Source organism: Arachis hypogaea, chromosome 3 (genome assembly GCF_003086295.3).
Source record: "Arachis hypogaea cultivar Tifrunner chromosome 3, arahy.Tifrunner.gnm2.J5K5, whole genome shotgun sequence".
NCBI classification, from domain to species: domain Eukaryota; kingdom Viridiplantae; phylum Streptophyta; class Magnoliopsida; order Fabales; family Fabaceae; genus Arachis; species Arachis hypogaea.
Window position 1 is genome coordinate 21749863 of NC_092038.1, and position 60948 is coordinate 21810810.

The window sequence follows — 60948 nt, forward strand, 5'->3', positions numbered from 1 at the left end:
ACGGGAGACTACGCCACACCGTCTCTACCTTGAGGTTCACAAGAGCCTTAAGCTCACTGTAGTAAGATGAAACAATTCTGATTGCTGTTTTCATCCTCAATGTGGCCTCATCACCCTGAGATGTATATGCATAAATAGTTAGGTGGTAATATCACGAGCGCCAACTTAATAACCAGAAATCTATAACGATGAAGGTGTTCTTACCAGGTTGCCTAGGATAGCCGGGGAGAATCGGCCGTTGTGAGACATCCACTAGATGCACCATATTCCAGATTCATCTCTACCCATATCCAATGAAAATTGTCACAGAATTAAACGAGTGATATAAAAGGCAGAGGTCCACAATAATTCAAATTCTGTTCCTAACACTTTGGTTTGTGTGGTGTGGTTTTCGATTGTATCAAGTCGGAAAAATTGTGTACAAACTAATTATGTGAGAGAAAAATTGCGGAGACATAATAGAATGACTTACGCGCCTATCCTGCTAGGAATTCTCATGGGGTATTCAATGCGGCCCCAGGTGTTTGGATCTGGCGAAACGTGCTTAAAGTTGGGCAGATTCGGCTCAAGTTTGAAAATGTTTCCGAGGACAGCCATCTGTAGTTCCCATAACCATTGCAAGCATATAAAATTCATAAGAAAGAGTTACACGAGAATTAATTTTACTGTATACAAAATGCCTTGTGGGTTACGTACTATAAGGTGCATGTTGCGGTCACGCCTGGGAACGGACTCCATGCTTGTGCAAACATCAAGAGCATAAACAGAAGTTCTCTTCACATCCAACAACAGCATGTACCAAGTCTCAGGTGCCTCGCAAATGGGTATAAAGACCTGCTTAGGTGAGAAGCAAAATAAAACATCAATCAAAATATAGCCATGTTGTTTGTGAATGCCGGATCTTCAAGGACTTAATGACAAACTTGGAGCAGTTATGGAGCGAGGATAACTTGAATATTTCATACATGCTCAAGTTCTTGAGTTGGTGGCATCCAACGTTTCACATAGCTCTCTATTAAATGTTCCATCGGAGTTTGGAACAAGATCTCCGCAGTAAACGTTGACGGGAAGAACCAGCAACGCGACACAGGGTTTGCCTTGGCTTGAAGAGACAAAAGCATTGCAACAGTGTTGACGACTGACGATCAGGATTCCTGCTAGTTTAGAATTTCACAAAATAATCACGTTGTAAGTATAGCTTCTAAACCAACAAGAATCACTTTCGTAGAAAAATTTTGGTTGTCACAAGTAACAAACCCTGAATAAATTGATAACCGAAGTATTTAAACCTCGGGTCGTCTCTCAAGGAATTGCAGGGAGGTGTTCTTATTATTGGTTATGATAAAATGTATTTTGGGGGCTTTATGAATAAGAGAACAAGTAAAAGTAGCTTGATGATGAAAATCAAATGATAAAGAACTCTTGGCAAGGTACGAGAACTGGAAGTCCTATCCTAGTTATCCTTATCAGGTGTGATAAGAATTGTTCAGTGCTCCCACTTAGTTAATCCTTACTAAATAAGGGAAAGTCAAGTGGACTAATTAACTTGATTCCTCAAGTCCTAGTCAACTCCTATGGAAAGACTAGCTTTAGAGAGATCCAAATTAATCAGCAATTTCCAATTTTCAATCACTGCTGAGTTTGACAACTCAAGCGTCACCAATTACTCAACCAAAGCCAAAAGGAAAAAATCCAAATTATTTATATAATAAATGAAAGAAAGCAATCATAAGTCTGAAATACCTCAAATTGAATTAATAAAGATATCAAATGTAACATGGGCAGTTTATAGCCAAATAGAGTAATGGAATAAATCAAAGTAGAAGAGAACATAAATTAAAGGAACATTGAACCTACAATTAAGGAGAAAATAGATCTGAAACTGAGAGAAATCCTAAATCCTAAATCCTAAGAGAGAGGAGAGAGCCTCTCTCTCTAAAAACTACATCTAAAAACCCAAAATTATGAATTATGAGCCGTCCCCATGAATAGATGGATTCTCCCACTTTATAGCCTCTAATCTGTGTTTTTTGCGCCAAAAATTGGGTCAATAACAGCCCAGAAATTACCCCCAGTGATTTCTGATACATCCAGTACGTTGCAAAGTCACGCGTACGCATCATTTACGCGTACACGTGGATTGAATTTCCTCCAGGTCACGCGTGCGTGTTATCCACACGGTCGCATCGCCTATCTTTGGGGAAGCTATGACAAATTATATATCTTTGCGAAGTCCTGGACGTTAGCTTTCCAACGCAACTGGAATCGCCTCATTTGGATTTCTGTAGCTCAAGTTATAACCGTTTGAGTGCGAAGAGGGCAGGCTGGACAGCTTAGCAATTCCTTCAATTTCTTGTATTCCTTCCACATTTGCATACTTCCTTTCCATCCTCTAAGCCATTCTTGCCCTGTAAACCCTAAAATCACTTAACACACATATCACGGCATCGAATGGTAATAAGAGGGGATTAATATTAGCAAATATAAGGCCAAAGAAGCATGTTTTCAATCATAGCACAAAATCAGGAAGGAGAATGTAAACCATGCATTTTGTATGAATAAGTGTATAAAATATTGATAAAATCCACTCAATTGAGCACAAGATAAATCATAAAATAGTGTTTATCAACGACCTACATATTTCAGGTGTCTTAGCTATGCAGTGTGAAAATTTTAAATCAAATATTATTGTTATTTAGGGAAGACATTTTAGTCAAGTTCAAATGGTCTTACATCAAAGTGTGGCATGCATTCGGGCCTAAGGGATAAGAACTTTCCCTGAGGCAGGGTTAGCTCGTAATGCTTAAATAAGTTCTCAGATTCTCTGGAAAGACAAGATACATGAATAGAGATTAATTTAGACTCCTAGAGATATACGATCAAACCGAAAATAACTGTTGAGTGTGTTCCAATTTTGCAGATTGTTACCTCATTTCTTCATTTTTTGCAAATATATACGTCCTAAGGCGGCACTCGTCCATAGTCAGAGTCATATCAGCAATGGGCCTGAACCACATGGGAAAATTCTGCGTTGAAAACATTTGAAGTCATTAGCATGCAAACTAGAAAATGTATCTGTAAACCAAAGAGTTTGAACACAATAGTCAAATGCAATCATCCACAGGGTTAATGACAGGGAAAATGTAACGTGACTCGCCTTAGGGATGCGGTAAACCGGGTTCTCCATATTCGGTGCCAGAATGCGTCCCCAACCTCCCCTTCTAGCACGCCGAAACAGAGGTCGTCTCTGTGGCACCAATTTGGGTTGGGTCTTGGGAGGAGAGCCAATGGACGCATCGTCGATGACGATTGTAGCCAACTCTGCGCTCGACAACCATGACAATTTCGAACGCCTCAGACCTGGCTCGGAAGAGACATATAGGTCATACAGCCGAGTTGTACTCTCGAAACCCCCTCCAATCCTTGTTCTCTACAACAAAAATAAAAATAAAAAAGAAAAACAAGATTAGGCAGTGTTTTGTTAGCAACTGGCACCAAAAGAAGATGCCAAATAGGGGAAATGTTTGATTGGGTTATCTACATTTAATTTTATAAAATATAAATATTATTTTTTTCGTTCTACCCAACAACATTTAGAAGTATTTTTTATATATACCTTTCTAAAGAAATTGTACATATTAAATATCTTTTTATTATAGAAATCTAACAAATTAACACATTAAATTAGTAATCTCTAAAATGTCAATTCAAACTAAGTCTATAATAATTCTGATTAACAATAAATTATGTGCGACGCACCCATAATTTACGTTAATGAGATGTGTCATTTATTTATCTAATTAATTCGATTTAGTTATTTTTTTACAACAAATTCATTTACATATATTATATCCAATTGTGTTATACTATAGTATCTAAGCATGGAACATAGTAGTTGATACCAAGGTTGTCAAACTCGCGAGTCTAAGTAAACTCGTGGAGTTAACCTAGACTCGACTCGTGAGTTAACTCGTACGAGTTCACCTGTTATGAAGTTTATATATATATATATATATATATATATATATATATATATATATATATATATATATATATATATATTTACTCAATTCTGTCCCTTCTAAATTAATAATATCAATCTTAAAGCACATAATAAATTAAAATAATAGCATACATTATAATAAATACTTTAAAATACACATTCAAATCCTCTATAATTATTCTTATACAAATACAACATAGAACACACAAAATTAAAAATTCTAAATCTGTAATACTAAATCTTTAATTGAACATTGAACAATATCAAATAATCAAATTAACTCTAATTGTAAGAGCCACAATTAATCGAACCGGTTAATTAAGTGGATATATTGCCCAAATTTGATTCTGAGAAGTTAGAGTGAGAATTTGAGATTTTAAACATCATTTTCAAACTCAGTGGGTCTTTCTGAGTTAGAAAATGTGTCTTCTGCGAAAAACTGTAAAAAATTGCAAACTGGCAGTTGAACCGGTTGAACCGGTTCAAGTCTGCCCGGTGCTGCGTGAGAAAAAGTAAAAACAGTCAAAAACCTTAGAAAAACAGTAGAAATGGAAAATCAGGCGTTAATTTTAAAGGTTTGACCCAAAGTTGGGCCAAACGGGCTAAAAATGCTAACAGGTTGAACGGGCCCAAGTCCAACATATATAAAGGTTCATTTAATGAACCCTAGCCTCATAAACACATACACTTTAGATTTGAAAGAGGGAGAGAAGAAGAGGTTGAACCCTAACCACCTCAATCTTCCCAAGCTCAAATCTTGAGCTATAGAGCTCCGATTTGCGTGCCATCAGCGGCTACGCATTCCTTTCGAGGAGCTCTACGAAACCCATCCAAGAAACTCTAGAGGTAAGCTCAAAATTCTCCCAGTTTTTCTCTCCAAAATTTTAGGTACCTAGGGTTTGTGGCTAAGTGAGTTTTTGTGATTCTTGATGTTTAGGTTCACTCTAATCCTTGCCTAGCTTTAGATTTTGAAATCCAAATCTGTTGGGCTTTGATCTCTTGTGAACTTTTGATTTATGTTGAGCCCTAGGTTGATTTTTGGGTGATTTATATGTATATAGCTTGATTGTTGTGAGTTTGGAGCTTGTTGGTGCTTGTTGGAGCTACATTGGTGGTTGGATTTTGGTTGGAAGCTCATTTGATTCATATTGGGAATCGGCCAAGGTATCGTTTCGGTTTTTTCTATGTAGTATATAATATTCATGGACACTTAGGTTAGTGACCCATAGGATAGGAATGGATTTAAATGGTTGTTGAACTATTGGATGTGATTGTATGATGATGTTTGATGAAATGATGATTAATAGTGATATGATGAGAATAAATAAATTGTGAAGTTGAGGAATGAACTATGTTGATAAATGTGAAATTGGTGTTGAATGATTGGTAATGTAGTTAGAAATTGTCAATGATGTTTGATATATGAGACATATTGGCATGGATGTTGTGGATAATGAAAAAGTGAAGAAAGATGTGGTAATTTTGGTGTGGTATGACATAGAGGGTAGATTTTGATGAAAGGTGGAGTTTGGGAATGGTTTGGTTTGGTTTTGGTTGTGCTTTTCAAAGCAATGGTGAAAGTTGTGATTTTGGGTAAAAGTGAAATTTTGGTAAACTTTATTTGATCATAACCTTTGCCTCGGTTTTCAAAGTTGGTTGAAACTTGTTTAGAATTAAAGATCTTTGAAAATCCTTTAAATTGATATAAAGTTTGCAAAATTTGGAATTTTGTAGAGGAAGTTATGATCATTCAAAGTTGGTGTTGAGAATCTAAAAATTCTGCAAAATTACAGAATTATGAGTTTTCTGGTATGTGCGCACGCACACTCTGCATAAATGGTGAATTGTGCACACGCATAGACCTGTGCGTTTGCACAAACAGAGGCAGGCAGTCTGCTTGCAGCGCTGGCACAGTCTGTGCACACGCACACCAAAGGAACAATTGCAACCTGTGCAAACGCACATACTTGTGCACACACACACGTTGGGGAGGCCATTCTGTTGGGGGCGCTCGCACAGGTTGTGCGAGTGGACATACCCTTTTATGTTTTGGCACCTGTGCGTACGCACACTTTTAAAAATTTCCTGGGCGTGCGCACGCACACCCCTGTGCAGACACAGACGTCCTGTTTATCAAATTTTGCTATGTTTTCAACTATTTCACCTTCCCGACGAGGTTGTAAGCTTCTATAACATCTTTTTAAGACTTTTGGGCATATTTTTGGGTGTTCAAACATGGGAAATGGTTTAAGGATTTTAGACACTATTATTTGGGAAAAGTTAGCAAACGGAGTTTTAGGTTTTTGTTGTACTGGGGAAGGTTTGATGATGTATGATGAATGGTTGATGAATGAGATGCGAAATCAAGGGACTGAAATGTGAATAAACAGTGGTTGAAAAGAGTCGAGGACTCTGAATGAAGGGATGGATCCATCTTATACTAAGAATGTTTTTGAAAACCATTGTACCACTGTTTTATACTGAGGTTATGAGACGCTATGTGCCCGGCAGGGAAGGTGGTTAATCCCGCCTGTTGAGGTAGCAGCGGCAGCGTAAGGACGGTGGTTAATCCCGCTTGCGCTTAGATGTGAGGTCAGAGGCAATAGATCCCGCTCACATCCCTTCGGATCATCAGTGCGTACAGGCGCAAAACCCTGGATAGTGATTCGAGCACTATATCTCGAGGGTTCCCATACCATGATTCCGAAGGGCAACATCTCCATGGAGATGTGTCAGGTTGACAGTTGAACCGACAATGTGATATCACAGCCATTAGGGAAGGCATTCATCATATCTATTTTCTACCTGCTTGTATGCTTTGCCGACTTGATATTGTTTCCCCTATCTGTTAAACATGTCTAATTGCTACTTGTATTAATTGTTGTATATGCTTCTTCTTGTGTTTTACTTGTATTGTATATACTTGTGCTTTACTGGAGTTGAGGAGGTTCAGAAGGCAATGGCGATGGGATCGCATGGTAGATCGGTTGGTGAAGGCTGTAGGACAGCGATGCTTGATTAGAGTAGAGATTCCCTAAGATAGATTGCCCCCTTGTTGGTACTACGACTTAATTTGTATTAAGGAATTGCACATTATGCTATTTTGTTTTAGAATGCTTTAAGCTTGAATCTTGTGATGGATATGGAGTCTAGGATTGCCTTTGGCGTCCCGGGGTCTTATATCCTACATCATTGGGCAATGTTACCATACTGAGAACCTCCAGTTCTCATACCATATTCTGTTATATTTTTCAGATGCAGGTTGCAACCCACCTCGGTGAGTTGTCTGGTTGTGACAGGAGCGGAGGATCTAGACATATTTTGGAGTCTTTCGATTTATTATATATATATATATGTATCTCACTTTTGTTCTTTGTTTAGCCTAGAGGCTTGTATTTGAGAGAACAAAACTTGTATAAGTTGTTTTTACTGTCTAGTTTCATACATGGTCTGTATACGGCTAGCCGGCTTAAACTCCACGAGTCGTGGCTAACGTCTTATGATATTATACTATTATACTATGATATTTTGTTACTCGCTACCTGTTTTCTTGTGCTTTAAGCTTGAATTTTTGTTAGTACATTTTGTGCTTTTCAAATCCTGTTTTGAGCTATATTCTTCATCGGACTTCTAGATATTATCAATTTCTTCTATATATAAAATATGTATATGCTTAGAACTGTCATAACATTTGATTAACCTTTGCTTTATGACGCGGGGTAAGGCTTAGGCTAATTAGGGTGTTACACTAATCAAAATAATTAATTACTAATCAGCCATGAATGGATGAACCATTTGGCCATCTAACATAAACGATAAGCAATAGGCTAAAATTAGAAGTAATAAAATTTAAAAAGCAAAAAAAAAAAACTAAATCAAGAAGCAAAGGCCCAAAGAAAGGGAAAAAGGCATACAAAAAATAGAGGATACAGAAGAAAAGAATGGGCGAAGTCCCAGCAACAGCATATCAAAGACAAGGGTACAGCAGCAGCACGAAATGACGGCGACAAATAGTCATGGATTTCACGATGGTGCAAACCAGAGTAGAGATAGGACTGTCAGAGAAGTAGTCGAACTTGTGAACGGTGATAGCACGATAGAGTTGCGGATAGTGGAGATGTGAAGAAATACAAAGCAGAGGGCAACATAGGTAAAATTCACAAAGACAATGGCGCAAATAAGAAAAGAGGTAGCAGACGTAGGTGAACAACGGCAGCTCGGCAGGGAACGGTGACTGTGGCAGAACATGGAGAAAGTGAGACTTGAGAGAAACGACGCAGATGAGTGAGTTGTAAGTGAGTTTTCTTTCATTCTTTGGGAGTGTTAGCGTAACCCTAATAAAAAAGTATTTTTTTGGTTTCAAAATGACGCTTTTTGAGCAAAAATGAAGAAAAACATTAACTCGCTAACTCGGTCTTAGACTCACGAGTTTGTCCGAGTTTGACCGAGTCTAGCCGAGTCTATCCGAGTTTACTCAGGATAGAGTCTATGCCCGAGTCAACTCGATTTCATATCTAAATTCGTAAACTCGTATGAGTTTGACAACAATGGTTGACACAATGAGGACATTATAAATTATTTTAATCTTAGCAACTCCAACGTCTATAATAGATCAGGCATATTAGACATGCATTTGGATTATTATTTACAAATAAGATTATTCATTTAATTGATTTTAGAAACTCAAATTTGATAAAAATTCAATCATTGTTAAAGTTATTTATGTTTCATAATCGGTATAAAAATAAATTATAATAAAATGAATGTTATTCGAATTACAATATTTATAATGATATTAAAAATTATTATTAAAAATGGACGTAAATGTATATCATTCAAAGCTATATTATTCTAACACTCTTTCATTACAAGTTCTTTTGAAAAGAATTTAAACTTATTTGTTGAAATTTAAGTATTCTTTACGTTATAATTTTTAGTATTCTTTCTATATTTAAACATATCCTTCTTAATAAAATTTAAATTAAAAAATAACATCTTATAAAAACATAGATATTAATAAAAAAAGATTAAAACATTTATATAAATAAAGAACATTAAAAAATATATCTAAATAAGCCCAGTAATACACGAGTGAATATTGAAAAAAGAAAAAGTCTAATTTATTATTTATGGTGAATGAGAGTTTAAATCTAACCTAATCTACGCGTTTAAAGAAAAATAATGAACTAGACAAAACAAAAAATTATGCCGTTCAAAAAAATTAACTGTGTTCTATATTCTTTTAACGCATTTGTCAAAAACGTCATTATTCTACTTTTTCCAAACAATTTCACTCATCATCCAGCTAACTTTCTTTAAAACCTCAACAAATAACTTTAAATTAAATAAAAATTTAAATTCACTCAACTCTAGAATCTTCCTGTGAAAGTCTCTTCACATCATGGTGTAACCCTCAATAAACCTATCCTTCAGAAGCATCATCACATCTGTCACATACTCACCCAAACTACAACAAAACACTCCATACCCTTGTTCATTTAGACTAATATCCTCCTAAACAACATCAGAACAATCAACCTACTCGGGACCTAGACTGTAAAACACCTTGCCGAACCGCCAGCAACCATGGAGGATGAATTGAGAAAATTCACCTACTTCGTCGTCACCAAAGGATGGAACACGGGACTCTTCACTTCCTTCGACAAGGCTAGTGCTCAGGTCGTGGACTATCCAAACGGCGAATACCAGGCCTTCAACTGTCAGGCCCTAGCCGTTGGATCCTACTACGCGCGATTAAAGGCAATCGAGAAAGAGAAGGAGGCACTTGATGAGATGATGCAGCAAATGGGCCAACCGGATAAGTCGCCCCCAAAAAGCCCTCCGACCATCGTCACCGAAAATGGCCGTCGGGCACATCTTTGTCGGTGTAAGTCTTTCTTCAACTCAACACATACCATTCTGCTAAATTAACACCCTTTGCTAAGACATGCCTAACGCCTAAATTTTCAACATTCACATAGGGATTAACTACATCCCACTTAGCGAGGTTGCCTCCGGTGCCTATGCCGTCAACCTCAGCATGGAAGAATTGTTGCACAAGGTTTGTTACGGCGCCTCCTTGCCACCACCTTCCTACTTCTGAACTGAGCTGGGTGTTTGTGACACAAGCGTCGTGTATGCTTTCTCCATCGTTCTCCCTGAGAACCTGTTGGGAGCCGACGTCCACACCAAGGGAAGGTACAGCCCTCTCGAGACGGATGCTAAGGAAGATGCTGCTTACAACATGCTTCAAAAGGTCCTCCACACCACGGATCAAGAAATACGGGACTTCAACTACTTGAAAGCAAAGATGTTAGAGAGGACCAACAATGCACTTTCTGTAGAGGTTCAACGCCTTGAGGAGAAGTGTCGTCTCCACGGCTACAACAGCAATATGGACAATGTATCACCATAGTACTCTTCCCCTCCTTTATCCAATTCAACTGCATTCTACAGATCAATCGTGACATCATTAGGAAGCCTTTTAATTAGTTCTGTTACGGGAAATATATTTTTATATTGTATACTCATGTCGCTAATTGTTATGCTAGGCTTCTATGATCAATCCAACTTGTGTAATCCACTATATTATGAATGAATTCTATTATGATCCAAACACTAATTTGCTCAACATTCAAAATCAAGTTATAAAAATTTCACCTCACATGATACACCGATAATGACCCACGTCAAAGTTCATGTCTGAAAATGCTACACAACCACAAACTTTTATTTACAATTCCAAGTTTCAATACCTTCTCCTTTACTATAATTTTACAACTATTTTTATTATGAAAGTGGCACAACCCGACACCACGAATAAAAAATCGAGGTAAAAAACTAATACAATAACGTCTATTCATTAATTTAAAAAACATCACTTTGCATTTTCTCAAATTACCTTAAAATTCAATTAACAACGAAAAAGTCACAATAGTAATTCAAAAGGAACCAATTTGTGTCAAATTTTTTCTTTTTTCGGACACAATTACTATAAAGACCGTTAACAAAATTTAATTATTAAAAAGGATGTTTAATACTAAAATTATTAACGAGTAAATCTTTTTATAGTATATTTCTTGTAAAATTTTAATAATTTTGATTAATTATCTATGTCTTATTTATTTTTAATTTCTGTGATCTTTTGTCTTTTTTTTGTCAACGGATAAACATCACAAAAAAAAAGATGGAATTCAATAAATAATAACAAATTTACTAAAATTTTAGGAAAATTATAAATTGTCAACATCGAAATTATAAAACATAAATAAAAGATAATTAACGATATTTTTATCTTTGTATAAAAAATAGCTTTTTTTCTAAAATAGTATAAAAAATTATGTATTTATTAATAATTTTGATATTAATTAAATCTCCTTTTTAATAATTAAATCATTTTAATGATCTTTTTGAAATTTTTTTTGTCATAGATCAAACTTTATTTAAATATATTCACCCACAATAACGGAAATAATATTCTTTAGTTACGTTTTTCCATATATACTTACTCTTCTTTTAATTAGCATTTTAAGTAAATTGTCAGTTCACCTCCATTCACTATACAAAAAAATTATAACCACCCAAGCCAAACTGAATCATTTAAAAATACATACACACCTTTTTTTTTGTCAGGAAAATACATACACACCTTAACCCAAAACTTGGATGAACTCAATTTCATTCATGGACATAACTTTTGTTTTTCGTTTTCATTCAATTAGAAAAATTATTTTTCCCATACCCATGGACATAATTAAGTAGCCCATTTCCCATGGTTTCAACCCAAAACTATACACATGGCCCATTACATCAGCTTGGCTCCCCCTCTCTTTATTCAACTCCGCTGCAAGCCATTGTGCTGTGCCCCCTTCTTTTTCCAATGTTACCCACAATGGGTATTTTCACGTAACTTTACTCTTCAACGTCTTAGCCGGTGGAAAGTGCAACATACACCCTCCTACCTTAATATTCACAATAGTCACCTTACCTAGGATCTAAACCATTCAAATATTTAGCAATAAATCTGAATGCTGGAAAACACTGGAGAACTGAAACTCGAGTAAAGTACATTGGAGTACCTGAAACGTTTTCTATAATATATACAATTGTGGATGTCGTTTGGGTTATAGTACTTATAATGTAAGCTAAGCATGTTTCGGTTAATTTTTTTATATATAACGATGTTCATAAATTAATTGACGATCCTCTTGGGATATAAGAATTATTGTACCCATCAATTTTATAAAGATTTGATTTTGGAATAAATTGATTGAACATTATGCTGCTAAAGTAGCCTCTTTTGTGAAAATTGATTTATTCAAAACATAAAGAATATGGTGTTATGTAATTCATGCGAATATTAGTCGGCCTAAAGAAAGGTCTATATTTGGCCGAATTACATACACATATTGATAATAAATACATGTTTGGGTAATAAATCAAGAATAAAGTAATGCTTATTATTCATGCGGACAATAATCGGCTCAAAAGAAGTTTATTGTTTGGCCAAATAATAAGCATTGTACACTTTTATTTATTTTCTATTAATTATGCGGTCAATAATTGGCCAAAAAGAAGGTTATTGTTTGGCCAATTAATAGAAAATATATGCGGTAATAAATAGGTTGCGAAGTTTAAGTCTCCATGTGCGCATTAAGTCGGTCCAAAGAAAGGCTTCATGTGTGACAGGAATTTTGACAATATTTGATTACTGCAATGAAAGTATCACTTACAGTTAATTTTTCTATCCAAAGATTGAAAATTAATGTTGTTCTAGATATCTCAATATGAATTTTTTCCCATTATTTAACTAATGTTTACTGCATGTTTATTTGTTCTAATCCAGAAACTATGACTTTAGCTACCAATGTTTCTGCACAAATTAGCTGTATTCCTATGCTGAATGGTTCAAACTTTAAAGTTTGGAAGGATACCGTGGAGATTGTCCTCGGTTGTATAGATCTGGATATAGCTCTTGGAGAGGAGAAACTCACTTCCACTCTGAAAAATCTCAATGAGGTTAAAATAGAGAAGTGGGAGAGATCCAATCGAATGAGCATTATGATCATGAAACGTTCAATTCCTGAGGCGTTTAGGGGCTCAATTACTGAGGATAAAGATGCCAAACAGTTTCTAAAGGATGTTGAGAAATTCTTTACTAAGAATGAAAAGGCGGAGGCAAGTAGTCTTTTGAGCAAACTTGTCTCCATGAGGTATAAAAGTAAAGGGAACATAAGGGAGTACATTATGAAAATGTCTCATCTTGCTTCAAAATTGAAAGCACTAAAGTTAGAGTTATCTAAAGATTTACTCGTGTATTTCATTTTGATTTCCCTTCCTGCATACTTTGAGCAATTCAAAGTGAGTTATAACACTCTGAAGGACACTTGGTCCTTAAATGAGCTTATATCTCACTGTGTACAAGAAGAAGAGAGGCTACAGCAAGATAAGACTAAAAGTGCTCACATGGCTTCATTTTCTTAGTATAAAAGAAAGTGTGATACTACTGCAGATGTGCATTCTCAGCAAAAAAAGCTAAGAAATAGGATCAAATTTCAACTTGTTTCTTTTGTAAGAAGGTGGGACACATGAAGAAGGATTGTACCAAATATGTCACCTGGCATGTAAAGAAAGAAATAATTTTTACTTTCGTTGTTCTGAGACTAGTTTAAGTTATGCACCTATTGATAATTGGTGGGTAGATTCTGCTGCTACTACTCATGTAAGTGTTACTATACAGGGTTGCCTGTGGAGCCGACCGCCAAGTGATGCTGAAAGATACATCTATGTGGCAGACGGCAATATAGTTGCAGTCGAAGCTGTAGGAACCTTTAGATTATGTTCGACGAGTAGATTTTACTTGGATTTATTAGAGACATTTTATGTACCGTCATTTAGACGAAATTGGATTTCTGTTTCTCGTTTGGACAAATCAGGTTATTTTTGTTTGTTTGGAGACAAAAAAGTTAGTCTATTTTATAATTCGAATAATATTTGCTCTGTTCATTTGGTGGATAATCTATATATGCTTAACTTAAATTCCTATAATAATGAAATACTGCAAACGGGTACAAAACAAAAATTAAATGAGAATTCGGCATCATTATGGCACAAATGCCTAGGCCACATCTCTAAACAGAGAATTCAGAGGCTCGTGTCGGATGGAATTCTCGAACCCCTAAATTTGGCGGACTTTGAAGTCTACATTGAGTGCATAAAGGGGAAAAGGACAAATGAAAGGAAATTAGGTGTCGAGAGAGCTAAAGATGTCTTAGAACTGATACATACCGATATATGTGGCTCATTCCCTACTGTCTCTTGGAATGGACAACGGTACTTTATTACGTTCATAGATGATTACTCTCGTTACAGGTACCTATATTTAATTCATGAAAAGTCCCAAGCCTTGGATGTTTTCAAGTCTTTCAAAGCTGAAGTTGAACTTTAACTTAGAAAGAAAATTAAAGCAGTCAAATATGATCATGGTGGTGAATACTACAGAAGATATGATGGTTCAGGTAAGCAACGTCCCGGGCCTTTTGCTCTTTTTCTAGAGGAGTGTGGTATTGTTCCACAATACACCATGCTAGGCAAACCTAGCACGAATGGTGTTGCAGAGCGAAGGAACCGAACTTTCAAGGACATGGTGAGAAGTATGATTAGTCATTCTTCCTTTCTTGAATCACTCTGGGGAGAAGCCTTAAAGATCGCAGTGTACATCCTTAATAGGGTGCCAAGAAAAGTAGTTAACAAAACCCCATATGAAATTTGGATTGGAAAAAGGCCCAATATAAAGTATTTGCATATTTGGGTATGTCCAGCTGAGGCGCGACCTTATAGGCCGCATGAAAGAAAATTGGACTCAAGGACAATTAGTTGCTACTTTGTTGGTTACACTGAGCGCTCACGGGGTACAAGTTTTACAATCCTGCATCAAGGTCTATTTTTGAAACGGGAAATGCAAGATTTCTTGAGGATGTTGAGTTTGGGGGGGAAGAAAATATTAGGAGTTGCTTTTGATGAGGATTCTGTAACTGAAAATGATCAGTCCTTGTACCTATTGTTGTTCAAGATATAGTTATAGTATAAGAGCAAAATGAGAATCCTACTGTAGATTCAGTTACAGTACAAGAGAACAATGAGAATATTATTGTCGCTCGAGATACTGCTACAGTACAAGAAAATGATGAGAAAGGAGAAACATCAAGAAGTGTCATTAAAGAGATCCATAAGAGAAAGGAGAAGTGCAATTTCGGATGAATATGTTGTCTATCTCCAAGAACATGAGGATGGCATTGGTTTGACAGAAAATGACCCAATCAATTTTCTTCAAGCCATGCAAAGTTCTAACTCTGAAAAGTGGATTGATGCCATGAAAGAAGAGATGAAGTCTATGAAAGATAATGACGTGTGGGATTTCGTAGAATTACCTGAAGGTGTGAAACCGATTGGTTGTAAATGGATATTTTAAACCAAAAGGGATTCTAAGGGTAATGTTGAGAGATAGAAAGCTCGTCTAGTTGCTAAAGGCTTTACTAAAAAAGAAGGCATAGACTATAAAGAGACTTTCTCTCCAGTATCATCGAAAGACTCTTTTAGAACCATATTGGCACTAGTAGCTCATTTTGACTTGGAGCTACATCAGATGGATGTAAAGACAACGTTCTCAATGGTCACATTGATAAAACGATGTATATGGTACAACCAGAAAATTTTGTATCAGGTGATTCAAAATCTATAGTTTGTAAGTTGAAGAAATCCATCTATGGTCTCAAACAAGCTTCCCGTCAATAGTATCACAAGTTTTATCAAGTCATTACCTCATACGGTTTTGAGGTGAATATCATAGATGAGGTTGTATACCGCAAGATCAGTGGGAGTAAATATATCTTTTTGGTCTTATATGTTGATGACATTCTACTTGCCAGTAACGATATAGGCTTGTTGCATGAAACTAAGAAATTTTATCGAACAAATTCGAAATAAAAGATCTTGGTGATGCCTCTTTTGTATTAGGAATCGAGATACTAAGAGATCATTCTCAAGGTATTCTTGGATTATCACAAAAGAACTATATCAAAAAGATTTTAAGTAGATATGGCATGGAAAATTGTAGACCAATGGACACACCCGTAGCTAAAGGAGACAAGTTCATTCTCAAGCAATGCCCTAAAAATGATATTGAGAGGACAACAATGCATGATAAACCTTATGCATCAGTACTAGGGAGCTTAATGTATGCTCAAGTCTGCACACGTCCCGATATATCATTTATAGTGGGGGTGTTGGGTAGATACTTGAGCAATCTGGGCATAAATCATTGGATAGCTGTTAAACGTGTAATGCGTTATCTGAAGAGAACAAAGGATTACATGCTTACTTATCGGAGATCAGAAAAGTTGGAGATCATTGGTATTCTGATTCTGATTTTGCGGGATGCCAAGACAGTAGACGCTCTACTTCAGGCTGTATCTTCATTTTGGCTGGAGGAGATATTGCATGGAAGTCTAACAAACAGACTCTTGCAGCTTCCTCAAAAATGGAGGCAGAATATGTTGCTTGTTTTGAGGCATCCAAACATGGCATATGGTTGCAAAACTTTTTCACTGAGCTTCATATAGTAGATGACACTGAAAAGCCATTAAAGATATTATGTGACAACAAGTCAGTAGTATTATACTACAACAACAATAAGATCTTGACAAAATCGAAGCATATAGACATCAAGTTCTTAGTTGTCAAGGAGAAAATTCAAGAAAAACATATTTCCATAGAACATATAGGAACAGAATATATGCTAGCAGACCCATTAACCAAGGGATTGATCCCTAAAGTCTTTCATGAGCACACTACTCGGATAGGTGTCAATATTTGTGATGCCTTGGTTTAGTGGGAGTTTATTTTATGCTATATGTCCTATGACAGATATTGAATTACTTTCTGCAGAATTAAGTTGATGGTTTATTTCATGTTATGTGAAATGTTCATTTTGTAATATTTGTATTGTGTTTGATCTCAATAAAGTTTAAAGTTGGACCAGCTGGAAATAGACATGCATGAGATCACTTGGCATATAATTTTCATATTACTCATCCAAATTTGATCTATGTCGTTAAGTATATTAGGATGGTGATTATCGTGGTTTAGTCACGACATTAATGTGATAAAAGCTGTGGTAGTTCCATATCTAATGTATCAGACGGACCAGATTGTTAAAGTAATGAGAGAAATAGCATTCAGATGCACGCATAAAGTTTATAAGATGTGATTATATCAAGAAAGAATATATGTATAGCCCAAGTGGGAGATTGTTAGGAAATTATTTTAATTTCCTAATTTGTTTGTGGGCAATACATATATTAATTATAATAACAAATTATGCTATTTCAAATTAAATGATTTATATAATGATGATCTCATTTATTGTTATAAATGCTAAATTGAATAAGTCATTATTACTTTTGATTTGGAATTAAATGAGAATAAAACCAGATATTATCTTTTATTCCTTAGTTAATTATCTTTTGGATTTTAGATATATTATCTTTTGGACTTTAGATACTATTTTATTTGGGCTTTATGGTTTAATGGGTGCCATGCTCAAATATAAATAAGCTTTCAGGGTTTCGGTTCCCAAGATACCATAGCCGCCTTTGTTGCTCTTTTCCCATAAAAAGAGTCATAATTCAGCCGCCTAGGGATACAGAAGGCTTTGGTTGAGGAAGATCGAAAGAACCACAAGATCCAAATCCTTCCATCAATTTTTGACTCTTATAAGTAAAGGTATGCTTCCGCACTATAATATTTTTGGTGATTCAATATGGATGATCTGGGTTATTCAAATTGATTTATTCCAATATGTGCAACAAAATCCTCAATAAAAGCTCAATTTCAGCATGTGTATACTCACAAGAAGTTCAGGAAAGTCCAAACACAATTTAGAGGAAATGTGAATTGCATCACAAGATTAATGCAGTCCGCTCTAAGTTATATGGTACATGAAGTTGTAGAATAGGCTTCTAACTAAACATTCAACAAGTTTGCGGTTATATATGACGGGATATCAACTGAAGTTAAATTCCAGTGCTTATTATTCGAGTCAAGAGGCATATTGTGTCGTCATTCTCTGAGCGCGTTAAGCTTTGAGCGAGTAAATAAAGTGTCTCCAAGCCAAGATATATATTGGAACAATGGAGTAAGAACATAAAGATGAGGCACACACATATCAAGAGCAGCCACGAGGAGCCTCTATTGAAACCAAGAAGTAGGAGATTTAATGATTTGGTATTTCAATCACAAAATATTTATGAATTTGCATCAGAATCTGAGGAGTTGACTGCGATTCTACACCGCACTTATGATAATGCTATTGTTAAGATGCAAGAATACAAAGCCAAAAGTAAAGAAAAATGTTCGTTATCTCACGAAGATGCTTCTTTGGAAGATATTAACGAGCTTCAAAGTACTCCACGGGTGAGAACAAGAGGACGTTCAAAAAATATATTGGGATCAAACACGAAAAAACAGATTGCAAATTCTTTAAAGAAAAAGAAAAAGAAAGCTATAAATAAGGTAAAAGTGGTGTTCTTTAAACACGAAAAAACAGTTTGTGCATGTTCATAGTTTTGCTAATATATTATTTACTTTTTGCAGTTAAACTTTTTTATGGTGGTTCAGTGGTGCAGTCACATTCCAGCCATTATCATGGACATATTATGAATTATCAGTTTAACGATTCAAAAGAATAAGATAGATTTCTCGGTATGAAGCCTTAAAAACCAAAACAAGGTAAGTATAAGAAACTCCATATTTAACACCAAATTACACCGAAATCAATAAATGATAACATCACACAAAGAATTACTCATGCACTTTATTTCAAACAGACAGAAATAAGAGAATTTATAGAGAAAATAAAAATTTGTATGAGATAAATAACTTATAACAAATTTATTAAATTTTGTTCTGTCTTTCAAAGGATATTTTTTATTTAATAGGTCAAGAACATGAAATTTCTTCTTTTCAACATTCGCCAACCATATCCACTAATGCCGCACATAATAAACTGGGGCAAATATCTAAAGTGTGGTCAAAGAGAACAATTTTTTAGTTCAATTGGCACCTAATGAAAGAATTATTTAAGAAGATTTATACATGGAAGCTTACAAATGGATGTGATGCAAGCTTTTTCTTGTATACAAATGAGATGTAGTCTTGATAGTCTTCAATTTGAAAAGACTTGTTAATTCTTGGATGAATGAACTTGCCCTCATAACTCGCCAACGCAGTATTCTACAAAATTTGTATAACACAAAAAAAAAACAGTTACAGCAAATAATATATTATAAAAATACACCAAAATTTTAATGTATTACAGCTTACCAAAATATCAGAGGGGGAGACAATATATTGTCGGTAACAAGAAGCACATCTGAATGTAGAAGATGAAAATTCTCTTGAATTTTAGCCGATTTTCCTCCCCGTAAACATTCATATCCATCATAGAGCTTGTCAATTGTGACAAAGTATTACCTTAAAAGTTTTTAACAACTTTCTTATTCTTCTCGCTAAGTTCTTGAAATTTAATTTTGGTTGAATAGCATGGTCCTGAAAAAGCAGTAAAAATATTTCAATAACATAGAAATAATTTGATAATTGACGAATGAGACTTTTACTGGTAAAGAATTTAATAAATAAATCCTCGTTGCAAGTATACATTCTAAACCAACAAAGAATCCCTTTCGTGCAAATATTGTTGGTTGTCACAAGTAACAAAGCCCTAAATAAATTGATAACCGAAGTATTCAAATCTCGGGTCGTCTCTCAAGGAATTGCAGGGAGGTGTTCTTATTATTGGTTATGAATTATGTAAATTTGGGGTTTTGGATTGAGAAGTGAGAAGAGAGAGAATTGCAAAAAAATTAAGTAAATAATTATAAAAGCTCTTGGCAAGGAATGAGATTGGAAGTTCTGTCCTTGTTACTGCCCTCAATAGTGATGAGAATCGTTAGTTACAACCACTTGGTTAACCCTCTAATTGCGAAGGAAAGTCAAGTGTATGAATCAGTTTGATTCCTCAAGTCCTAGTCAACTCCTATAGAAAGACTAGCTTAAGAGGGATCCAAACCAATTAGCAACCTTCAATTGTCAATCAAATAAGGAGTTTGATAACTCAAGCGTCACCAATAACTCAACCAAAGCCAAGAGAAAGGAAATTCAACTAAAACCCTTCCAAGAGTTTCATCAAACACTTGGAAGGCTCAACGCAATTTAATAGAGAAGCAATGAGATATAATAACGTCCACACAATCAATTGCAATAAAATACCTCAAATTGTATTAAATAGAGAATCCAATCAATAGGGAATGTATAAATCAAAGTATTATAATCAATGAGAATAGAGAAGAATCAAGTCAAGGAACATTAAACCTGGGTTTGAGAAGAGATAATTCTAAAACCAAGAAAAATCCTAATTCCTAAAAACCTAAGAGAGAGGAGAGAGCCTCCCTCTCTAAAAACTACATTTAAAACCTAAAATTGTGTGAATGATTGATCCCCTCATTTTGCCTTACTCCCAGCCTCTAATCTGTGTTCCCTAGGCTTTGAACTGGTCCAAAAGGAGCCCAGAAATTGCTGGGTGTGATTTCTGCAATTTCTACACGTGGCGCACATTACGCGTACGCGTGGGTCATGTGTGCACGTCGTTTCGTGAAATATCTTATCACACGTACACGTTAGTCACGCGTAAGCATACGCGTTAGTCACGCGTATGCGTCGCTTCTCTTTTGCGCTGATGACGGGTACGCGTCGCTCATGCGTACGCGTCACTGCTCGCTGGTCAGCTCCATTATTTCTTTGTGTTCCTTCCATTTTTGCAAGCTTTCTTTCAATTCTCCAAGCCATTCTTGCCCTATAGAGCCTAAAACACTCTAACACACAGATCACGACATCGAATGGTATATAGAGGAGTTAAAATTAGGCAAATTAAAGCTCAGAAAGCGAGTTTTCAATCATAGCATAAATTTAGGAAGGTGAATGTAGAACATACGAATTTCATGAGCAAGTGTGGGAAAAACCTGATAAATTCCACTCAATACAACATAAAATAACTCATAAAATAATGGTTTATCAATAATACACTAAAATTTAATTTATAGAATATATTACAAAATGAACTTTTATCAGACGTATTCAAGCCAAGGGCAGCTCCTATATTTTCATGGATGATGTGGATTACACCATAGCGTGTATCCAATGTGTTTTTGTACAGATCAAATGAATATGTCAATTGTTTAAGAGCTTATGTGACACATTCATGGGAGGGATATGCATTAAACTACGGAAACCCAATTCTTGAACAATAATTTATCGTGAATGTTTTTTGTAGAGCATCTCAAATCATAATTTTTCTGTAAATAAATGAGAATCATATAAATAAATTATATTTATACAAAAAAAATTAATTTCTTCTAACATCTATATGCTTACATTATATTTTGGTGCAGCAATTTTTTTGTTTGTCATTTTTAAGGAATAAAAAAAGATTAATAGGTAATAACCTTCACGCTATTGAATAGTTTACACGCACTCTAATTTAAGGTTTGTTTTTGTTGGATTTGGACCAACTTGGTTGGACTAGGTTACCAAAAAGGCTTGTATGTAGGGTTTTTTATTTTAATAAATAAATTAATTATAATAATTACCGAAATAATATCCATCTCTTATCTAGTTTACACTGTAAACGAGATAATTTTGCATGTATCTCGTTTATAGTGTAAACGAGATAAGACTGGTGGACGCGATACGTGTATATCTCGTTTACCGTGTAAACGAGAAATATGTATTTAAAAAAAATTAAAAATAATAAAAAATATTAACAATATCAATAATCCAAAATTTTAGCAGGCAATTAGTATATAAAAAGCTAGGTAGGAGAGATTAAAATGGATAAGTTTGATCAATTAGTACTCAAAAAGGTTGATGGGATAGTGGGAAGAGAATTAAAACGGTTATCTCTCATGTTATCTCCCACGTAAGAGATAACCGTTTCAATTCTCTACCTCCTAACAATTGGCAAACGGTTATTTTTATTTTTTAAATGTAAATCAATCAAATTAGATCATAATTTAATCTAAAATTTTTTATGTACTCTTTTTTAGCGCTAATTGATCAAACATGTCTATTTTAAAAATTTTTAGATTAAATTATGATCCAATTGGATTGATTTAAATTTAAAAAATAAAAATAAATGTTTGTCAATTTTTAGGAAAGATTGATGGATGATGGAAGAGATTTGAAACGGTTATCTCACACGTGGATAGTGGGAGATAACGTGAGAGAGATAACCGTTTAAACTTTTTGAGTACTAATTGATCAAACATATTCATTTTAATCTCTTCTACTAATCTTTTTATATACTAATTACATGCTAAAAGTTTGGATTATTGATATTATTAATATTTTTTATTATTTTCAATTTTTTTTAAAAAATATATGTATTTTGTTTACACTATAAACGAGATAAGAGAGAAGTATTTATTTCGATAAATATTTTTAAAATTATTTATTTCGATAATTATTATATTTATTAAATTTATAAAAATAAAAAATTCCTTGTATGTGTAACCGGATTAAAAATTTAAATATAGGTCTTTACAAACATATTAAAATCAACTGTTAAAATATATGTCTTTTAATATCCAATTCGAACATAGGTCTTTAAATATAGGTCTTTACAAACATATTAACATTTATTTCGATTCTTGATGCCACCACGGTCAGTTCCATCCGGCGGCGACAGCACCCTCTATCCGTTCGACGATGAGACCTAGCGATGCGAGGAGATGGGATCCAGAAGAAGAGGATCGGTGACGACGAGGCTGGATGCTGGCTGAGGAGACGAGTTCGTCGGCGACGTCGGCGTTGGGCATTGGGCGGTGGCTCCTACTGCTGTTGGCTGGGAGAGAGAAAGAAAAGGGGGCTAGGGTTCGTGGAGTGGAGAGAGAGGGGGGGTTGGGTCTTGTGCGTGAGTGAGAAAGAGAAAATGGGGGAAGGTTTATATATCTTTTTTTTCATTTTTTAATTGAAAACCGGAAAAAAATCGTTCGGTTCAAACGGTTTACCAGTTAACTGCAGGCTCGACTGGTTTTTTTATCGGTTTTTTGCTAGACGGTTTTGCACCTTAACCGAATCGGCTAGATGACCGGTTTCTAATTAATCCGGTTGAACTGGCTGGTCCGGTTCGGTTTTTAGAACAATGTTATATATCATTATCAATTACTAATTACGAATTTGACAATCAAAATATACAACATAACATTCTCTAATTGTATTTAACTTAAATTAAAATTAAAATTGAAATACTAAAATTGAAATATAGCTATATTATATATTATATTTATATATTACTAACCAATTTAATAACTAAAATGTGTCACATGACACTCTCTTATTAAAATTTAGAAAAAATATTTTCCTCTCAAATTAGTAAACATCCTCCTTATATTTTTTTATCCACCTCTCTCTTTTTTTCTATTTCTCTCTCTCTCTCCTTCCCACTCTATATATAATTTATAATTCATATTTTATATTAGTAATTTGATAAATCAAAATGTGTTACCAGATATTTTCATTATAATTAAAATAAAAATTTTTGTTTGCTTCCAAAATTAACAAACTCCCTGTCTCATTTTTCTTCTTTAACTTTCTCTCTTTTCTCTCATTTTCTATTTTTCTCTATCTTTATGTTCTAAAAAAAATAAAATTAACAACATAATATAATTTAAATAAAAAATATTATTATATACATATTTTTATTTAATTTTAAATTTTTACTGCTTATCTTTTTAATATATATTTTCACTTATTTTCTTTTAAATATTTATTACATATCATTTAAAAAATACTAATGTTGTGATTAAAAGTTAGAACCAAGATTCAATTGTTTTTAAAAAAATGAGTTAATTTTATAATTATCAATATAAATTTTTTTATGTTAATATCTAATTATATATATATATATATATATATATATATATATATATATATAGAAAAAATATTATTTTTAAATAGCAAGCATAAAAATTAATTATTTTTATTTGTGCAACAAACTTAATACCTAATCAAATATAAAAATATACACATTAAATTCTTTCAAATTTTAGATAATGAATGTTAAAATTAAGTAAAAAAAAATTAATCTCTTTCATTTCAAAATAATAACTAAAAATTTTATTATTTAATTTTGTTTAAGACTCTGGTCTTCTTAACCAATGGGGACTTTTGTCTCTTACGACCATTTTAGAAAAGTAATTTAATGCTATAAATTTTTCGTATCATAATCTATAATAACAGGACCGACGTAATTTTAAAAGATTTATATTCCCATAATAATATTATAGATAAAAATACTAGTTATTTTAATTAAAAGATATTGGTAGATAATAAACAGATTGTATGATCAATTGATAAGAATAATTAGAGTATGAAAGTGAATTATTTTAATTAGAAGACAACACTACATAAGGAAAGAGAAAAAGGAGAAGAGACAGAATTTGATAAAACATAGAGGCAAAAAGGCTTTTTATACCCAGTACCTAGGAGAGTTGATAGGACTCTACAACTTTTCATCTTGTATTTCCAATTATGTTCTTTCAATCTTTTGTAATTTAATACAGAAATCAGTTAAGAGGATGACATTTCACTGAATTCACCTCAAAAACTCTACTTACTGATCAGTATTGAATTGTGCAACCAGAATTTTAGATACCAATTTTTACAACTGGTACCAAAGCTCAATTTAGGGAGCTCTTTGGATGGTATCTAACTATCTACTACACGTGCTGCTGGTGCCATGGAAACCAGAATGGATGCAATGGAGAGGCATATTGTAGAACTCAGAGCAAAATTCAAGGCAAAATTAGCTCAATTCAATCAGAAAAATGATGAGACAAATCCAAGAAATCCTCCGCCAACACATTCTAACAACATACATAAACCAGAATTGCCCTCCAACCTTAAACCATGGGACAATTAAAATCAAAATTAGGAATGAAACACAACAAATGAAGGAACCCAGAGTGCAAGACAAGTAGGCATTGAGGATAATATGACTCCAACACCTTGTTAATATGAGTCAAACCCAAAAATTGATGTTCCAAACTTTTCAGGTGATGACATGTGCAGGTGGTTGATAAAGATTGAGCATTATTTCTATGTGATTCAAGTTGCCAGTGCAGAGATGTTTGATATCATCGTAATGGCACTAGAAGGAGAAGTCTGAACTTGGTTTGAATGGTGTGAGGAACAAACACCCTTCCATTCTTGGATATGATATAAACAAGACCTCCTAAAGGGATTCCAAAGGGACTCCTTTTGGATGTCCAACAAAATAGAACTATGTTTGAATATCATCGGGAGTTTGAGTTAGTAGCATGAAACCAACAAAATTCGGGAACAGATACATTCATGTGTATCTTCCATGTCTAATTTTGAAAGTTTGAAAGAAATGATGACTCGAGCACTCTCAATCGAAAATAGGAGTATGACTTGGCATAATTGTGGAGTGAACCCAGGAGGAAGAAGGATGATCCAAATTTCCAAGGGTCATTGTACTTTAATCAAAGCTCGAATTGGGTTCGGCAAAGTCCAAGAGGATATCAAGGGGTGGATCAAGACTAGATTATGGATTCTAAGTCAATAAAATCCAAACAACAAACAATAGAGCCACAACAATATACCAAACTCTAGAAAGATGCCATCATGGGTCTGTGAGTAATAAACTTATTGGAGTAAGAAAGCTTTCAAATGAAGAATGGACAGAAAAATAAAGAAAGGGACTGTGTTTTCACTGTGGGAAAAGATGGGAACCTGCACATGTGTATCAACTTCGAAACTATCAGATAACAGATCCATGTTCATGGCTTTGTTGTTGTCATTTTACAACTATCAAAACTTAACTACTCATAAAACATTTAAAGTTTGTGGGAGGATAAAAAGACAGCAAGTACTGATTTTGGTAGATCCAAGTACCACTGCCAATTTTATATCCAAAAAGATAATAAAAAAGTTACAGCTGCTAGTTCATAAGGTTCAAAAGTTCCAATTTCAAGTAGGTAATGGTGTCATTAAGAAAGTTCAAAGAAGTCACATTGTCCAGCCTTTCTTTGTAATAGAATTAGGCAGAACTAAAGTAGTGTTGGGTATAGGATGGATTGCTAGTCTTCAAAAATTTGTAGGAGACTATAATGAGATGATGTTAAGTTGGAGATCTCACTGTTAGCAGAAGCAAAACATCATGGAAGGGAGCATTATTACATGCCTTAAAAAATGAAGAGGATGGATATTGAGTGACTCCAGTGCAAACTTCGAATACCAAAATTGAAGTGGCAGAATTATCAAACGGTATGAATGTCTTTTGAATAATTATAAAGACCTCATTTAGCTTTCTCAAGATCTTCCACCAAAAAGAGAACAAGATCACGCCATTGTGTTCATATTCTCCCTTACAGGTATCCTCACTATCAAAAGAATGAAATTGAGAAAAAATTATTAAGGAAATATTGCTGTTCACAATTATTAATCCCAGTACTAACCTTTTTTCTAGCCGAGTGATTTTGGTTAAGAAAATGGATGGGGAAGAGAGATTTTGTGTGGATTATCGAGCCTTAAACAAGGTCACAGTTCCAAATAAATTCTCTTTACCTATTATTGATGAGTTGCAAGATGAAATTGGAGGAGCTTACTACTTTTATAAATTTGGCTTAAAATCTGGCTACTACCAAATTAAAATGAAGGTTGAAGATATTCACAAAATAACATTTAAAACTCATGAAGGTCACTATGAGTTCTTAGTGATTCCCTTTGGCCTTACAAATGCCCCATCTAACTTTCAAGCAGTAATGAATGAAGTGATACGTTACAACATACAGATGCAGAGAGAAAATGAGTAATCTCACTGATTAATTCTGTTACAGATGGGATATATATCTATTTTTTTAAAGGATAAGACAATTTTTGTCTTTAAAAAAAGAATATTTTGACTTCGAGCAAAATTATTTTAGGATAATACGGAATTTGTTCATTAGTAGCAGATTGATTTTGTGGGATTTATCTTTATAATTTATGGCGGTTTTAAACCCGCACAAATTATTAGTAACTTTATTTTTAAAAAAGTTCCTTCTCTGGTATTTCGACCGTTAGAGAAAACTGACCGTTACATTCTTGCAACATTACACTTACACACTCCCTCTCCCTCCTTCTTCAGTAACAAGCAGCAAAGCAAACACACGCTCTTTCTTTTTTCCTCTCATAATATCTACTTTAAAAATTACATCAAACTCAGCACCAATCGAACTCAACCAGAGACACAAACTCGGAGGAAAGAAAAACCCTCTTTCACCTCAATTCGAGGTTGTGCTCAAATAATTGGACATGGCAGCGGCGGCGTCGGAGAAAACTGGAAGTAGTAACATCGGTGGTGGCAGCGGCTCCACGATGACCATGATCGATGAGACCTACGAGTTCTCGGCGCCGAGGTTCTTTGATTTCATCAATGGGGAAACCGAGGAGGACGAGCGCAGGGCTCAGCTATGGTTCGATACTGCACTCTCCTACGCACCTTCACGTAAGTTTCGTTTCTTTAATTTGTCGTTGGGTGAATAACTGGGATGTTAGGGTTTAAGGTAATACACATAGGATCGAAGCAGGGCTTGTTTGCGTGCATGTTATGTTGAAGAATTGTGTGTTTTCAATGGGCTCGGATCTCTTATTTGATAGTTTCAACGTGAATTTTAGGGTTTATTGCGTTGGTTCTTTCTGGAAATATATTTGATGATTTTATTTTGGTCATTCTGCCAAGAAATTGTGGTAGTCACTGATTGATTGCTTTCTTTTGGATGGAGGGATTTGTTGAAATGAAAAAGAGAAGTTAGGTTTCCTTTATGATTGATACTAGTGATCCCGATAATTCGCTTTTTTGTGTCAAATTGTCTCGTTTGTCTTGCATCGTACTGAAAATCCTTGCTGATATCTTATCAGTGGTTTCTCCTGTGGCTGCTATTCTGCAAATTCTTCAAGTAAATATTGGATAATTCGCCTAATAGCAATTTCAATTCTTTTTGCACCAACACCTTATAGGTTGCGGGGGGTTATCCTCTTTAAACGTTACATATTGTTCTCTCTACAGAAAGATTTAATGGATGGCTATCAGGATAAAAAGTTCAAACTATTGTTTAATTTGTTTTCTAATTGGTGTTTATTGTATGAAATCTTGACGTGATTGATCTTTACTTGGGTCTTCAAATTGTTACAGCATTCATGCCAAAAATCAAGGTTGGTAGATCCATCACTGTAGATACCTTGTGTGATTTTAGTGAAGCTGACAAAATAGACACGGTACTCTTACTTTCTACATTGATGATATAATGTTGTGCTTAAAATTTGATTGAATTATCATCACTGATCATATATTGTTTTACTAGACATCCAAAAATGTTGAGGAGACTTTTCAGGAAACAATTAAACAGCCACAGTGCATGACTACTGAAAAAAAGGAAGATGATGCACCTTGCAGTGAAGTCAAAGAAGAAAACAACACAACTACTTCTCATGTGGTAATTATTGCTGCAATCTGAGCATGCCTTTCGGAAAATTTGTTCCCTGATCATTGACTTAAGTTCTCATATAACAATTATGATCAATGGATATCAGGTTCCTGCTGACACGGAAAGAAGTGAAGATGTTTGCGAAGGAGAGAGCTCATGCTTAGGGATTTCATCATCTGGAGATGGGTCTGCTGAAGTAGGAAAAGATGCTTGCACTCCCAAACCAACATTGCAGAAAAGATTGACAACCACCACCTCCAAGAAGCAAGAGACAGCTAAAATGATAGGCACCAGTAAAAAACCACAGTTACAGTCATCATCCATGAAAACCAGCACTGCTGGGACTCCCCATTTGGCCCAAGAGAATCAAGCTATTAAAAGACAAAAATTGGAAGGAGGAAAGAGTAGACAGGTAAATTTTGCCGTTTTTCTTCCACATTTCCCTGTTTAATTTTTTTTTATGTCTTATCTTGACTGTATCCTTTTTTCTTTCTTCTTCAAAACTTTCCAGATTCTGAATGTCAAACATCAGAATTTGCCTCATAAGTCTAAAGTGGGTTTGTTAACCACTAGCAATGCCAACATCTCTTCAATTACTAGCAAGACTAACAAAGAAGACAGAAAGGTTTGTGTTGGTCATTAATTTCATATATTAATAAAAGATCCTTTTTGTTATAATTTTAGTATTTTACTGCTGAATCATTTTATATTGAACTATCTATGTCTGTATATGATAGGTTTATGTTCGTGAAACACCAAAAACAGCACCTGTACCATTTATATCAACAGCAGAAATACTTAAAAGATTTCAGTCCAGTACCAGAGACCTGTCATTGCCCAGTGCTGTTTCTAATGTAAGATATGGATCTGTTCTTTTCTCTCCTTTTTTATCATATGGTGCATGTTAAAATACATTTTTGACTAATTAGTCGGGGAAATGTTACTTCCATGATCAGACGAAACCAAAACTAACATTGACCCGACCAAAAGAACCTGAATTTGAGACAACTCAAAGGGTTCGCCCAACTACGGTCAAGAGTAGTGCTGAACTTGAGGAAGAATTGATGGCTAAAATGCCAAAGTTTAAGGCTCGTCCACTGAATAAGAAGGTATTTTTTCATTCTTCTCTGGGGGACTGTACGTGAATGTTATCTTTTATGCCTAGATTTATAAAATTTATTTATTTACTTTTTTTTATCCATTATAGATTTTGCAGACTTCAAGTTTGCCTCCAATTCCAAGAAGTACACCCCATCCTCCAGAGTTTAAGGTGTAAACCACATCAAAATATGTTTATCAGAAATGCTTAATGTGACGTATTAGTACTAACAATTATTTATTTATTATTTTCTTTAGGAGTTTCATTTGGAAACAATGGCCAGGGCCCATCAGAATGTAGATTCAGCATCAGTAGCTTCAACAGAGCTATCTCATAAGGTAATTTAGAGCAACAGAATTATATTATCCATTTTGGATATGTTGGCTTTATTCACTTCGATTCATTAGGTCGTGTCTTTTCCTTCTTTGACACAGGATAATTCATGGAAGCCTCATCATCTTACAGAACCTAAAACACCTGTACTTCAAACATCACTGAGGGCCCGCCCACCCAAGGTGAAGAGCTCCATGGAATTAGAGCAAGAGGAGCTTGAGAAAGCCCCCAAATTCAAAGCAAGGCCGCTAAATAAGAAGGTAAGGGTCCAACTTTGATGTTACCTATGTAAGAATTTTGTTCTATCTTCAGGAATTTTATGTAACCAAAATGGTTTCTTGTCAGATTTTTGAAAGTAAAGGGGACATTGGCATATTCTGCAATGCAAAGAAGAATGTTACCGAGCCTCAAGAATTTAACTTCGCAACAAATGAGAGGATCCCACCACCTGCTGCTGTGGCAGATTTGTTTGACAAGGTATATTTTAGAGTTAAATTGTATAATGTTGCTCCTAGATATTTATTATCAGTTAAGAGATTCATTTGCTTTATGTGGTTTGCAGCTGTCTTTGAAGTCATCTGAATCTGCACGGAGCCATAATCCTCTTCCAAGAAACACAACTCCAAATCCATTTCATCTGCATACCGAGGTTCATTACTTCACCTTTCATGGAAGATTAGTATAGCATGGTCAATAGTCTAGTTTTGCTAGTACCAACATTCTTAATCATGTTTTAGGAAAGAGGCGCTGAAAAAGAAAAGAAACTGTTGGTAGAACTTCTAACAAAACAGTGGGAGGAGGAAAGAGCGAGGGTTCCCAAGGCTAATCCATATCCTTATACCACTGACTACCCAGTGGTAAGAAGTTTGTCAGTTTCGGTGCCCCATTAATGTTTACTAATTGATAGAGTATATATAAAATTGTTGGTGTCTTTGCAGATTCCGCCAAAACCAGAACCCAAGCAATGCACAAAACCAGAACCATTCCAACTGGAGAGCCTAGTGAGACATGAGGAAGAAATGCAAAAGGAAATGGAAGAAAGACTAAGAATGGAGAAAGAAGAGGCCAAGATGAGAACATTCAAGGCACAGCCAATCTTAAATGAGTGAGTAACAATTCAGAGTTTTATTCTTCCTGACGTGTATGAAGAAATACAATGTTTAATAGTCTTTGTGGATATTATTGCAAGCAGGGACCCAATCCCAGTTCCAGAAAAGGTTCGAAAACCCCTTACACAAGTTCAACAGTTTAATTTACATGTGGAACATCGCGCTGTGGATCGAGCACAATTTGATGAAAGGGTAAAATCTCACTTGAAAATAATAATTGCCTGAACTTTTTTTTGTTGTATGTTGTTATTGGTACTAATATAGCTTCTTTTTATGGCAGATTAAGGAGAAGGAAATGATGTACAAACGATACAGAGAAGAAAGTGAAGCAGCAAGAATGGTATAAATATTTTGTGAATATTTGGTACATGTCATAATTATCTAGGTGTTGTTACATGTTTGATAGTGATAAATTTGTGATAAATTTGTGAACAACCCAGATAGAGGAAGAGAAGGCTCTGAAACAGTTGAGAAGGACTATGGTTCCTCATGCTAGACCTATTCCTAAATTTGATCATCCATTTTGTCCCCAAAAGTATATCCCTGAACTGTGTCGGTTGTTTATTGATGTTTTCTTATAATACAATATAACTAACACTCGCTGTTGCATATTTAGGTCTACCAAAGACATAACAAAACCTAAGTCACCAAATTTGCGGGTACTCCATAGAAAGGAGAGGAGGAAGGTATTCAATGGAACTGTACTTTCAAGTCCTGCCTCCAACATGAGATGATGATGGCTACATCAACTTTGTATAAGTATTGTAATTTGTTCAAGATTTCTTGAATGACACACTTTTCTGTATGTTCCGTAGTTGTTTTTGTTGTCAAATTCATAATTCCTTGTAAATTTTTCCAATCGTAATTTTTATCACAATAAAAACTCTATTAATAAGTGTTTAATCTAATAAGATAAATTGGCAAACATAACTAGTCATAATTTATTAAAATCGATGAGCTCACCAAATCTCTTATCTTCAAGTCTGAATCGTGTGGTCTTGGCCTACTTTTTCAACAGCACACAAAGAGGTAATTTTCAAATGATCCTACTGAGTAACTTGTAAATTACAAGAAAAATTCTAAAAGTAGCTTTTGTTACGGATCCGGCCCACGGATCTCATAACCCAGGATAGTCCCCAAACTCGGCTACCCGGGCCCGACCCACCGAAACTTTCTAGAAGGCCAGGAACCGGCCTACTAGAGTTTCTAACCAACTTTCAAATTCAAACGTCTTCTTTATTTTAGTCAAATAAAATAAAGATAAGATAACTACCATCACCTATAAATAGAGGACCCAGGTCCCTCCAAGTATTCATTCATTCCTCACACCTTTTACCTCTTAGATCCATTTTGACTTGAGCGTCGGAGTGTCTTTGCAGGTACCTCCCCCCATTGCTCTAGTCAGCGTCCGGCATCCGTTTCAACCCGCGAGTTCTCGATCCATCTTTCAACCCGTACCAGAGACATCTTGTACAGCTTTAATCACACAACTAAAAAAACATGTATTCAAAGCCAGATGAAGGCTCAGTCTTACACACCAAACACAACTCCACTGACCACCGTTCTATAAATCAGTTCCAATGATAAATCATAAATGTTATAATTTTAAAACTAATTAAAACATTAATTTATTTTTACAACCTTTCTCATTCTAGAAACTTTTTTCAGTAAGTATATATTTTGAATGTATATCAAAATATATTAGAGTTATCATACTGTTAATTAATTACAAGGTAAATTCTTGGATATCCTTCATTATTTTGAGTAAAATACTCTATGTTAACGGGCATCAATTTTAAAGAAAATTGAAAAAAAAAAAGAGAATCTATTTTCATCAATTTATTAGTGCAAATAACAAATATGGACCATTTATATTAGAGTTTAATTTTGATGCACTGACAGTATAAAACATTTTACACAATCATGTAATTACATCCATTTTTTTAGATGACCATACACGCGATAAATGTGAAAAATAGTTATTTTGCTGATGTAGTATTATGTAATTAAATGCCCGTATACATCAAAATTAAATTCTTCATCTTAACTCAAAACAAATCACGTTAAAAGTAAATTTAACTCTTATTTCACTTAGTTAACCCAAAACTTCTTTTCATTTATCCCTTTTCGGTTATGCTTCTATGTACTAATATACATAGCTAATAATAAAATGCAAAAATTTTCCTTGTTTCCTTTTCGATAGAATTTTTATTCGATTTAATAATTTATATTTAAAATTCATAAAACTATAAATAGAATTTTGTAGTTATGTACTCGTCATTAAAATTCAAATACGGATTAATAGTATATATAACATATATAATAATAACAAATTAAAGTAAAATTTATATTTAAATATATGACTTATATGATGAAAAATGTCAGTTTAATATGTTATATGTATTTTCTGAAGCAAATCCTCTCTCTCTTGCTCTGTTAGGGTTTTGTCCGAACAGAAACAGTGAGTGTGAGCTGTTGTCCATTGCAAAATTGTGAACAGTTATCCGTTCTTTTAGTAAAATCGTGTTGCTCGCCTGGTGCTGTTCTTACTAGCCTTTTGTGGAGGGAACTTGAAATGGAAGCCTCAACCTCGTTAATAAAAGTAGAAGAACAACATACACACAACACTATGGATGAAGAAGAGGAGTCCCTCTAGATCTATAATGAAGGAGACATTAAAGAAGGGGTCCAGAAATATGAATACAGTATTGTTGGAAAGCTAATAGCAGGAAAAACAATCAACCCAAACTGGGTGAATAGTGCAATGTACAATATCTGGAGAAAATCGGAAGGCTTCCAGATGGAGATTGATAAATCTCTATTTCATGGTTTATCTTGTGTTCAATTGAGTGGTTTTTATAAAGTCCTTGCCCACTTATTCATATAATTTGCATGGTTTTACATTCTCCTTCCTGATTTTGTGCTATGATTGAAAACATGCTTCTTTGACTTTTATTTTCTTTTATTTAAATCCTCTTTTATTATCATTCGATGCCTTGATATGTGTGTTAAGTGATTTCAGGGATTACAAGGCAAGAATGGATTAGATGATGAAAAGGAAGCATGCAAAAGTGGAAGGAATACAAGAAACTGAAGGAACTGCTAAAGCTGTCCAGGCTGACCTCTTGGTACTAAATTGACCATAACTTGAGCTACAGAGGTCCAAATGATGCGGTTATATTTGCGTTGGAAAGCTAACATCCGGGGCTTCGCAATGATATATAATTTACCATAGCTTCTCTAAAGTTAGGCAACGCGGACGCGTGAATGATGCGCACGTGTCGCATCTGCGAATTTCAATCCATGCAAACGCGTGGATGACGCCTCCGCGTCACTTTGCCGCGACCTGTACGAACCAGATTTCACAATCAGTGATTTCTGGGTTGTTTCTGACCCAGTTCTCGGCCCAAAAAACACAGATTAGAGGTTATAAATTGGGGGAATGCATCCATTCATCATCATTGATTCATAATTCACTTTTAATAATTTAGATGTAGTTTTTAGAGAGAGAGGCTCTCCCCTCTCTCTTAGGATTTAGGATTAGCATTAGGATTAGGCTATGATTTCTTCATACCAGGTTCAATATTCTATGTTTCTCTTCTATTTTTATTTACTCTGATGATTTTTATGTGTATTTGATTGATGTTGCCCAATTAGCTTATGAACCATTCATGTTAGGATTTTCTTAGTTAATATAATTTGAGGTATTTCAGACTCATGATTGTTCTGCGTTATTTATGATTTATTTTCTCTTTTGGCTTTGGTTAATTAATTGGTGATACTTGAGTTATCAAACTCAGCAGTGGTAGAATTTGGCAATTGCTAATTAATTTGGATCGCTCTAAAAGTTGACTGAAACTCGAGGATCAATTCAATTAGTCTACTTGACCTTCCTTTATTTAACAAGGGATAACTAAGTGGGATTAAGACCCAATTCTCACCACATCTGATAAGGATAACTAGGATATGAATTCCGATTTTCATACATTGCCAAGAGATTTATAGCAATTGATTTATTAATTCCTACAATCTATTTCTCTTGTTCAAACCCTTTTCAAAATCCCAAAATATACCTTTGCATAACCAATAATAATTCATACCTTCCTGCAATTCCTTGAGAAGACGACCCGAGGTTTAAATACTTCGGTTATCAATTTCAAAGGGGTTTGTTACTTGTGACAACCAAAATGTTTGTAAGAAAGGAATTCTTGTCGGTCTAGAAGCTATACTTACAACAAAAATTTAATTGTGAAAATTCTAGATCACGCGAGAGTTTCATTCTTCAGAGATCAAGTGCAAAATGTACCAAGTCTTCTTCAAGAAAGAAACTGATATGGAAAAAATCTTAAAATGTAACCCTTGGATGTTTAGAAACTCATGGTTGCTACTGGAAAAATGGGACAGGAATGCAGATCCTAGGGAGATGACCTTTAGCAAAGCAGAGGTTAATATGCAGATCTGGAATCTACCAGAACATTGCAAGACGATAAAGCTAGAGAAAAAATTGGCAGCTAAAGTAGGAGATGTTATAAACTGTAACATCTATGATGGTGGAACAGAAATAGGGCACTTAATCAAAGCAAGAGTGAGGATAAACATAGAGTAACCCATCAAGAAAGGAGCAAACATTGGAAATAAGGAGGATTGCATCACATGGGTTGATTTCAAATACAAAAAACTCCCCACTATATGCTACTTCTGTGGTAGATTCGGACATGATGAAGACACATATGAAAAAGCTGAAGAGAAAGAAGAAGGTAAGCAATGGAAATCAAAGGAGCTTGGGGCTTGGTTCGGAGTAGATATTATGGGAACCAAAATAGAGCTGAAAGACAAAAATATAGAGAAAGGAGAAGAAAGGGCCAAAGCTAAGCAGAACAGAAGAGAACGAGCAAAAGAAACCCACCAAAAGCTTATGGAAAAACTAGCAAATCTCACAATGACCAAACAAAGAGCATAAGAGGAGAATGGGAGAAATGACCAGATCAATGTGGAAGAGGAAATAGAAGAGAATGCAGCAGCAATAGTACAAGGAAAAAACAAGGAGTTTGTTAACAACGAAGAAGAGGAAAATAAAGGCGTAGAAGATAAAGAAGTATTGAAGCAGGGCCAGAAAGAGGGACAAAAAAATGGAAGAAGAGGGAAAAAGAAGTAGAAAGTAGCAGCATGTGTGACAAAGGATAGATACAACAAAGAGAATGCAAAAGAAAATAGGAAGAACCAACAGCTATGGAAACCGAGGAGGAGGGCTCACAGAAGAAAAAGCACCAAATAGTGCATGTATTGGCAGAGGCTGCTGGGCAACCCTGCCGGGAACCATGAGGCTTATTAGTTGGAACTGCCGTGGGCTTGGAAACCCATGGGCAGTTAGAGCTTTGAATAAGCTCTTGAGACAATAAGATCCCAACCTTGTTTTCCTTATGGAAACAAGGAAGAAGGCTGAGGAAGTTAATAGGCTAAGGAGGAGAGGAGGCCTAGAAAATGTGGTTGCTACTGACTGCAATGGGGAAGGCGGGGGTAGATCAGGAGGCTTGGCAGTCCTATAGGGGAACAATATTAATGTAGAGATTACTTCTATGTCACCAAAACATATTGACATGGTAGTTAAAGAAGAAAGCGAGAATAATAGATGGAGAGCTACTGGTTTTTATGGTTGTTCTAAAGCTGTCAACAAACATAAATCCTGGGAGCTGCTTAACACCTTAAGACAAACCAGCAATATGGCATGGATAGTCATTGAGCGAAAAGAGAAGCAAGGAGGGCTACCGGTTACTTAAGCACAAACAAAAGGCTTTAAAGAGGTACTCCAAACAAATAAACTGATTAATTTGGGTTTTGTATGACATACGTTCACTTGGTCAAACAATCAGGGAGGGATCTACAATGTGCAAGAGAGGCTAGATAGAGCTGTAGCGAATATTGATTGGAAGGAGGCTTTTCCTAAAGCGGTGGTTTAGCACTTCCAGCAATATCAATCTGATCATTGTCCTATCTTGATTGATATGTTAGGCAACCCACACACGAGAAGAAAGAGAGCACATCATTTTAGATTTGAAGAAGCTTGTCTGGAAAGTGAGGAATGTGAAGACATAGTGAAAAGAACTTGGTTTCCAGGATGTGGAGGAATAGATAAAAATATGGCCAGCTGTAGCGGAAGCCTAAAGGAGTGGGGATAGAAGAAGTTTGGTTAAATCCCCAAAACTATTAAAGAGAAGCAGAAAAAATTAGAAGAGATACAATCACTTCCGCAATCAGGAGAATGGTGTCAAAAGCAAAAGGAATCCAGAAGGAGATCAATGATCTTTTAAAGCAAGAGAAAATTTGGTGGGCACAACGATCAAGAGCTTCTTGGCTAAAAGCTGGAGACCGAAACACAAATTTTTTTCACCAAAAAGCAACACAGAGAATGAAGAGAAACATGATTAAAAAATTTTCAGATGATACTGGAATTTTACACGAGAATGAGGAAAAGATCGATGAAGTGGTGATTAATTATTTTGAGAGTCTCTTTATAGCTGAAAGCACAGAGAAAATTGAAGAAGTCACTGAGATTGTTAGTGGTAGGATGACGGAAGAAAATTTGAGGATCATTCAGGCTGATTTTTCAAAAGAGGAAGTGAAGGAAGCACTAAGCCAAATGCACCCAACCAAAGCTCTGGAGCCGGATGGCTTACCTACGCTTTTTAATCAAAGAATGTGGAGTACGGTGGGAGAGGATGTTACTAAATGGACCTTGGGTGTTCTTAACAACGGCAAAGACCCCTCGGACATGAACAAAACATTCATTTTCCTAATCCCGAAGGTTAAGAATCCAACACACACACAAAATTATAGGCCTATTTCTCTTTGCAACGTCCTGTTCAAAATTGTTACAAAGGCTATAGCAAATAGGCTAAAATTGATTTTACCAGATATTGTGGGAGAGTTTCAGAGCGCTTTTGTGCCGAGAAGGCTTATTACTAATAATGGTCTTGCGGCTTTTGAAAGCTTTCGTTTTATGAAGAAAAAGAAAGAGGGAAGCAAGGGTTATATGGGCATCAAGCTGGATATGAAAAAAGCCTATGATAGAATTGAGTGGCCCTTTCTCATAGGGGTCTTAAAATCCATGGAATTTCCCAGAAAGTGGATAGATCTGACTTGGACTTGTGTAAGTTCAGTTTCCTTCTCTGTGTGGATCAATGGTTGCCCGACAAAAGAATTCAAGCCAGGGAGGGAAATTAGGCAAGGAGACCCTTTGTCTCCTTACCTATTTATCCTTTGTGTGAAAGTTTTTTCAGGCCTTTTGAAGCGAGCTCAAGAGAGGAAAGCAATCCAAGGAATCAAAGTTGCAAGACTTGCCCCAGAACTAACACATCTTCTTTTTGCTGATGATAGCATAATTTTTTTGAGATCTTCAGACCAGAGCATACAAGCAGTGATAGAGATCCTAAAGGACTATGACTACCAATTAGCATCAGGCTAGAGAATTAATTTGGACAAGTCGGAGATTTTCTTTAGCTGAAACGTGCCTCCTACCAGACAAATGCTTATCGAAGACTGGATTAACATAAAGGCAGTGGAATCTCACTCAAATTACTTGGGACTCCCAACATTAGTGGGGAGGTCCAAAATGCTGATATTTGAATTTGTCCAAGAAAGAACCTGGAAGAAGCTAAAAGGTTGGAAAGAAAGATCCTTATCCAAAGTGGGAAGGAAGTTCTCATCAAATCAGTTGCTCAGTCTATTCTTACATATATAATGGGATGCTTCCAGATTCTAAAAAGCTTATGCAATCACCTGGAGAGAATGATCAGCAATTTCTATTGGGAAAGTAAAGAGGGAGAGAGAAAAATTCATTGGGTGTCTTGGAACAAGATGTGTAATGCAAAGGAAGAAGGAGGCCTAAGATTTAGATGTTTTGAAACTTTTAATCAAGTGCTTCTCGCAAAACAGAGTTGGAGATTAATGTCTAAGCCAAACTCACTAATTGCGAGAATACTAAAGGCGAAGTACTATAATAGGAAGAGGTTCACTGAAGTTGAGAGGGGCTATAATCCAAGCTTCACTTGGAAGAGCATTTGGGGTGCAAAAGATGTGCTAAATTTGAGTGGTTTATGAAAAGTTGGTACAGACAGGAATATCAAAATTTTGAAAGACCCATGGCTTCCTAATCAAAATGGGTTCAAGGTTTGAAGTCCCAGAACTTGTTTTGAGCAGGAAGCCACAGTGGATAACCTGATCAACCAGGAACATAATACATGGAAGCAACAACTAATTCTACAAACTTTTCTACCTTTTGAAGCAAACCAAATTCTAGCACTCCCTATTGACATGCAGAGACAAGATGATAGATTTTATTTGAAATTCAGCAATAAAGGAGAGTATGAGGTTAAGACTGCTTACCACATAATTAGAGCTCACAACTGAAACCAACAACCAGGTACTTGTCCGAATAACCAGAAAAAGGAGAAGTGGAAACAATTGTGGAAGATGAAAATTCCTTCAAGATCTCTGAATTTCATGTGGAGGTTAATGCACAACTCCCTGCCAACAAAGATAAATATTCAGAGGAGAGGAATTAAATGTGATCCGAGTTGTTTTAGGTGCTCAATGAGGAAAGAAAGTGAAGCTCACCTTTTCAGAGATTGTGACTGGGCATCTCGTTTCTGGTTCGTGTCGCCATTTAACCTCCGAACGGAAGCTGCTGCCAGAATGCCGTTGCTAAAATGGGTATCGGCAACTCTAAATCAAATTGAAAAGGATAGAAAGGGGCTGTTCATTTGTTACTTGCATGGCCTATGGCTTAGTAGAAACAAACTCCTCTTTTAGAACGAGAACCTGGCACAGGTAACGATTTTGGAGAGAGCAGTCACCTCCTTTGCAGAAGCTCTGCTTCCAACAAATTCACCATCATCAATCCAAAAGCCACCTCCATGGAGTCAAAGTCCGAGCGGGTGGAGAACTCCGCCACAAGGCAGTTACAAAATTAATGTGGATGCAGCTAGCAATAATGGAGTCAAAGGAGGAGTATGTGTGGTCATTAGAGATAGTAATGGAGTTGTTGTAGCTGCTGCCACGTTGGAAGTGGCTCCTGCACTTTCATCTAGAGAAGCGGAAGCCTTTGCTTTCTACCAGGGAGTGAATATTGCAGCTCAAGCTTGTTTTTCGGAAATAGAAATAGAAGGAGATAATATAGAAGTAGTCAAGGTTTTAAATTCTAATATCCCATTCGGTGGGCCTTTTGGTACTATAATCTCAAATTGTAAAGTCTTTTTGTGTTGTTTTAGGTTTTATAAGATCTCTCACATTAAGAGAAACGAAAATTATGTAGCCCATTCTCTTGTAAAAAAGACTAAATTTGATGTGGTTGGAAGAGACACCCACAGAAGTTTGTAACTTAGTCCATCTTGATATATTAGGCCAATTTCTTTATTAGTCATAGTAATTAGTTTTAAAAAATATGTATTTTCTAATTAACTGAAATAATAAAAAGTGACAATTTTAAAAAGATAGTTGAATTTCAAATATAAATTAAAAGAAAAGAAAAAGTTGATTGAGAATAAAAAATTAAGATAAGTATTATAATTCTTACCTAGATTTTTTTATTAATTTAATATTAATGGTGATTAATTACAATAAAAATACATCAGGCTACATAAGGTTAATCAACAAATTTTTTTTATTCCGACCATCAATCATTGAATATTTAAATCACTCAGGACTAAAAATGTCTAATTAAGACCATGATCATATATCCAATTCCAAACACTAAAACTAAAAATATAACACATATATATATATCATCTGCACTATTTATAGGCTCTTCACTCCAAAGACATATATATATATATATATATATATATATATATATATATATATATATATATATATATATATATATATATATATATTACAGGTTTCTATGATCAGGCTTTTATGATGCAACCTTTCCAACAACATAACCTCAGTATAAATAGGACCAAAGGCACCTTGTGCTATGAGTGTTGTAAAATTATAAGTTGCTTTCTGCAAATCATAGAATTTTTATGTGAAAACTGAAAAGAAGAAATTTGAGCGATGAAGAACAATGTTTGTGTGATCTTATCATCCGCATGAAAACCGGGAAGAAGAGATTTGAGCGATAAAGAGAAATTTTTGTGTGTACATTATACCTCTCTTTTTCTATATATATTCTGCATTATTGTAAATCCTGTAAAATTAGTAAATAATTAATTAATAAATTAAATTTTAATAAAAAAAATTAAAAATATAAATTTTATATTAAATTAGGATAGAGTTCGTCAAAACGAAAATTTTGACAATAATTTTAAAAAATTCAGCCCAAAATTAGGCCAAATTGACCGAACCAGTCGAACCAGACCCGAACCGGACCCGTGAGCCCAACCGTTTTATTAAATAAAATGAGCTCAGCTCACTTTTCATCATTCAAAGCTGCTCCACGCTGAAGCAAACACGAAGGGGGAGAAGAGATGGGTTCCAAAACCTAGGCTTTGATTCTAACTATCATAACTTTCCGTTTCGACCTCCGATCGCTGTACTGTTTGTGCCTACGCGCTCACCGCGTCGAACTCTAGGATTATATTGGATTAATTTCATTGTTAAGCTTCTCTCTCAATTCAGTTTCTCTGCCCCTATTGATTTTCAAAAATTATGTTTGTGAGTGTTGAAATTTTGGTCCTTTTGTGTTATGGGATCCGATTAGCTTGAGAAAAATGTTCACTCTTGCTTATTTGGCACTTGGATATGGTAAGGATCATTAACCCCTAGTTAATTCTTTGATTTAGTGAGTTGGAAATTAAATTGGATATGTGTATGTATGATAATTGTGTTAGGTGTATGAGTATATGTGAGATGTAATAAGAATTGAATATACTAGAGGCTTGATTAGAACCATGAGACGCTGAATTGTGGCAAGAAAGGCTTGAAAGTTTACTTTGTGGAGGTGTGTCGGGTAATACACAGAAATCGGCCAAGGTATGATTTAGGTTTCGCGTATTTAATATATAATGTTCTATGAAAACTTAGGCTAGTTGACCGTAGGATAGGAATAAATGTTTAAATACGTGAGTGGCTTAGTGCTTTATTGATACATCTTGAACAAGGTTGGGTTTTGGTTTGATGTGGAAGTTGGTGTTGGAATTAATGGTGATGAGTTAATGATGTTGTTAATGTATGATGACAAATATGAGTTTATTGGAATTAATGATGATAAGCTAATGATGTTGCTAATATATGATGATGATTTTTGTGGTTTGTTGCTTATTGGTTGGTTAACGATGATTGATAGATTGTTGTTAATGAATTGAGAATATAAGCAAATAAGTTTTAAAGTTGTGACTTATAGTTTGAATAGTGGATTTTGAGGATAAGTATGAACATTATTGGTGGTATGGGACATGATTGTTAGGGTGGTTGATGTGTTAATGAAAAAGTGTTGGAAAGTGCAGGTTTAGTGATTATTGGTATAGGATTTGTCATGGTTGAAATTGAGGTTTTAAAAGTTTGCAAAAGTTGGTTTTTGGCTGAACTTTGGCGAGGCATAACTTGGCTTTCGAACCCTCAATTTGTTTCCAACTTGTTTTAAATAAAAATTGGGTTCGTAAAGTTTATGTTGTTCGAAGAACAGAAGAAAAATAATTGAAAACGATTAAATTATGCACTTCGAAAGTTTTGGTGTGAATTATGTGTTGCGCATGTGAATATTGCAGGTATTACAGCTTTCTAGGTGATCTGGTGTTTTTTTTAAGAACATATACGTCCACGCGTACGCGTGGCGTGAAATTTTAAACTATGCGTGTGCGAGTAGCCCCAAGTGTACGCGTAATGAACCAACATGCATGACCACGCATACGCATGGTAAGGGAATGCGCACGCGAGCTGCCTTTTTATACTCCCACGCATATGCGTGGCCCATGTTTCCTGCAAAATTGGATTTTTGTGTTTTAAACCAGATTTTAGACTTCTAAACCTCTATTTTCATCCTTTTAGTCATGAAGTATAATACTAAGCCTAATAGCTAGTTGAAGCTAGAAAATTGAGATAACTTGGGGATGAAGAAAGGGGTAAACATGATGAGCTACAAGAAAAAGATGTAGATGTTAAATGAAGTTTTGGTGCCATGACTTTGATGAATGATTATATCATGACTATGAATATTAAACGGCTTATGAATTTAATGATATCGGAGATACGAGTTTTCCCAGGTAACAGAACCGTGGCTTGCCACCACGTGTTCCAGGTTGAAACTCGATACTCTGTTGACCCTATGTCGTAAGGGTGACCGAGCACGATATCCCCCATTGAGTAAATTATATGTTAATAAATGTATGAATTATGATTGAAATGTGAAAAGCTATGCATAGACTCATGGGGATGTGTGACGAGGGGCAGTCTAAGGTTTTCAGAAATATTAGATTGGCTGGATAACCGACAGATGAGCTTCATTAGCCATAGGACAGGCATACATCATGTGCATTCTGTTTGTTTTGTTTGCTTTGCATTACTTGGGATTGCCTACTTGAATATATATTATGCTAATTGTTATATTTGCTACCTGCACTACATGTTCTCTACTTGTGCTTGAAATTGTTTGGTTGTTTGTTTCTGTTAAATCATTGGTGATGGAGGAGCGGAGGAAAGGTGGACTGGTTTAGTGACAAAGTTAGGTTTAAGTAAGTAAGTTTAGATTTCCTTAGAACACCTACCTTTTTATGGCTTCTATTTAGAATTTAAGTTTTATAACTGTATGTTGGCGTTCTAGGATTGTCTCTGGCATTTCCAGGACCTTATATATTATATGCGTGGCACCTTTACCATGCTGAGAATCTCCGGTTCTCACCCCATACTGTATTGTTGTTTTCAGATGCAGGTCGAGAGGCTCCTCGCTAGGCGCCTGGATTCCTGAAGCGGAGTAGTCCCTGGGTTATTTTGATTATCAGTTTGTTTATATATGTACTTAGCTTTCTCTCCAAGAAACTTGATTATTTTGACCCTCATAGAGGTTATAGGAGAGTTAGGGCCTTGTTTCTGTATTTTGGGTATTTTGGGATACTTGTATATGTATGTAAATATTCTCCGACTAGCCTTGGCTTCACAGGCTGAGTCAGGAGCTAGTTATGCTGTATTCTTGGTTCTCTATTCACTCTTTCACTTATTCATATCTATAACCTTTAGGTTTCTTAGCACGCAAGTAATTCGTTTCTTAAGCGTTGCGCTTTTTATTTTGCGATTTTGCTTTACCCATTTTTCAAGGCTCCTCGTATACTATACCCTTTTTTCATATGATATACATATATTTTTATTTTTAGAGGTCGTAGCACCTCGTTACCTCTGTTTTACATCCTAGGTGTAAACCCCTGTGTGGTAGGGTGTTACAATCATCATCATTCATGCACAACACACAAAATGGTATTAATGAGGTCTGTTGCTTTCATCATCATCCTTATGTTTTTACTATGCTAGTATTAATTTTTTATTAGTTTAATATTAATGGTAATTAATTATAGTAGGAGTATATAATTAGTACATAAAGTTAACTACCAAACTTTTTTTTAGTTTTTCTATTTTGATTCATTTGAAAATTTTTAAAACGAGAAGAACTCATTTTTTTTTTACCTCTTTCAACTTTCACTTTTTCTCTCACTTCTGATTCATCAAACCATTGACATCACATGCTGAATAGCTTAGGACATGAGATTTCTTCATGATGAGTGTGGAAAGCAACAAAGTTGTGAATCGAATTAAAAAGTTATAAATTTAATAGTTACCAATGACACTATTTTCTTTCTTTTCCTTGTTATTCTTTTGACATTTTCTTTTCTCATTTCTTACCTCTTCCTTTAAACTCATCCAATACAATTTGATGAGAGGCTATTTCACAAGATTCTTTATTAGTGAACATAGCTATTCTAATCAACAAGTTGAAAAGAAGTAAAAGATCCGAATCATTATTACTGTGTGATTTATTGATCTCTCAAAAATGGCCGACATGGTGAACAGATATTCGAGAGGTGGTTTTGATAACCAAAATAATGCCAATCTCCTCTATCAACTCACAAATCTTTCAAGATCAATCAAATCCTTGTTTTCTCCACCCTAGAGAAAAGTAGAGGTCCGGTAGTAAAGGTCATGGAGCTACAATGACATGCTCTCATTGCAACAAGCAAGGCCACACAAAAAATGTGTGCTATAAGAAGGATGGATTCTCTTCCCATTTCCAGTAAGTAGCTGCACAACACCACAATCAATCACATGATCACTAAAGAGCATGATAAAATACTCGGTGACAAATAATCCCAACTCAATTGTCTCCAAAAGAACACTGGAACATCAATATCCGAGTTTACTCCAGAATAAAGATTTGTCTTGCTAGAATTGATTAAAGACAAAAGTGTGTAGCAACAACCTCATAATACAAACCAAATTTTGACTAATTCTGTTTAGGCTTCTACTCCAGATAAAACCATTGCATTACATTTTAATGCAAGAATTATCAGTATTATCACTCTAAAATCTACACTATGGATCATTTGATTCCGGTGCAACAGATCATGTGACTATTTACTTAAAAGATTTTGCTAAAATATTACTCCAATCAATATGTTATTGTCAAATAGGACCAAAACTATCATCGCCATCATTGGTATAATCATATTCTCTAATTTTTTTGTTTTCAAAAATGCTTTGTACATTCCCTCTTTTGATTTCAAATTGATTTCTGTGTCAAAATCAACCTCCAACTTATATTGCCAACTGTTAGTCGATGATAAGTATTGTGAGATATAAGATCGATCCACATCGAAGATAATTGGCATTACTAAGTGTAGAGAAGGGTTATATACAATGAGTACAGAATTAGAATTTTCTCACTTTCTCCCTCCTCCAACAAAGCAAGCTTCATTGGCAGCAATACGATTAATACGTATCACACACATCTTCACACACGGAACACAACAATATTTGGCATCTTAAATTAGGATACATACCCATGCATAAACTGATTTACTGAAAAAATATTATCCTTTTATAAATTGTATTGCTTCAAAATTTTCTTGTGACTCATGTTATTTTGCAAAACAAAAGAAATTATGTTTTGATCTTAGTACAACTGAAATAAAAGATTATTTTGACTTAGTTCATATGGATATTTGGGATCCCATTTTAGTCTTTTTCAATAAAGAACAAGTACTTTTTTACTGTGGTGGATGACAAGGGCAAATTCATTTAGATTTTTTTTATGAAAATCAAATCTAAGGCATTACAATTGGTTATTAATTTTATGAATTTTGTCAGAGTATAATTTGAAAAATAAGTTAAGTGTATAAGAACGGACAATGGACTAGAATTCATTCTAAATTTTTTTTTTTGCATCAACTGCATTTTACACCAAACTTCTTGTGTAGAAATACCAGAGTAAAATGGGATTGTAGAGCGAAAACGCCAACACATTTTAGGTGTTGCTAGAGCATTGTTATTTTAATAAGGAATTTCACATTATTTTTTACAATACGCAGTTGCTCACGCTATTCACCTAATTAATAGGATATCTAGCACTAAATTAGATAATGCTAGTCCTTATAAGCTTTTGTATGGTAACTTACCTAACCTTTCATATTGAAGAGTATTTGGTTCTCTTACATATGCGTCCACATTAACAAATTCAAGAACAAAATTAGATCCAATAGTTAGAAAAACAGTTCTCGATTTGAATTTGGAACAAAAGATTTTTGACTTATTGATTTAAAGTCAAAAGAAATTTTCATATCTAGAAGTGTAACCTTCTATGAAACTCATTTTTCATTTTCACATTCCACTAGCATTGACATTCCTGCAGCACCCACTCGTACTCCACAATGCATTGATCTTTTTCAATATGATACACATTCACACATCATTTGCACACACACATACCATACTCACATATTCAAATGAACAATTCTCAAACTCAATGTATTCACCAATTTTCTCATACACCATTGCACTCGTTACCACTTCATACACTAACAATGCACCTGCATTACAAAACTACGACATCACACATGACTGCATCACTAGAAAATCTAAAAGAGTCATGAAACTATCTGTTTATTTGAAGGACTACCATTGTATGATAACCCACGCAGCTCACTCTAGCAACTCTTTATATCCCTATCTCACAACACTTGTCATATGATAAACTAACCCCAAAATATAAGTCTATTTCTCTAGTCATCACCTCAAATTCAAAATCTAGCACTTACGAGGAAGCTGCTACACATGAATATTGGAGAAAGACAATACAAACTGAATTGGCAGCTCTAGATCGGAGCAGAACTTGGTGTCTCACTGAACTCCCAAAAGGCAATAAGGCTATGGGTTGCAAATAAATTTTTCGGGTAAAATTTCATTTCGATGACACCATAGAAAGATACAAAGCCAGGCTAGTTGTAAAAAGATTCACTCAAGTGCAAGGAGTGGATTATGGTGATACTTTTAGTCCAGTTGTCAAAATGACTACTCTACAAGTAACGTTAGCATTAGTAGCAGCAAAGAAATGGCATTTGAAACAATTAGACGTCATGCCTTTCTTCACAGAGATTTGGACATGAAAGTTTATATAAGAATACCACCCGATTTGGTTGTGTCACAACCAGGTTTGATTTATAAATTGTAAAAGTCTTTATATGGACTTAAGCAAGCAAGCAGACAATGGAACATTAAACTCACTCAGACTCTTATTAATGTTGGTTATAAGTAGTTTTTTTATGATTATTCTCTCTTCATCAAGAAACAAGTTGAAAGTTTCACTACCATCCTAGTATATGTGAATGACTTGGTTTTAACTGGAGATAATATTGGAAAAATTAATTTTATCAAAAAAAATTTGGATGACAAATTTAAAATAAATGATCTTGGTGATCTCAAGTACATCTTGGGAATGAATTTTCACGCTCTACCTCTGAAATTCACATTTTATCTACGGAAGTACGCCATGGACCTTCTCAAAGATTTTGGTTATCTAGATTGCAAGTCTTTCTCCATTCTATTTTATTATAGTCAGAAACTCTCGAAAGAGTCAGATATCATTTTGACAGACAACACTACTTACAGACAGCTCATCGGCCGACTTCTTTATCTCACAAACACTAGACTCGATATATCTTATGCTGTGGGATGTTTGAGCTAGTTTTTGGATTGTGCAACTACTTCTCAGTTACAGGCTGCTTTTTGCGTACTCTAGTATTTAAAAAACAAACCTGCAATTGGTCTATTCTTCTCTTCTACTTCTGATCTGCATCTCACCAGATTTGTCGACGCTGACGGGGCTACCTGTGCCGATACTTGTGGCTCCGTTTTCGGTTATTGCTTCATGCTTTGAAATTCTCTCGTTAGCTGGAAGAGTAAGAATCAAACGACCGTTGCCAAGCTAGTTGGTTATCTTTCTTAATGGATTTCATTGGTTTGCCGCTTCAAAAGTCTATCATTCTATTCTTTGGCAACAGTCAGCCATTCGCATTGCCAATAATATTATCTGTTATAAAAGAACCAAACACATTAAAGTGAACTGCCACATTATTATGAAAAATATTTGTCTGGTCTCATTCATCTTATATCGTTTCAAAGACCAACTTGCTAATTTTCTAAACGAAATTTTGCCACGAGATCCTTTGCTTACTAATATTTTTAAACTAGGATTGTTAGATTTATACAATTCTAGCATGCGGGAGGGTGTTATCTAGATTATTTTTTTATTAGTTTAATGTTGATAGTAATTAACTATAGTAGGAGTACATAAGAAATACTTAAGATTAACTACTAAACATTTTTTTAATTTTTCTGTTTTTATTCATTTAAAAATTTTTAAAATTGAGAAGAATTCATTTTTCTCTCTCAACTTTCATTCTTTCTCTCTCTCTTCTAATTCATTAAACCATTGACATCACATCTTGAATAGTTTAAAACATAAAATTTTCTTCAGTAATATAACATTTTAACCAATAATTTAACTTCTTGAAAAGTATTTGCCATCCATTTCCAAAATAAAAATATTATTAATGAAGTATATTTATAAAAATAAAATATTACTATATGCGATTTGTTTTCCATATCCTATTATTAGATTTTAACAATAAAATCATTATTTACTTGAGGGATGATTTTTATAAATAGACTTATTTTAATACTCAATTTCACAAATTAAATGATAATTTAATTGATATACTATTTTAAATTTTTTTAAATTATATATTGTATAAATATAGTTGGTCATTTTCTATTTTATAACTATTTGTTATTTCTGATTCTGAAAAAATTTAAGTTTTAACTCCATTAGCACCTTAGAAAACTATACTTTATATTAATTTCTTCAACATTAAAAATTTTGGTAATGATTCTTTAGATGCTAATGAGTCAAATGATGATTTTTAATGAATTTTTAGAAATCGTTTATTATTCCGTTTTAAATTTATAAGTCTATAAAAATGTAGATTTTATAGAATTTGAATTAAAACACGAAAGTTGAATTTCTATTTTTATTTATTTTAATTTTTTTATATTTTATTTGAATCTAAATAGGAGTATTTTCTTATTAATATTTATGTTTTATAGTTAATAGTAAGCTTAATAAGTAGTAAATCGAATCGATCTAATTTGATTAACTATATATATACTGCAGAAGTAGTAAATCGAAGAAGTAGCTAAATCGAATTCAGTTCATTCGATTTCCATAGAGTTAGTGTAAATCGAGTCAATTAGTTTCGATTTACATAGAGTATGTACAAAAATTGAACATGCATGTAATTTTTTTCGTTTTAGGATATTAGTATAATATTAAAGTACATTTGAATTGTTTATGTTAATTACCCTTATGATGGATTAATCTTAAATTTTTTGAAAAATTGACTATCAAAAATGTATTTAATGTAAAATAAAAATTTTAAGATAAAAATAAAATAAAATTTAAAATATTTTTAAAATTTTCAACAAATTTTAGAAAAAATATATTTTATTTTTGAATTAATCTTCACATACAAGTCTTTTTGTTATATGAGTCTTACAAGTCTTGAAATTCACTTACTCTTAAATGTGTCTCTTATGGCATGTATGTTTCACGCTCCTCCTTAACAGATTTTTCAATCAACGCACGCACGTTCTTCTTCTTTATTATTTTTCTTTTTCGTTATCGTCGTCATTAACACCACCTCCTCGTCCTCCTCCTCTTCCTCCTTCTTTTTTCATTGGATTTTTTTCTCTTCCTTTCTTTTTCTCAACTCCTCCATCATCAGTTATCTCGTTGTTAAATATAATGAATAATACAAGTTCAGATTGTCAATTGAACCAGAACAAAATTGATTATTGTTTTTGAATCCAATCAAATGGCTGAGGTGTGATTCAATTCAGAAGAAAAAAATGCAGCATTAGAGAAAATATTTTTCTATATTTGCAGCAAATTTGGGTGTAACACAAAGATATTTGGGTGTATTTTTATTCTAATAAGTTCTGCATAATTCAAAACTGTTCATCTTCCTCCTCCTCATCTTCTGCTACTGTTTTTTTTTCATCATCATTACCATCTTCTTCTTCTTCTTTTATTCTTATTCATCTTTTTCTTTTTGTTTTATTTTCTCAAGTTTCTTCTTATTTTACTCTTTTAACAAGAATAAAAATAAAAAAATCAAACAAAGAAGAAGAAGAAACACATAATACTGCAAAATTACTTGAAAGATGATGAACTTACATTCATTTAACTAAAAGAAAGAAAGAAATAAGGAAAAGAAGAAGAAGAAGAAGAAAAAATGCAGCATTAGAGGAAATATTTTTCTATACAAAAATGCTATTTGTATACTAAAATCAGCTACCAATGTATTTGTGTATAAATACATGTGTGCTTTAATTTATTTTCAATGTATATTTGTATTCCAGTATGTATTTTATACTGGTGGCTGACTTTGGTGGCTGATTTTAGTGTACACGTAGCATAACTCATTTCTGTATTTGTAGCAAATTTGGGTGTAAAACGAATATATTTGGGTGTAATATGAAGATATTTGGGTGTAAAATGAAGATATTTGGGTGTATTTTTATTCTGATAAGTTCTGCATAATTCAGAACTCTTCCTCTTCCTCTTCCTCATCTTCTACTGCTTTTTTTTTCATCATCATCACCATCTTCTTCTTCTTTTTTTATTATTCATCTTTTTCTTTTTGTTTTACCTTCTCAAGTTTCTTCTTGTTTTACTCTCTTAACAAGAATAAAAATAAAAAAATCAAACAAAGAAGAAGAAAAAACACATAATGCTACAAAATTATTTGGAAGAGAATGAACTTACATTCATTTAACTAAAAGAAAGAAAGAAATATGGAAAAGAAGAAGAAGAAAAAAAATGCAGCATTAAAGGAAAAAAATTTTTGTACAAAAATGCTATTTGTACACTAAAATCAGTTACCAATCTATTTGTGTATAAATACATCTGTGCTTTAATTTATTTTCAATGTATATTTGTATTCTATTATGTATTTTATACTGGTGGCTGACTTTGGTGGTTGATTTTAGTGTACACGTAATATAACTCATTTCTGTATTTATAACAAAATTTGGGTGTAAAACAAAGATATTTGGGTGTAAAATGAAGATATTTGTGTTTATTTTTATTCTGATACGTTCTGCATAATTCAGAACTCTTCCTCTTCCTCTTCCTCATCCTCATCTTCTGCTGCTTCTTCTTCTTTATTTTCTTATTTCATATTCTCATAATTCTTTTTGGAAGGAAAAAATAAAAGAAAGAAGAAGGAGGAGAAACACGACGATGAAGATGAAATATGCGAAGAAAAAGAAGGAGAAACACAAAGAAGAAGAAGAAGAGGAGGAGGAGGAGAAACGCGAAGAAAAAATAACATTTGTAGTTTTCATCGAGAAAGAAGAAGAAGAGTCGTTCATAATGGTGAATGAGCGCTTTGGAAACGTGATGCGTGTGTTAACACGCTTTTATAGGTGAGTGTAGCTTCTATTGAATTTGGCCCAACTTATAAAACTTGTAAGTAAAAAAAAAAATTGTATGTTTAGCATAACTGTTTATTTTTTATTGATTAGTTTGGATTAATTGGGAAACAAGAGTTAAGTTTGTTTTTAACTATGTTTATTTTAAGTTAATATGAATGAACCCACTTTTGTCATTTACACAACATAGAATATTTTACCCTCAAAATAGAGAACTCACCTAATTACAATCGTGGCTTAGGTTTCGGTAGCCTTCTCAAAAGCGAAGCTACTGATAGTCCTTTCAAAAGTAATTATAAAACAAACCCTACTTTTATTTCAGTAAAATTATAAAAAGTTCTCTAATTCTCTTGCTTTCTAAATTTTGTTTCAACTTTTCTCTTTTGAAAAATTGTACTGCTCCAAATATGAAACTGCCTGCCTCTATCCAATATGGAAGTACAGTTTCCTTCCCAAACTGTTTTGTTTATACCAAAAAAACGAAATTGCATAGATAAGATTTTTTGGTACTTATGAATTTTTTAAATTATTTAAAAATAGAGATAGAAAAAGGTGTAATTTATTCTTTTATTTTTAAATTTTATATTTAAAATTTACGCACCATGAAAGAAACTTTACGTCTATATATCATATTCTAGCTCAATCCATGCTTGTGTTTCTGAATCTTTTTTTCTTTTTAATTTGTGTGACCACTCAGGCAAGTAAAAAGATACCCGTAATGTCCAGTTTTAATTACAAGATTAAAAAAAAATGAAATGAATCTGTCATAATTTATAATAAAGAACATCCAACACATCATCATCTCACAGTGAAGGAATTTTCTAAAGATTTCACATCACGAACACCATAATCTGAGAGAACTCCAAAAAACCCCATATAGCCAGTAGGTTCAGATTTCAAGCAGCTGAATAGGATAATGAAAGAGGTTATGAAAATGAAAATTTCAAAAGACGAAAGAACATTTTCAATTTCACAAAAATAAAAAAGTTCACACTCACTTGCAAAAATCAGAAAATACATAGTATACAGAGTAAGCACGTAAAAATAAATAAATAAATAAAAGAAAGATAATGATCCATAAAAATAGGTTCATTTCATGCTAAGTTGCTAACCTTCTCTTAAAAAGGGCCACCAATAAATGAATAATTTATTTAAACTTTAATTCTAACAATAATCATATAACATACAAAAATTGAAAGCCACTTACATAAAAATGTTTAAAACATCTTTTTTTAAAAATATTTTTTAATAATTAAAATTTAACATATATAATTGATTAAACTGTATTATTTTTGTCAAAATTAGATTAGACAAATTAAATTGACTGAAAAACCGATAAACCAAACCTTAAATCAATCTAAATTAATATTCTTTTTATAGAAAATAAATACAATACTCTTATTATAAAAAATGACTAAAATATTCATATTATATATATTAATTTTAAAAATTCTAAACCCTAAATCCTAACTATACGACAACATAGAAAGAAAAAAAGAGTTAGGATTTAGAATTTTTAAAATTATAATATATATATATATATATATATATAATAAAAATATTTTAATATTTTTTATAATAAAAATATTATAATTATTTTTTATATAAAAAAAGTATTAATTTAAACCAATTCAAAATTTGATTTATCGATTTTTTTAGTCAAATCAGTTTGTCCAGCCTAATTTTAACAAAAATAATACAATTTAATTGATCACATGTACTAAATTTTAATTATTAAAAAAAATATTTTAAGTATTTTTATGTGGATGTCTCCCAATAAAATTTTACACATTGAATTTTACTACTATTTGCGTAAATTGCTATTCATCAGCTGCTTGTTATCTTGTACATAGATATAGGTGAACAATTTTACAATCATTTTTTTATCTCAGAAAACACACAAAAAGTGAAGAAACAACCAAATCAAATATTCATATAATATAACAAAATACATATATACTAAAAAAATTTAAGATAACTTAGTTACTTACCTTTAATTCTTAATTAATTGAGCATAAAGACTGTGAAAGCATCTCTCCCACTTCTCTTTATCATTCGGATGCCATGACAAGCATTGGTTGGTAACACATACCATAGTGCATAGTTTCCTCTCTTTAAGATCACCCCGAGACCGAGTGTTTTTCCTGCATTTTGTCATACAAGCACCTAGATCAAAAAATCCATCAAAAGAAAAACTAACTAATACAATAATTAACATTGTAATTGCATGTGCCACATTGTTTCTTGCCATATATGTGTGTCTCTTCTTTTTTATTTTATGATGGACCATATTTTATATAACCTTAAAATCTTTGCTAATATTATTATATGTGATAGAATTCTAGAACAAGGATACTTCTCGCTTTGTTCATGTCCCTTCCTTATAGCAAGAGGTGCTAATTATATTTTAAAAAAAAAATCAATTGTAGTAAAATTTTCGTGCTAATTATATTAAAAAAAATCAATTGTAGTAAAGTATTGCTTTAAAACGCCGTTAATTATTTTGATTAAATTTTAATGTTTCTTGAATCCAATTCATTTCAACCTAAATAATATATTGGATAGAAAACGGCATTAAATATAAACTAGAGATTATATTATGATTTTTTTTAGCTTATTTATTTATTTTGTTGTTGTTTTTACTCTACTTATTGTATTGAATTGTGTTGTTAAAAAAAATGAAAAGCTCAATGACTTATAAAAACATTGAAGATGTTAACACAGATGAGGAATTCCTTGTATGTATATTAATATTGGCAGTGAGTTAAAGAAAAAATTATGTTTTATAGGATGGCAAGCTTCACTACAACATTTTTGAGCTATTGCAACATGTAAGATAAATAACACTTAAAAAATGTTGTCTAAACTGATTAAAACCAACACTTAAAATTTATTACAAAAAAATAAGGTTAATACAATACTTTGTTAATAAGTGTTATTTTTTATCAATTTAAAAAACATTTAAAAAACGTTGCTTTAATAAATTAAACAAACAACATTTATAATATTTATATATTACTATTTGTAAGAGTTGCTTTTAAATATATAATAAACCTCTGGTGGTAAGCGTTGCTTAAATTTTTTCATCCAAATTTTAATTCCCTCCAAAAATTTTAATTCCCTTCGAAACTAAAAACAGGAAAGAAAACCCGAGCAGATTCATCACCTTCTCACTCCTATTACTTAGAAACAGAACTCAATTTCCCCAATTTGATGACATTGACTCGCGTTCTGCGTTCCTTTCTCTCGCCATTGTCTTGGAAGGTTCTTTCGAGTGGATGCGCCAGCTCCATGGAAGCTTGCTCGGGCGGCGCGTGAGTTTCATGGTTGATTGCGGAGGCGCGTTGGTCTCCGATCTCTCCCAGACGAACGCTTGGATGGCGTTCAGAATCAATTAAAAATCATGAATAACCCTAAATCCCTAATCCCATCCTTAACACAATTCCCTAATTTCACAACGCTGATGCGCGCATTCTGCGTTTCTCTTTGCTCCGTCAAGTTCTGCTCTACTCCGCCGTGTTCTTCTGCTCCGCCGTGTTCTTCTCGCGTCGAGTTCTGCTTTGCTCCACCATGTTCTTCTGCTCGCGCCGAGGTTTGCTCTGCTCCGCTATGTTCTTTTGCTCGCACCTTGTTCTTCGTTCTCTCGCGCTGAGTTCTGCTCCACTCCTCCGTATTCTAAATTGGGAGAAGTAGCTACTTATGCAAAAATATGAGAAATGTGACCTTGTTTTTCTTAAAGTAATAATAAGAATTCTAAGTTTTAGATGCTAGTTTGTTTGATTACTTGGACTTGATGAGTTACATGCATGCATGAATTGTTTGATTTTAATTATAATTAATTTTAGGTGTTATCTTTATTAGCTTGTTCTGCACCTTGTTGCTATGCTATAACTATTATAAGTTGTAACTATTTTATCTGTGTTGGTTAGTTAAAATGCTATAGTCAAAGAGTGTAGGTTTTATAAGTGTTTGTTTGGATTTGTTTGCATGTCCCTAATGGATATTTGGTATATGAGTTATATAGAAAATGAAATTGGTTAGAATAATCATGCTTCTCACAATCTCACTATATTGTGGAACTAATAATTAATTCAGACATAAAAGGTTTTTGAGATTTTTGAGCATATTTATCTGATGATCATCATTCATTTCTGTTTAATTTTCAACACAGTTCATCTCATCTTGTTGCTTTCTTCTTAATGGAAGGACCTTAAACCTCTTTCTCTCCCTCTGTTCTTCGCACTGTGGTGGTTACTTTTCTCTGCATTTTGGGTTCGTCGCTGCTCGCCTCACCTCGCCGTTGGGTTCGTCCTTGCTCGCATTGCCATCTGTTCATCGCTGCTCGCATTTGAAGCTTCTGATTTTTGGTCTTCTCGCTTCCAATTTTCTCGTCGCCTTCTGCTCTCGGCAGCTTCTTGGATCCTGGCTGGGTATTGATTTGCTCTGCACCGCCGTGGTGCATCACAGGTAGGTTCCTTGCTCTGTTCTATTTTCTTATGGCTGAAGTTGATGTGAAATTTTGGTTTTGCAATTTTTTCTTCTTTGATGAGAAATTACTGCTTAATTAATTCTGGTCCTGTAAAATCACTACAATGTTTCATTGTTATAATATATTTATCTGCCTCTGATTTAATCACTAAATGATGGCAATTTTAGGGCTTGGAATTTAATTATTGTTGGTGGAATCTCAATTTGGAAAGTTAACAGTGGATTCATTGTTATTGTAGGTGTTGGAGTTGGCTGGGAATTCTTTCAGTTTAATTGAGTTAGCGCTAAGTTTTTCGCCATGCTTCCAATTACGTTCACTTCTTTTTTCTGCTTCTCTCTTTTTGAAAATTTTGTAGGTTTGCTTTCATAGCTACAATATTTGCAAATTCATCTCAAGAGCCATTTACAGGCATTTCCCTTTATGCTTCTTGCTTTCACTCATTCCAAATATCATGGACTTCTTTTCTTTTACCAACATATTTTCTTTGTTTTTCTGGTCATTGCAGAAATATAGACTTGGGAATAGCCAACCACAACTTGAAATCTGTTCTGGCAACAACAAACATGAAGGTAACTTGGTTATGGTTTCTCAGTTATTATAACTTGTTCTTATGAATGATCATTTTTCTCCGTTGGTGCAGATTGCAGAGAAATGAACAACAGTGAAGGTCCTTGTAGCAGCAGGGAAGAAAGTATTGGAACAGAGAATGAGATGACTGAGTAATAATTTACACCAGGGCTAGTTGATATTAATTTTTTTCTGCATTAAACTTTAGATCCTAAGCTATACATTGCAATTTACACCAGACCGCTTGTGGCATGATCTGTTTCCTTCTCAATAGAAAGTATTATTTAGAAACCCCCCTCCTCCCAAGCCTCTTGTGTTAGTCAGGTTCTACCATGATTTCAGTTCTGGTATGGACTGTTACATATCTGGAAAATCATATAGAGAGAAGTGAATCTGATGAGATGGGTTTTTCATTTCGTCTTTTATGCTTCTCTTGAAAGGTGTCCATCGTTGCCTAGTAATATAACTCGTTATTATTTGAGCTACATCTGGACTCTACATTCATTAACACAAATAATATACAGTCTTGTACATTTTGTGGATTTGCTTTTTTATTAATCTGTTTAACTTTTTTCAGAATACTTATTCATTTTTAAGTATATATTCATCAATAGTTGCTTTATGCCAGAACATATTTGCTCGTGAAGCTCTATTATTCAACCAGTTTTAGAGCGCTAGGTGATCATATTTGACTATGAAATACAACCTTGAACCGAGTTTTTTTTTCTAATAAAATATATAGACATTTGAAATGAAACAGGATTCGGAAGTGGAAGGCTGGTTCAATTGGCATTGGTTCTGGTCCTTGCCAAAGTGCATCTTGGTTTCAAGTCGCTAGCATATAATGCTATGCTTTGAGGTTCGGGCCCAAACATGTTCAGAAACAACTGTATGTACTGTGTATTTTTCCTTTTCTTTCTATTTTCACTTTCATCATCATGATGTGGGTCTTTTTTGAGTTTCTTGTGCAAAATTTTCAATGTTTTCCCTAGCTTGTGGTTAGTACGGGGGCAACGGCAGAAGCTTTCAGAGTTGTTGATGCTCCTGCCAAGGTTTTCTTTCTTCTGATGGAAAACACTGAGGAGATTCTTCCATTTTGCACACAGATCTTCCAGTTCCAGGCTCAGTGGTATTAATTTCTTAAATTCAAGCTAAGTGGTATACATATAGTGGTTTAAGTTTTTTGGCAATTAACTTAATTGAACATAACAATAGTGAGGCAAGGTTTTTGGGATTTGAATTTGGTAGTTTTGGAATATTGGGGAAAATTTGTTAGTGTTATGACTTGTATATCATAGTCAAATGGAGTTGTTTGTGACCAACCTTAAATATGAAGCTAGCTAGAATACTTTGAATTTTCTGATGTATTTGAGACAGTTTTGGTTGCCAACGTAAAGTGCTTATTAGCTATGGAGTTGTTATTAACTAAGAGTGTGAATTGTCAATTGACCTGAATTCTTGGCCTATTGTTGATTCTTATTTTGTTCTCATTATGATAATGAAAATAAAACTGACTTGTTTTAATTATTTTGTCTTCATTAGCTTAAAATGATTCTTCTGGTGGTGGAGTTAACAAGCTACAAGAAGAAAAAGTCATAACAGGTTTATTAGATGCAAGTGGAGAGTATACTCTTGCTTATGAGGATAACGAAGGAGATAGAATGTTTGTTAGAAATGTGCCATGGCAGTAAGCATGTTTTTGTTTTCTATTTTTATTGCTATGAATTCTAATCACTTTATTATATATGAAAACATGCATATATGATTTTTTTTTTGGATATATATGAAAACATGCATGCATAATAAAGTGTAATTGATATATGAAAACAGAGTTTTGACTAGTAGTTTAAATTTTGCCTGCTGAATTTAACAAGTCATTAAATTCACTAAACAATTAGTTGCTGTTGTTTGAGTATTGACAGCTTTCTTTTATTTTGAAGCCAAAACTCGCTGTTTGTTATATGTATCACATGCATCAACCAAATCAAAGAAAAAATTAAGTGTTTAATCTTAGTTTGAAGCTTTTTTTACTTCATAAAGTACAACAACAAATGGGATCAAAAAGGTTAGTTCTATGAGAAGCATATATATTTCAACAGAGGAATTTTGCACTGTAATTTTTCTCATTTAGTTATTAAATTACTGAGACAGATGTGGACTTCAAGATCAAGCTTTTTACAATTGATGGCAAAAGAGTGAAGCTTACTATTTGGGACACAGGTAACTGATTTTCTAGTTATTTGATATATCCTAGTGCTACACTCTATATTGTGTATGAAAGTTATTGTTTCTCACTATCATATGGGTTACAATGAGTTTGAATTTATTTGAGAAAAAAATGGAAGGAACCACTTCCAGTTTTCTTACTGATCTTGTACTTCCAATGAAAAATGTTTTCTAAAGGATTTTCATTTTACTATAAGCTTACTATTGAAAATGCTTATTTTTTATTGTGTATTATTTGCAGATTTAGCATATGGGACAAGTCAAGCATGGATATAAAATATGCAAGTAGATTGACATTTTTTGACAAATATTAATTACTATTTTGTTATGACAATTATTGTTAGACAAGAATTTTATTGTTTTGTTGAGAATTATTGATGAATATGTATTTGAAATACTATTTGAATCTTTTAATATCTATTTTAATTAGAATTTTATTTATTATTAGTTATTTTGTCTCTTTTATAAATTTTTTCTATTGTGCACAAATTTATTTATTAATTAAAATAATTATATATGTATGAACTAAAAATTTTATTTTTTTTTGTATTTTTATTTCAAAAGTAACTTTTATTTTTGCCAAAAGCAACTCTTTTATTAGTTGCATATTTTGAATATTAGACAACACTTATATGGTTGCATATTCAAAAGAAAAAGCAACACTTATATAAGTTGCATATTCAAAAGAAAAGGCAATACTTTAAAGGGTTGCATACTCAAAACTAATAGGCAACATTTCAAAGGATTGCAAATTCCAACTTATAAGCAACACGTAAAAGAGTTGTATTTTATTAAAAATAGGCAACACTTTTTAGTAGTGACCAAAATACGAGAGAATAGACAACACTACAAAAGTGTTGTCTCAAACACATCTTTGAAGTGTTGTTGTTTTTCAACCAAAGACAACACTTACCAGGTGTTGTCTTCAAAAGCCCTCAAAAGCAACGCTTTTGAAGCAAAAAAGTGTTGCCTTGATCTAAGGCAACGGCTGCATATGCAACGCCCTCCAAAAACGTTGTCTTAGGTCTAAAAGTGTTGCCATAGATCAAAAGCAACCTTTTGTCAACCTTTAGGCAACACTTTTTAAATGTTGTCTCAAGTTGAAAATGTTGTAGTGCTTGATTTAAGTTATCTATTAGAGACGGTGAAGGTTAATACCATCTGAAAAAAAAATTAAGAAATGTAACGTTTCTTGAAAAATAAAGATAAAAAAATGAGAAACAAAAATAAAAATCATACTTTAAAAGTTTTAAATTGTTAAAAAATTGGTCGGTTCTATCAATTCGTCGGTTTAATTGTTTTTTTATTTTTTGTTAAACAATTTTCTGTGTCAATTGGATCAGTTAAAAAATCGATTCTCGATTAATCCGATCGATCTAATTTGATTTTTAGGACACTGATAATTGTTAGTTTTATTTTATCTCCAAATTATTCTTCGTACAGGATAATGAGATACAAACTTAAAAAAAACTTAACTTCATTTATAATCATTACATAATGATCATGAACACACTAATACATTAATACTACCTATTTCTCAACTAAAA

The 60948-nt window shown here is 33.8% G+C and overlaps 2 protein-coding genes and 1 long non-coding RNA gene across 12 annotated transcripts; 2 read left to right on the forward strand and 1 right to left on the reverse strand.

Moving 5' to 3' along the window:
- The first annotated feature begins 27096 nt into the window (after window positions 1–27096).
- Window positions 27097–32052, forward strand: LOC112789818 (protein TPX2). Its single transcript, XM_025831875.2, has 18 exons — window positions 27097–27626; window positions 28314–28396; window positions 28483–28614; window positions 28712–29017; window positions 29117–29230; window positions 29343–29459; window positions 29562–29714; window positions 29813–29875; window positions 29962–30042; window positions 30139–30297; window positions 30383–30514; window positions 30600–30686; window positions 30775–30894; window positions 30976–31142; window positions 31230–31338; window positions 31427–31486; window positions 31587–31681; window positions 31763–32052. Exons 1-18 carry the CDS (start codon window positions 27434–27436, stop codon window positions 31878–31880), a joined length of 2289 nt encoding a protein of 762 aa, XP_025687660.1. The 5' UTR covers window positions 27097–27433; the 3' UTR covers window positions 31881–32052.
- A 20717-nt stretch (window positions 32053–52769) lies between these two features.
- Window positions 52770–54530, reverse strand: LOC112769864 (uncharacterized). The gene is made up of 2 exons (XR_003186558.2): window positions 54111–54530; window positions 52770–53023 (listed from the first exon to the last, which is right to left on the reverse strand). It is a non-coding gene; the product is annotated as an uncharacterized lncRNA (long non-coding RNA).
- A 625-nt stretch (window positions 54531–55155) lies between these two features.
- LOC112789819 (uncharacterized) lies at window positions 55156–59838 on the forward strand. Of its 10 annotated transcripts, XR_011879624.1 has the most exons (12): window positions 55156–55711; window positions 56326–56586; window positions 56847–57016; window positions 57114–57177; window positions 57249–57327; window positions 57804–57853; window positions 57936–58064; window positions 58168–58304; window positions 58718–58862; window positions 59116–59240; window positions 59327–59395; window positions 59643–59838. XR_011879624.1 is itself a non-coding variant. In XM_072232562.1 (8 exons), exons 3-7 carry the CDS (start codon window positions 56906–56908, stop codon window positions 58031–58033), a joined length of 345 nt encoding a protein of 114 aa, XP_072088663.1. In that variant the 5' UTR covers window positions 55188–55711; window positions 56326–56586; window positions 56847–56905; the 3' UTR covers window positions 58034–58064; window positions 58168–58304. The 10 variants fall into 10 exon arrangements, 1 of the variants encoding a protein (XP_072088663.1); XR_011879622.1 differs by lacking the exon at window positions 57804–57853 and having other exon boundaries at window positions 57918–58064; XR_011879623.1 differs by lacking the exon at window positions 57804–57853.
- The last annotated feature ends 1110 nt before the right edge of the window (window positions 59839–60948 follow it).

What these genes read in the sequence shown, in the direction of transcription:
- LOC112789819 (XM_072232562.1), top strand. Translation starts at nt 56,906, where the DNA reads ATGCTTCCAATTACGTTCACTTCTTTTTTCTGCTTCTCTCTTTTTGAA. An exon ending in TGGCAACAACAAACATGAAG is followed by an intron (nt 57,178 to 57,248) that starts GTAACTTGGTTA and finishes CCGTTGGTGCAG; the next exon opens with ATTGCAGAGAAATGAACAAC. An exon ending in AACCAGTTTTAGAGCGCTAG is followed by an intron (nt 57,854 to 57,935) that starts GTGATCATATTT and finishes GAAATGAAACAG; the next exon opens with GATTCGGAAGTGGAAGGCTG.
- LOC112789818 (XM_025831875.2), top strand. Translation starts at nt 27,434, where the DNA reads ATGGCAGCGGCGGCGTCGGAGAAAACTGGAAGTAGTAACATCGGTGGT. An exon ending in GCACAGCCAATCTTAAATGA is followed by an intron (nt 31,143 to 31,229) that starts GTGAGTAACAAT and finishes TATTGCAAGCAG; the next exon opens with GGACCCAATCCCAGTTCCAG. An exon ending in GAGCACAATTTGATGAAAGG is followed by an intron (nt 31,339 to 31,426) that starts GTAAAATCTCAC and finishes TTTTTATGGCAG; the next exon opens with ATTAAGGAGAAGGAAATGAT.